We start from the raw sequence: 61,903 nt of genomic DNA on the forward strand, positions 1-61,903 counted from the left end.
ATAACCTTCAAATACATCTAGTCAAACCCGCGCTCGCTCGTCCTCGTATGGACTTAGTGCACATGGCATAATATCTTCTTTTTAACATAATAATAAGGACTTCTCATCTCCCAGTCTGCTGTGATGAAGTGAGCAGTTATCGTCACAGAGCTCTCCGTCCCCCTGGACGTCCACCCGTCTGTCGTGAGCGCAACAGAGGATACTCGGGATAGTTCATCCACAACTTTTTTCTTCTCCTGTTCATAAAGATCTGGCACAATCTTTACACTCTAACCTCTTTCCTTCATCATTATATCTGACAGGGTAGCCAATATGTGCGGGGCGTTCAAGCTACTTCGCTTTAATTCAGGTGAGAAAGCTTTTTTTCCAAGTGGCTTTTGCACATAATAATAATACCGCTGCAGACGCATTTTACAGCATTAAGGTTATTACTTCATCGTTAATTTAAACGACGATCGATCATGGAAATTATCAAATATTGACATCCCTAAATACAAATGAGTTGGATGGAAAACTGGTTATTGTCTGTATCAAACCATGCTTACGAACACATGTGATTCACCGTTCTGGGCAGCTCCAGGACAGCTGTCTCTCCGAGCGCGGTGCTGTCTGTGAGCGGGGCGGAGTAACGGAGCTCTCAATCATGCTGCAGTGTTTGTGAGAGCTGCCAACTTCTCCACCCCATTTACAGAATGAAATTCTCTGACTACCTTTATCTCGCAGGTCTGTTGTTGAATCTTCCAATAACACGGGGCTGCCCGCCGACGTGCCTGACTTTAAATCGGCGCTACTAAACACGGATATCGGCCGATGCCGATATATAAAAAAATGACAAATATCGGCCCGATATATCGGCCGAGCGATATATCGGTCGACCTCTAGTGCTTACACTTTGCGGGTTAACTGCACTCACGGATATAAAATAAAAGTGAATGATCAAAGTTAATCTGATAAGATTGATCGATAATATCAGAAATATGGTGTGAATTAAGTTATATTTTACCACCACCATTTTACCAAAAAAAAAAAACAGAGAGTGATAGTAATTTAAAAGAGAAAAAATAAAGATAGATACACGGAGCTACGATTAGCTACAGAAGGCCAACAGGAAGTAGAGAAAACACTGTCCAACAGCAAAATGAACAACTAGTAACTAGAAAAATCTTTTGTGGGGCCTGACCTATTAAATACCCTCAAGACATCTCTGTCTCATATCTTTTTAAAGCATTTTATACGCATTTGCATAAATTCTTCTTTCAGAATGGCCTGGAATGAAGAAATGTCTTAACACTGATTTTTCCTCTGAAACACAAAAACAAAAATTGTAATAAAGTGTATATTTTTATAGAAAGGCAAACCCCTCTCTTGCATATATATTATTGCTTCTGGTTTGTGCATTGTAAGTACAAATAGTAATTAAAGCTGCAAGCAGCATTTACGGGGTTCAAGCACTTAAGGGATCTTAGGTGGTCAGAGCCAACCTGGACATATATGGATGGCCGTTAAACACATCCAAAATGGAGAATAGGCTAACAGACAGACACACACACTGAAATTAAATGATTAAACTCGTTTTTAAGATTTTAGATGTCATTTTCAGGTTTCACTGTAATTATAATGTGGTAAAATTTTAAAAACTGATATGTCTGAATGAACAAAATGGAAAACTTTAACTCAATGAGATTTGAAATGTTGTAAGAGTGTTTTTTGTATTGTTTAGGCATTACATCCTTTCAACTGTACAGTTTAAGTTAGCTGAATGAGCCCATTAGTGGTTTTCCGCTGCCATCTAGTGGTTATAAATGGCAATTTCTCATACATCAATGTGTTAATCCTTTTAACTCTTAGTGTTTTTTGCCCAATATCTCTTAAATATGGCATGCTCGTTTAGAATGAAATTATGCATTATTTTACATAGTTTTGATAATTTGTGGGCTTTCTGTTTGTATTAATAGGCCTTTGTGTACACTATGCAAATAACATATTATAAAATTACTGGTTTATAGTTGTCCAAATGCAATTGTTCAACATGTTTTTGATAATTATTGACCTTCTGAGTCTAGAGAATTGTACTTCAGTGGTTTTATTGATTTTCAGCTTAAAGCCTTGGAATACTTTGCCAAAGTAACTTTTTCAAATAATCTTGAATATTTAATTAACAGATTTATTGACAAAATTGGTCCCAGAGGCAAAGTTTTTCAGAATGAGGAGATCTATCATATGATATGAAGATTTTGTGTTTTTGAGTGAATATATGTGCATTTTCAAACAGTTTGAGGCCATTTACCATCTAAATCTTGTGTTATGAGACCTTTTCTACTGTTATAGCGCCACCTATGGATCAATCTCCATGAAACTTTGCAGCCTTGTTGAGAGTCACCTGTTACATGATTTCACCTAGTTTCATAAAGTTTTGAGTTTTCGTTTAGGTTTTATAGGCTTTGGGGTATGTTTGGCCACACCCCTTTTTCTAAATTACCCCTTTACAGCTAACCAAAGGACAAAATTCAACATTTTTTTGATAATTATTGATCTAGAGAGTCCACAGAATATTACTGCAGTGGTTTGGTTCTGATCGGGCAAAAAATCTAGGACTAGTTCGCAAAAGTAAGTTTTTAACATATTTGTGAATAACAATTGAACGATTTGATTGACAGCAATGGTTCTTGAGGCAAAGTTGTGCATTATGAGGAGATCTATCAAATGATATGCATATTGTGTTGATATGTGAAACACCACGTGATTACAGAGCCATACAACTCGTTAGCGCCAACTAGTGGCCGATTTCTTTCAAAATTCTTACAGACCTTAAGGTTCATGAGTCGAACGTACCCAGCGAGTTTCGTTCCGATCAACATCCGTTAACCCTTTCAAATAGGTGCTTAAAATTGTTTGGCCAATGGCGGCCATGTTTTTTGAGATATGCAAATGTCCTCATAGGTACTTGTGCCCCTTCAGACCAAGACACTGCATACCAATTTTCAAGTCGATCGAGCCAACGGTTGCCTAGTTATAGCCATTTATGTGTTTTTTCTATCTTATTGCGCCCCCAAGTGGCAGAGATGCGCAATTTTTTTTATTTTACCCAAAATTGAGCTCGTACATATGTGTACCAAGTTTGGTGAAGTTATCTCATTCCGTTCAAGAGTTATAGTTAAAATAGCATTTGGCCAACGTTACTATAGACGCTTTTTGGCATACTGTTTCGCGTAAAAATTGAAATTTCAACTTTTTTTTGATAATTATTGATATTGAGTGTCCAGGGAATATTTCTGAAGTGGTTAGGTTCTGATTGGTTGAAAATCCTAGGACTAGTTCGCAAAAGTAGGTTTCGGATATAGCTCGATTTTGCGAGAAAACGGTGTGTCGTAGACCCCAAAAAGGCGCCGTGCACTTTTGTTCGGGCTAACCCAAGGATTGCTATGATGCCATGTTTTTGAGTTTATGGCTAACGGTATACGATTCACGGCCAAAAACGTCCAAAATTTTTGTTTTTTGCGCTATAGCGCCCCCGTTTGGCCGATTGGGCTGAGACTTTGATAAGTTCTCCCCAAAATGAGCTCTACGATCTGTCCAAATTTCAGCTCTCTAGGCCTTACGGTTTGGGCTGCACGTTCAGTTCTAGGGCGGAAGAATAATAATAATAATAATAATAATAATAATAATAATAAAAATCCTAACAATTACAATAGGGTTTCAGCACTGCGTGCTTGAACCCCTAATAACAAATATAGCTGCAAGCAGCAATTTCACGGCCAAGCACTCCACCGGCAAATTGAGGAGCTACGCATGGCATGGAGCATCATACCAAATGCATTAATAAGCGATAACTGCAATTTTAGGATTATTGTAATTGATCAATCAGCGTCGCACACCTGTAGGTCATAGATAGATGCTTAGACAAAAAGACTGATATAGTCCTCATGAAGATCAAACGATCGAAACGTTGCCATTAAAGTATTTTTTATTGTTTTGCAAGTTGATAGTGTGCGGATTTTCTTGTTTTTCTCAGGATTATTGTAATTGAAATGGCTAAAAAACCATAAATACAATCTCTAAAAGCATGATTACTTGGCTTATCAAGTTTGACCAATAGGTCTCGCTGTTATCAAATCAATTGTGTACTCTGTGTGACTTGTCAATGACACACACAGAGTTTGGTATCAATATGCCAAAGCATTGCAGAGATACAGCCTCAAGTGTCATTTTGGCATAATGCCTCAAATTCGTGGCTGTGGTATGCGAAAAACAGTTTTGTCTATCGCCACAAAATCCATAAATTTTGTCAAAACTGTCTGAAGATCATCTGACTAAACTTTGGTGAAAATCAGACCAACGTTGATGAGGATTTAAAAAAAGTATATTTTCAATATAAATCAAAATGGTGGACAGGAAGATCCAGCTTACTCTGGCATATTTGGTATTTTTGTTGTCGGCATAAGCCAGGGAATATTTTGAGACCAGTTTTATTGCAATAGGATAATGCAACAACTTTTTGCCAGTGGGTTCTGAAGATGATCCGTGTCAAATTTGGTGAAAATCTGACTAACGGTCTAGGAAGAGTTTGAAAAAGTAAGTTTTCGCATAATTTTGGCATAATTTGTATTGATTTTCTCTGTATGGCCCAAAGAATATAGGGAGACCATTTTGATTTCAATAGTCTAATTTATTCAAAGGTTTCAACTTTTTGAGTACCTTCAGGGCATGGAGCCGAACATTTTTGTAATTATTTTCGTAATGAAATGATAATGCGTTCAAAAAATACAGCATTTTAAAACATAATTCAAAATTGCCGACACAGGAAAATTGGATATCATTCGACTCGACATGACTCTTTGAATCTAAAGAGACCAGTTGTGTGATTTATGGCCAAACCATTCAAAAATATGCATTTTTCATATATCCTGACCACTAGGTGGCGCTCCGTCAAAACATTGCATGTAGTCTCAGGTCATGGTTATTAGGACACACACCAAGTTTTGTCTCAATATGCCAAACCATTTCTGAGATAGAGCCTCACGTGCATTTTTGCGTGCTTTTCGTCAAATGTGTTCACGTGTCATTCGAGAACGGTTGGACGAATCAACTTGAATTCCATACATTTTTGCAAGCATTGTCTGAATATGATCTGAGTCAATTTTTGTGAAAATCGTACAAACAGTCTAGGACGAGTTTGAAAAAGTTGATTTTTCATAAAATTTAAAATAGCAAAAAAAAAACTAAGCCCATTCCGAGTTCATTTGACTTGGCATGAGCCAATGAATTTGAAAAATTCATGAGCCAATGACGAGTTTGAAAAAGTTGATTTTTAAAAAAATAGAAAATAGCGAAAAAACTAAACCTTGTGATTTTTGAATTGTGGGGTTGAGCCAAGGATTCAGAGGAAAAAATTAATTTTATTTTCTGGCTTACGGTCCAAAAGTTATTAGCATAGAAACATCGAAACTTTGGACAAGTGGTGGCACTAGAGTTGGAGTTAGAGACTTCAAATTTGTTATGGTTAATGTTGGGACTTCCCTCTATCAGTGTGCCAAATCTCACAACATTCCTGCAATCGGTTCTATGGGATGCCATAGACTTGCGGAGGAAGAAACAGAAGAAGACATTTACATTTATTCATTTAGCTGACGGTTTTATCCAAAGCAACTTACAATTGCAATATATGTGCAATATATTGCAATATTATGTACAATATATATCCCTCTGAGCAGCTAGGGGTTAAGTGTCTCGCTCAGGGACACATTGGTGTGTGGTCAGTGAATGGCTGCTGTTTCCAATGAATATGTGCACAAGGCACCAGCACGATCAAACAGCTGAACTGCTAAATTTTTGGTAAACACAGTAAAGACATAATTAAAGGTCCCATTGTACACGCTTTTTTGAAGCTTTGATTGTGTTTACAGTGTGCAATATAACATGCGTTCATGTTTCACTTGTAAAAAACTGTATTTTTCACACAATTCACCTATCTGTATACCTCTGTTTTCACTGTCATAAAAACGGGCTGATGTCTTCCTTGTTCTATAAAGTCCCTCCTTCAGAAATACGTAACAAGTTCTGATTGGGTCAGCGTTTCCTGTGTTGTGATTCGACACCAGCTGAGCGCAGGCTGACCTCCTGCAAACGCGATTGGACTAGTTTTGGAGTAGTTTTGAGAAGCAAGTGTGCAGGGGATGTATTTATAGTCACAGGAGCGTTTTTACTAACGAGATGCACATGAAAATCGCATTCGTTTTTTTGCACAGCCCTAACATCTAGTTAGAAAAGCTAAACAGCGTTGCCCTTTGTGTAATAAGTTACAGAAACTGTTAAACGCACCAACTTAAATAATAAAATACACTTACCGGTTGTGGTCCATAAACAATGCCTTCTCCAGACAAAGAGGGAACTGCTCCATCTTTCAAGAATAATCTTTGTGTGAATCCGGCATTAAACTGATTGAGATTGAGAAAGTTGTCCTCAGCAAGCTGTCCTCAGAAAAATTTGCTGCACATAGTTTTACATGTGGATTATAATTTTCGGGAAAGGAGTTAAACATAAATTGTAACCATTAATCTCCAAGTACAGCATCCCTGGTAAGCCCAAAGATGATTGGACTCAGAGATGAAAATAACAGCGTTTCAACGACATGGCAAATACAAACAGCAGCTCTTCCTTCTTCTCCGTCGGAGTGCAACAAGGCCACGCCCCCCTTTTTGTGAATTCATGTGGGCGGAGGTTAGTCAAAAAACTGTTATAGTGACGTCATTACTGCAGGAACTTGAGGGCTGTAGTCCAAACGGGTCGTTTTTTGTAGGCGAATTCTGTTAAATCAAATATCTTGCTTGGCATTTAACTTTGAGCTTTAGAATTTTACAGATATTATATATACTCTAACAACAACATTACACACTAACTAAAGTGTTATCAGTTTGAAAAATCAAGATAATAACAGCGTTAATACGAATTATTTCTAAATGCTGGACCGTTCGGATTTCACTCTGCATATGGAACCTGAAGATTTTTTTTTTTTTTTTTAAACCAAGAATGAACCAACATGAAAACATTTAGCTTTTAATCCTTATATATATATATATATATATATATATATACACACACAAACACACACACACACACACTGTAGACTTTAGCCTAAGACTATTCCAGGTCTGGCAGTAGTTTTGCGAATGATGACCCATTTTGGTTGTCTACCTACTGTACATTACATTTTTCTCCATTAAATTTATGAAATACCAGCACACGCTCCTAATAAATGTTTTTTATAAACAGCATCAACATTCACAGAACAGTTATTCTTAACTAAAGCAAGTGGCTGCTGTGTGCATGGTTTATATGGTTTGGTGGAATGCCAGCAGAGCACTGCATTTATAATCTCTAAAATACATCTCAGTTCATCCGAAACTCACAAATCTGTTAACACACAATAAAAATATGCACAATGAACCTACATTTTCCTCTTACTTCAAGCGAATGCTTAGTTTGTGGCTCATTATTAGCCTATTATTATTAATAACGAAACAGGCTAAAACAGTGGGATGACAAATTCTCATATATTACACTCTGAACTTTTATAAAAAAAAATGAATAAGGAGAATATGTTTTATCCGAATTGTAACACAAAATGTTTTTAAAAGACTTTTGATTTCCCCTTTCTTTAAAACTATAGTAGTTTGTGGTTCATTGTTAGCCCATTAATTAAAACACAAGCAATAAAATAGTACAATGGTACAAATTCTCGGTAGCACTTTATTTTACAGTCCTGTTTCTCATGTACATACTATGTACTTATTATAATAATTACAATAACTATGTAATAACTAGGTACTAACCCTGAACCTACCCCTAAACCTAACCCTACCCCATGTAGTTACCTTGTGTTACCAAATTCTCTTTGACATTTAAAGGCTTTTTACTTTTCTTGACCAAAATGAATAAAATTGATATTGTAACCAAAATAAGGTATTTTCCCTCTTTTAAAACAAATGCTTAGTTTGTTGTTCAATGTTTTATATATTTGAAATGAAAACAGCAACCATAATGACAAACTCGCTTTATTAAAGGAATATTAAAGGAAGAAATTTAACTTTTTTTAACAAAAGGTGTCCTTTTGGATCAGTATCTCGCATCAATCCCTGTAATAGCCTAAATAGAAGCTCTGCATACGCTTACACCTGTTTATCATGTATATTTTATATTAGTTCATTTTGCTTTTGAGCAACAAATGAATAACAATGTAATTGTTTTAGAAGTTTTATGTTTAGATATTTCTAATTTGTGGAGTCCCATGAATCATTTTATTTTCCTGTATCCTGCACACACACACACACACACACACACACACACACAGAAGTCTTGTCCAGAGCCGCTCTCTGTTGCATTGGGTATAGTGGGAGCAAGTCTGTAATAACATACATATACATACACACACACACACACACACACACACAAACACACACACACACTGTAGACTGTAGCCTAAGACTATTCCATGTCTGGCAGTAGTTTCGCAAATGACGACCCATTTTGGTTGTCTACCTACTGTACATTACTTTTTTCTCCATTCAATTTATGAAATCCCAGCATACGCTCCTAATAAATATTTGTTATTACAGCATCAACATTCACAGAACAGTTATTCTTAACTAAAGCAAGTGGCTGCTGTGTGCATGGTTTATATGGTTTGGTGGAAGGCCAGCAGAGCACTGCATTTGTAATCTCTAAAATACATCTCAATTCATCTGAATCTCACAAATCTGTTAACACACAATAAAAATATGCATAATGAATCTACATTTTCCTCTTACTTCAAACGAATGCTTAGTTTGTGGCTCATTATTAGCCTATTATTATTAATAACGAAACAGGCTAAAACGTTATTAAAATACTTTTTATTTCCCCTTTTAATTCTTTCTTTAAAACTATAGTAGTTTGTGGTTCATTGTTAGCCCATTAATTAAAACAAGCAATAAAATAGTACAATGGTACAAATTCTCATTGACATTTAAAGCTGCGGTAGTGAACTTTTGACGCTCTAGCGGTTAATAAACAGAACTGCTTGCGTCTTGCGGAAGAACATCGTAGCCGGATCTACTTCTCTCTGTTTATGTCTATAAAGAATCACAAAGGTACTGGGTTACTCCGGCGCGGTATCCCCGAAGCAATCTAAAATAGTCAGAATATAAACACTTGTTATAGGTGCACCCTAGTGATTCAGGACAAGCCAAAAACACGATTTGGAAAATGGATTCATGGTGTTCTCGCTTATTATATAAATTTTTCTACATTTTGAACACAAACAAAGTTACGGACCGCAGCTCTGATTGGTTATTTTTTTCCGGGAGCGATGGAGTTTCTGCAAATGGCAATAGGAGCACTGGGAGGAGCCAGAGGAGTTTGATTTTTTTCACAGATTATCTGTCTCATATTCTACTGTCAGGATATAATGACAGGTTTAATAAATGTTAAAAAAATTTTTTTTTACAAAAGTTCCCTACAGCACCTTTAAAGGCTTTTTACTTTTCTTGACCAAAGTTAATAAAATTGATATTGTAACCAAAATAAATAAGATATTTTCCCTCTTTTAACCCCTTAACTGTCACTCAAATTTTTAAACATTGACTTAGTGCACGATCCAAACTTAAATTTTTATACTTCATGAATGAAAATATTTTGTAACATGATATTGATGTACCATTTACTTGGTAATGCAATGTCTGATTTTAAAATGGGTTTTAAAGGATGAATTTTGCATTTTTAAGTTTTCAGTCGATATATAATTTCTGATTATTTAAATGTGATAGAGAAAAAGGCAACAAAGAAGTTTTTTTTTTTTAAACAAAGGTCAAAACTCCAGTTATATTTTAGATTTTTGAGGTTGCACTCTTGTCATAATTTAACCGATTACTTTTCCTACATAATTTTTAACAGAAAACATTGGAAAAATATATATTTGGGAGTCTTAGACCTTTCCAACAATATATAGTTTGTCAAGATTAGATTAGATTAGATTTAATTGTAATATAGTGAAGTAAATGTAGGCATCCCACAGAGTGGACGGGTGACACTTAACAGGTTAAAACAAATGCTTAGTTTGTGGTTCAATGTTTTATTTATTTGAAATGAAAACAGCAACAATAACGACAAACTTGCTTTATTCAAAGGAATATTAAAAGGAAGAAATTTAACCTTTTTTAACAAATTTTATGTTTAGATATTTCTAATTTGTGGAGTCCCATGAATCATTTTATTTTCCTGTATCCTGCACACACACACACACACACACACACAGAAGTCTTGTCCAGCGCCGCTCTCTGTTGCATCGGGTCTAGTGGGAGCAAGTCTGTAATCCACAATCACATGGCAGTTGCTTCAATGCATTTAAGGGTGTGGTCCTGGTCAAGAATCTCCTGAACTCCAAACTGAATGTCAGAATGGGAAAGAAGGATGATTTAAGCAATTTTGAATGTGGCATGGTTGTTGGTGCCAGACGGAGCGGTCTGAGTATTTCACAATCTGCTCAGTTGCTGGGATTTTAACGCACAACCATTTCTAGGGTTTACAAAGAATGGTGTGAAAAGGGAAAAACATCCAGTATGCCCAGTCCTGTGGGAGAAAATGCCTTGTTGATGCTAGAGGTCAGAGGAGAATGGTCTGACTGATTCAAGCTGATAGAAGAGCAACTTTGACTGAAATAACCACTCGTTACAAACAAGGTATGCAGCAAAACATTTGTGAAGCCACAACACGCACAACCTTGAGGCGGATGGGCTACAACAGCAGAAGACCCCACCGGGTACCACTCATCTCCACTACAAATAGGAAAAAGAGGCTACAATTTGCACAAGCTCACCAAAATTGGACAGTTGAAGACTGGAAAAATGTTGCCTGGTCTGATGAGTGTCGATTTCTGTTGAGACATTCAGATAGTAGAGTCAGAATTTGGCGTAAACAGAATGAGAACATGGATCCACCATGCCTTGTTTCCACTGTGCAGGCTGCTGGTGGTGGTGTAATGGTGTGGGGGATATTTTCTACTTCCAGCAGGATAATGCACCATGTCACAAAGTTCAAATCATTTCAAATTGGTTTCTTAAACATGACAATGAGTTCGCTGTACTAAAATGGCCCCCACAGTCACCAGATCTCAACCCAACAGAGCATCTTTGGGATGTGGTGGAACGGGAGCTGCGTGCCCTGGATGTGCATCCCACAAATCTCCATCAACTATCCCATCAATATGGGCCAACATTTCTAAAGAATGCTTTCAGCACCTTGTTGAATCAGTGCCATGTAGAATTAAGGCAGTTCTGAAGGCGAAAGGGGGTCAAACACTGTATTACTATGGTGTTCCTAATAATCAGAAAAATCATCGCTATGTGAGTTGTTTTCCAATATCGTGCTGCTCTACTAGTAAGTTTAATCAAGCTTACAGGCTCAGTAGCTTCTGCAGCATGAGCACAAACATGTAGTCCTCCATTGTTGTTGGTGTTAAATGACGTAGCGGTGTCTGAATATGGTCAAGACGTGGGGTGATGACATCATTGTTTTACAAAACATATGGATTGGCAGTACACAAAAACCCAAAGGTGTCATTTTCAGATTTATCCACTCTGGGACCTGGTTTAAAAAAAAGAAAAAAATAGGGTTTTCACTGCCCCGAATGCCGGATCCGTCTGGACGAAACGCATATACCATACAAAATATTTACATATACATCTAAATGCGTCTCTGCGTGTACGGGGCCTTACTGTGGTTGGTTTTTGTGTATAACAGATGACTCAATGGAACACTTCCCACGTACAATGCGGTGATGTGCTTTCTCTCCAGTGTGAATCCTCTCATGTTTTTTCAGACTCGATGAATCACTGAATTTCCTGTCACAGTGTGAACACTTGTAAGGTTTCTCTCCAGTGTGAATCCTCTCATGAGTTTTCAGACTTGATGACACACCGAATCTCTTGTCACAGTGTGAACACTTGTAAGGTTTCTCTCCAGTGTGGATCCTCTCATGTTTTTTCAGACTTGATAAATGATTGAATCTCTTGTCACAGTGTGAACACTTGTAAGGTTTCTCTCCAGTGTGGATCCTCTCATGTGTTTTCAGATGTGTCGAATCACTGAATCCTTTGTCACAGTGTGAACACTTGTAAGGTTTCTCTCCAGTGTGGATCCTCTCATGTTTTTTCAGACCTGCTGACCGACTGAATCTCTGGTCACAGTGTGAACACATGTAAGGTTTCTCTCCAGTGTGGATCCTCTCATGTTTTTTCAGATTTGATGACACACTGAATCTCTTGTCACAGTGTGAACACTTGTAAGGTTTCTCTCCACTGTGAATCATCTCATGTGTTTTCAGCTCTGTTGACACTGCGAATCCCTTGTCACAGTGTGAACACTTGTAAGGTTTCTCTCCTGTGTGAGTGCTCTCATGTGTTTTCAGATTTCCTGACTGAATGAATCTCTTGTCACAGTGTGAACACTTGTAAGGTTTCTCTCCAGTGTGGATCCTCTCATGTTTTTTCAGACTTGATAAATGACTGAATCTCTTGTCACAGTGTGAACACTTGTAAGGTTTCTCTCCAGTGTGGATCCTCTCATGTGTTTTCAGATTGACTGTATGACTGAATCTCTTGTCACAGTGTGAACACTTGAAAGGTTTCTCTCCAGTGTGGATGTTCATGTGATCCTTAAGGTTTGATGATTGTGTGAAAATCTTCCCGCACTGATTGCAAGTGAATGGTTTCTCTCCAGTATGAACTTTCATGTGATGCTTAAGATTTGATTTACATGTGAAACTCTTTCCACACTGAGTGCAGGTGAAAGATACCTTAACTCTTTTTTTCTTTAAATCTTTCTGTTTGGTTTGAGAGCAACTCAAAGTTTTCCCACCAGTTTTGACATTATTTTTCTCCTCAACTTCACTGTATTCTTCATTGTCCTCTTTTTCTTCAATGAACTCTAAAATAAAAAATTGGTATATTGTTAAAAGCTGAACAGTCTTGTCTAGGGCTGTGATGGTGATAAAGTGGTAAAAATCTGCCACCATCACAGCCCAAGTAAAATTTATTTAGTTATTGTTTTATACAGCTTAAAGACCCTGGGGTCAAACTGACCGACTGTATGTGTATATACAGTATTGTTCAAAATAATAGCAGTACAATGTGACTAACCAGAATAATCAAGGTTTTTCGTATATTTTTTTATTGCTACGTGGCAAACAAGTTACCAGTAGGTTCAGTAGATTCTCAGAAAACAAATGAGACCCAGCATTCATGATATGCACGCTCTTAAGGCTGTGCAATTGGGCAATTAGTTGAATTAGTTGAAAGGGGTGTGTTCAAAAAAATAGCAGTGTGGCATTCAATCACTGAGGTCATCAATTTTGTGAAGAAACAGGTGTGAATCAGGTGGCCCCTATTTAAGGAAGAAGCCAAAACTTGTTGAACATGCATTTGAAAGCTGAGGAAAATGGGTCGTTCAAGACATTGTTCAGAAGAACAGCGTACTTTGATTAAAAAGTTGATTAGAGAGGGGAAAACCTATAAAGAGGTGCAAAAAATGATAGGCTGTTCAGCTAAAATGATCTCCAATGCCTTAAAATGGAGAGCAAAACCAGAGAGACGTGGAAGAAAACGGAAGACAACCATCAAAATGGATAGAAGAATAACCAGAATGGCAAAGGCTCAGCCAATGATCACCAATGGTCAATCTTTTGTTCATTATCTGGCTCGGCTCGATAAAAATAATGGAAATAATGTTATTGTTCAAATGTAAAAATTATAATAAAATAACTTATATAATAATAAAAGACATTAAAATAATTTCCTATATAATTAAATAAGAAAAAATAAATATTAAACCGTAACTATGCTTCCACTATTCGAGCTCGCTGATTGGTTTAAGAATAAACAGCCAATTTATCTTAGATATTTTTGCTGCATATGCTCCAGAACAACAGCAGCTGTGCCAAGCAGTGCCAGCCAGGGTTATTTTCTGTTCATTGAGAATTAATTTAATAAAGACAGTTAACAATCTAGCTTCTGAGTAGATGAAGTTATTAACCCAACAATAGCGGGGTCTTAATATAAATTCCAACAATTCCAACATTTTCCCCATTGTATTGTCACAGGTAGGAAATTTTTATTTTTTATTTAACCTTTATTTAACTAGGAAAGTCACATTGAGGTTAAAACCTCTTTTACAAGTGAGACCTAGCCAAGACAGGGTCAGATAGCAGGATTAAACAGATAACAACCCACAGACAAAACCAACATCATCAATAGATACAACAAAGAATACAGCAGCATAAACAATTAGGTATTACCTAATACCCTATATAATACTGTTCAAAGAAACAACATTAATAAAATCATATTAATAATACTTTTAAGTGGAAGTGGAATTGTCAAAACATCTGCACTTAGCAATGACCAATTCTTTTATTCTATGTTTAAAATCACCTAAAGAGATGAGGGATTGTAGTTTAAGTTTAGTCTGCACTTCACTCCAGGACCAGGGGCCATAATAGAACAGGCTTAGCTTTCCAACCTCTGTTCTAATAGCCGGCACTTTAAACTGTAACCATTTATATGACCTGAGATTGTAGGAGCTTTGAAATGATACAATTTTCCTATATAAATATTTTGGAAGTTTTCCTAAAATAACTTTGTAAATTAAAATATACCAATGTTCAAGCCTGCGCAAATGCAGAGATGACCATCCAACCAAACTGTAAAGTAAACAATGATGTGTCTTAAAACTAGAATTTGTGATGAATCTGAGAGCAGAGTGATAAAGGGGGTCAGGTTTGGACAAGGTGGACAGAGAGGCAAATCTGTAAATAGTATCCCCATAATCAATCTGTGACAGAAAAAGGCTAACAAATAAACGTTTTCTTGAAGCCAAGGAAAAACAGTAGGCTAGTGACAAATGGTCAAAAAGTGCTTTAGTTTTCGAGATACCCCTACCGGAGGTAGAACTAAACCCAACAATGTTTTTCTTCATCTCTAAGGTCTCCCATATATGAAATGGATTCTTGGCTAAAAATATTTTACTGCTAAGATTGTTAATTTAACAGATATTGTTATACACCACAAAACCAATAAAGGACTAAAATATAGCCTGTCCGTATGGGAGTTAAGGCATATAAACTAATGCAGATCAATCACACAAGCTCTGATAGCTTTGAAACTTGACATGTTTGTAGTCAGGAAGTTGATTTAACTACTAGAAAAGACTGGATGTGAATATCTTGATGTATGGAATAAATAGACACATGTTAACATATATCTAAAATAAGCGGACATGCACAAATTTAATATCTATGCAGAATGTTTTCATTTACTTTGTGCTTGCTTTGCCTGGCATTATCATAGAAACACATATGATGGCTTGTTGGAAAGGTGGGGTTGTATGTACCAAATATGCAATACCAAATATGTAAATATATAATAAAAGAGAAGTGTTCTGTCACTCAATGTATGAGGTGTCCAAAATGAAAGAACGCTGGACAAAATAGCCTCAAGTCCAAATCACATTATCAGTGGTGTGAAGAATGTTGACAAATTCATGGTTACTGCAAAGTAACTTACATTAGGTAAGTGCTGATCTATATTTATGATACATTTAATAATGATACATTTCATAAGGCACAGTATACTATACAATTCATATGAACCACAGATCCAATTGAATCAGGTTAACATTGGAATGGAACACCTTTATTAAAATATCGTCACTGACGGGCAGAATCCTCGCATGTCCAAATTTTGTCTATTTTATATTTTTTCACAATTCAATGCTATTGGTCAAACCCCACGTGGTAAACAATCTAAAGTGTTGAAAATAGATTGAGAGCAAATCTCTTAACTCCATTGGACACTTCAACTGTCTGAGAATCCTCGTAACGCAATCTCTTCTTCACTCCGCGGCAGGAACTTCCACGGCATTTTGTGTCCTCTGGATTTAAAGTCGCAACGATTGAGAAATCCTCGTCGAGCAACACATAAAGCAAGCCTTAACTCTGATTTTATCTATTTTAAACTATGATATCAGTTATTGATGTATTTTAAATGTCTACTTATTACTAGGCAAGGCAAGGCAAGTTTATTTATATAGCACATTTCATACACAATGGTAATTCAAAGTGCTTTACATAAAATAAAGTAAAATAATCATGAATAAAAATAATAAAAATAAATACAAGCAATTTTAAAACGTTTAAAATTATGAAAAAAAAACAACTTAACTAAAATGAATTTAAAAACAGTTAGAAAATGATTTTACATAAAAAACAGTGAAAATATAGTGCAATCAGTTCGGACATTGCACAATGCTCATTCAATAAATGCACAGCTAAACAGATGGGTTTTGAGTCTAGATTTAAATGTGACTATTGTTTTAGCACATCTGATCTCTTCTGGAAGCTGATTCCAACTGCAGGCGGCATAGTAACTAAAGGAGGACTCCCCTTGTTTTGTGTGAACCCTTGGTATTTCTAACTGACTTGATCCTAATGATCTGAGTTCTCTGTTAGGTTTATATTCAGTGAACATATCTGCAATATATTTCGGTCCTAGGTCATTTAGTGACTTATATACGAGTAAAAGTACTTTAAAATCAATCCTAAATGTAACTGGAAGCCAGTGTAAGGACCTGAGGACTGGTGTGATATGCTCAGATTTTCTGGTTCTAGTCAGAATCCTGGCAGCAGCGTTCTGGATGAGCTGCAGCTGTCTAATGGTCTTTTTGGGAAGGCCAGTGAGGAGCCCATTACAATAGTCCATCCTGCTGGTGATAAAGGCATGTACTAGTTTCTCCATGTCTTGGCTGGAAACAAAACATCTAATTCTTGCAATGTTTTTGAGATGATAGTATGCTGATTTAGCTACTGCTTTGACATGACTACTGAAACTCAGACCGGTCTCCAGAATCACACCAAGATTCCTGACATGATTTTTAGTTGTTTGACCCCTAGAGTCAAGGTATGCTTTCACCTTGAACACTTCATGTTTGTTTCCAAATGCAATGACTTCAGTTTTTTCCTTGTTTAGCTGAAGAAAGCTCTGGCACATCCAACTATTAATTTTATCAATGCATTGGCAGAGGGAGTCAATAGGCGGATCTTTTGTGACGTCATTGTTTATGTTTGTCGCGTTGCATCATGGGAATCGTGTGGCAGGAAACACCGCTAGATACCTGTAATTTGATTGTTTTGCACGTTTGGAGGAGGATTTAGAGAAGAGGATGGTTCACTCTTGCTGTGTGGTCGATTGTACGGTTAGTTGGGGGCCTGATAAAAAGTTTTTTCGAATTCCCTCCGAAAAGGATAGCGAAAAATGAAAGAAATGGTTGCTTGCAATTAGGCGATTGAACCTGGACGTTCCGAAGAAAGCCTGCAGCTTCTGATCGAGTTTGTGAGGCACATTTTGTTCATGGTAAGTCTTAGTGATGTATTTATAGAAGATTGAATAAAAATAAATAAAACTGAGTCAAATCAACCGAGTCATATGTTTACTTTTCGCGTTATGATTCAGTTGTCCCAAACCGCGATCCACAGCACCCAGACTATGTTCCTCACATCATTCTGTAGCTGTGCTTTGCTGCAAGCCTCACTAGTACATGCAGCATTTGTAAGTCCTATCCTGACAGCTGCTTCTACTTTAAACATTAAAGCTGCTACACGACTGCATGTTTCTCCAAGACTGGATTTGAAAGAAGGAGAAATGTGTAAGCTGTGATATACAATTTTTCACCATTAGTACAGACGCCATTGAAAGTCTCACACTGAAAACAATTGAATTGGTACAACAGTCACTACATTTTCAGTAAATAAATAAGTAAATAAGAACACTGATCAATGCAGACTTAACCGGCTTTGCAGTCGCAGTGAGCAGTGATTATTTCGCCGTTCTCTTTGGCGATCACCCACGGGAGATGCGAATCATGCTGTGACTCTGCTTGGCCAAGTCTAACCTCTGCTTTTAGCATGATCACTGCTTTCTGTTTGGCAGAAAAGATTGGCCCAACTTTTCGAGAAACAAAATAATCATAGGCCTTCAGACTTTTGAAAGCATTTAATTTTTCATGAGTGAAGGGTCCAGGGGTTTCTATTAAATAAGAATAAATGTCTCCCCAGCAGATTGGTGGCCAAGACACGGGCGAGTCGGACCAACGTTTTTTGTCATCCCAGATCTCATATGGGCTTTGAATAACTTCGATTTTGTCACTAATACAAATTTTGAGCTTCTCTCCAAACCTCCTCCGGTCTTCAGATGTTAAAGTGCTTATATATTGAGGATTTTGCCCGCTAAAGGCCCGTTCACACCAAGCACGATAACTATAAAGATAACGATAAAGATATAGTTCTAAAAATCGTTCTCAATATTAAAGAATAGCCATAACTATAACGATAAAGGCACAGAGAAACGATATCGTTGGAATCACTTTCAGAAAGATTTTTCCCCCCTGATTAACGATAAAACATTGCCAACCAATCAGAATCAATCCTTCTGTAATGAGCTCGAGAATTTAAAGCAGCAGACGTGCGGCGTCCGCTTAAAATACACAGACAATATCGTTCGCTGGTGTGGACGCTAATATCGTTATCTTTATAGTTATCTTTATAGTTATCGTGCTTGGTGTGAACGGGCCTTAACTCACTTGAAAGTGCTCGTTGCGTCTTTACAGCCCGCCATACTGTTTGTTTTGTTGCCACACAACCACTCGCGTATGCGTACAAAGATGTCATCAAAGATCCTCCTATTGGGCTGTAGTAATTTGGAGATAAGGCTAGGTAAATCTGGGTATCATCAGCATAGCTGTGATAGGCAATTTGGTTCTTTCTGATTATTTGACTTAGTGGAAGCATATACAGGCTAAACAAGAGCGGTGCAAGGATTGACCCTTGTGGCACTCCACATGTCATGGACGTCCACTTAGACTTATGCTCTCCTAGACTCACATAATAGCCTCTCCCTTCTAAGTATGTCCTGAACCATTTGAGTACCATCCCAGAAAGCCCGACCCAGTTTTCCAGTCTCTGTAGAAGTATGTTATGATCGATAGTACTAGGGTTATTATTACTAGGCTTATTATACATGTGCATTGAAGTTTTAAAATGTATCTAATTTCTAATTCTACTTGTATTGAATTAAATGTTTTGGATACCAGCATTAAATTATTGTTTTTATTATTATTTTACTGACTCAAAGTTGGCACTGTGCATGTAAAATGCCCCAAGTAGGCTAACAGGTTTTATTTATGGGAGAAAAAAGTCTGTCTACTGGCGCCAAGTAAGCCTATCTTTGCATAACTCTGTTTTTTTTTTTTTTTCATTTCTTACAATAACGAATGAAAATCGTTAGGTAAGATACATTTGAGTAGGCTTGTTTTGTTAAAAATCCATAGCTGTAATGCTTCGGTAATGCTCCACAAATGCTCAATGATTCAGCCTTTCAAACATACAATGACCTGGGTGACTGTGTCTGGAAAAAGATCGCAACTTTAATGGGAAAGGAAGGTAACAGCTGTGTCGTTATAGTTTTTGATAGATATGACCACCAACACTCAATCAAAGATCTTGAAAGACAAAGAAGAGGCACCAAGATGGGCATCCTAGCACCAACCTGGATGAGCTGAGGTGTCAGCAGCAAATCTACCCCCAACAGAAGATGGCTTCCAGCAACATGTGCTGAGAGCCGTGTACCAAACAGCAGTGTGGCATCACAGCCACCTGGCCAAAACTCTTCTCTGGAACCCAGTTGGTAGAGGATGGAGGCTCAGAGAAGGTGGCTGCATTCAATCTGTGATGTTCCAGAAGGCACCAGCACCTAAAGGAGTTAGAGACCTCACCCACCTCTACTGTAAAGATGGAAACTGTGCCGATGCCACCAAATGCCAGTGTCTTTCTGTGGGCTTGACCTGCACCAGGTTTTGCTCTTGCCCTGACTGTCCAAATATGACCCACTTTGTCACTGATGACAATGTGGATGAGTGGTGTGTTGCAGTTGTAACATCATGGGGGGTTGACCCCAAAATGTTTCAAGAGGGTCTGGCTGCAGGCTTGTACTTGCACTCTCAGACTTGCACACTCAGACATTTGCACTTCCGCTAGTGACATCACTTGCAGTCTTTATTTTTTATTTTGTTTATTTTTTTTATTACTTTTCGTTTGAATTTCCCAACATTTTATAAAGCCAGGTGGTGAAGACAAGAAAAAAGAAACTAAATTACAATGTCACTTGCAATTGCTACTTGAACTCTCCGCTACCTGTGACTTCACTTGCAATCAACACAAATCGTGCATGTTGCCACTGGAGACAAGACGCTGTGGTGGTGATTAAATTATTAAAACTAATTTAGTACTATAACGTACAGGGTCCTGCAAGAAAAAGACAAGATCAGCAAATCCATGGCCAGAACACCAGAATATGAACATTTGCACAAAGTCTCTAGCTAAGCGTAGAAAAAAAACACTTAACATGGCTTAATATATTAAGATGCTATTAAAATATCAAATTAAATGTACAGTTTATTAATATAAGGAATATGTATATAGTATTTTCCTCACATACCGCAAAATGTGGCATAATGAACATAGATCATAGATGAGAAAGGCCAAACTCATGCTTCTCTACTTTATTAAAATACATAACTAATATGTACAGGCAAGCAGGTGAGCCCAGAATAAACGCAACACGCAAAGTTTCACATTAAGCATTTTTCCGTATAGAATAAACTGTCTACAACTTTTTTAAATCACTGTCTTTGTCCATTAACCTACATTATGTGTTTTATTTATAATGATTTTCTATAGGAGGAAAACGTTTAATGTACAATTTAACGCACTGCGCTCTGTACTCGTCTGCTTGCCTGTACGGAGTTGATCCTTTTAAAATCACATGCATAATGCCCGTTCATATTTGCTGGTCTGTATATACTTAGAGTCAACAACAAGACATATAGGCTAGCCTAGGCCTACTAATTTTTCTTTATCATCTTAGTCTGTTATTAGGCCACATTAAGCGTTATGTTGTATGGGAGGACAAAGTTTGCACATTGTGTTCATAGCCATCTGCGTGCCTTGTAGTACATTGAATAATAACTATATATCGAATTTGGTCTTTTAATTGAACTTAATGTGTCTGAATACATTATGCCATATTAAGTGTTAGGTTTTTTCTACAGGAGGAAAACGCTTAACGAAAGACTTTGTGCATTGCGTTCATATTCTGCTGTTCTGTGGCCAAGGTCTGTGCTTGTCTTTTTCTTGCAGGACCCTGTACGTTATAGTACTAAATTAGTTTTAATCGTTTAATCACAACCACAGCGTCTTGTCTCCACTGGCAACATGCAAGATTTGTGTTGATTGCAAGTGAAGTCACAGGTAGCGGAGAGTGCAAGTAGCGATTGCAATTGATATTGTAATTTAGTTTATTTTTTCTAGTCTTCGCCACATGGAAACTGTTATAAAATGTTGGGAAATTCAAACAAAAAGTTATCAATAAATAGAACAAAATAAAAGAAAAAGACTGCAAGTGACGTCGCTAGCAGAAGCAGTGTCTGAGAGTGCAAGAGCAAGTCTGCAGCCAACCCTTCTCCAATGGTTACCAAAAGCAGTTGATGTTCCAAATGGTTGCTGCTAGAAAATAAACTAAACAGCCTGAGAAGACAGGGCTCATTTCCCCAAAGAGTTTGTTTCTTTAGTTAGATTGCCATTTGTTTTATTTAAGACAGTAATTTAAGTTTTATTGTGTGAAGTTAAGTTATAGTTTTATTAAAAAGTTAATTAAGTTAAAACTCCTGGTCTCCTGTTTGTGCTATGGTAAGGTGTTATCTTTCGATTTCAATCTTTGTTTCCATATAGTACAAGGTGCCATATTAAATATTTTTTGATGTCTCTTATATTTGAATTTCTCAACATTCTTCTCACCACTGATAATGAATGGGTTTGGACTCAATTATGTCAGTGTTCCATTTTCATTCATTTTGGACACCTCATACATTGAGTGACAGAACACTTCTCTTTTATTATATATTTACATATTTGGTATTGCTGGATTCAGCACAACCCCACCTTTCCAACAAGCCATCACATGTGTTTCTATGATAATGCCAGGCAAAGCAAGCACAAAGTAAATTAAAACATTCTGCATAGATATTAAATTTGTGTATGTCCGCTTATTTTAGATATGTGTTTACATGTGTCTATTTATTCCATACATCAAGATATTCACATCCAGTCTTTTCTAGTAGTTAAATCAACTTCCTGTGGGGGCACAGGAATACAGAATTGTATCATCTGCATAAAGGTGATATTTACAAAAATTAAGATTATCACAAACATTATTAATATAAACTAGGAAAAGCAAGGGACCCAAAACAGAACCCTGTGGAACACCCTTAGTTACAAGGACTGGGTTTGACAAATCGTTGCCATATTTGACCATTTGTGAACGATTGGTCAAATAACTATGGAACCATTTGACTGCATTACATCCAATGCCAGCTCTCAGCAGGGTATTAACCAGTAATGGATGGTCCACAGTATCAAACGCCCTTGTGAGGTCTATGAACAGAGAAACACAGCTAAGTTTACTGTCCATGGCCTCTTTGATGTCATCCATTACTTTTAAAGTGGCGGATATTGTACTGTGCCCCGACAGGAACCCGGATTGCATTTCATTTAAAATATTATGTGAGTGCAAATGTGATTCAAGTTGGGTAGCAACTAAAGATTCCAATATTTTAGAAAGAACAGGAAGATTAGAGATGGGTCTAAAATTATTCATGTCAAATCGATCACCAGACTTGAATAGGGGAGTAATGTAAGCTTGCTTCCAGATTGCTGGGATCTGATTAGAACTTAATGACATATTAAAAATATGAGTAATAGGCTCAGCTATAACCGGTGCATCCACCTTTAACAAAAAGGGATCTGGACCATCAGGTCCAGGTGCCTTTTTTGTGTCTATAGAATTTAATAATTTCATAACATCTTGAACTTGTAGGGCTTCAAAATCAAATGACAAATCAGAGATAGAAAATTTATTAGGTGCCAAAAAATGTGTTGAATCATCCCTTGAAATTGATGGAAACTGCTGATCAAATAGATGACCTGCCTTCTCAAAGTGTGCATTAAAGGCATTTAAAATGTCACTTTTATCTGTGATGGTTACATTTCCAATGATCAATTTCTGGGGAAAGTCTGAAACTTTTTTGTTCTGCAATAATTTAATTGTTTTCCAGAATTTAGAAGAATTGTTAAAGTTATCAGTAGTTGCATTAAGATAATAATTTGATTTAGAGGCCCGAATAGCTGAGGTACATTTATTTCTCAAAGTTCTAAAACGTTGCCAATCTACATTACTGCTGGACCTCCTTGCAAGGGACCACTTTTTATTTCTTAAATGAATTAACTGGGCTAGTTCTTGAGAAAACCAAGGATTGTCCCTATTCTTTATTCTATGCTTTTTAAAAGGATTGTGTTTATTGGCAATCAATAGAAACTGTTGCTGAAAAAAATCAACAGCTTCATCAAGAGTAGGAATCAATGCAACATGATCCCAATTCAGTCTTGCCAAGTCAGATAAAAATGCCTGCTCTGAAAAATGTTTAAAATAGTGTCTAGAAACAGCGAGACCCTTAAGTTTAGGTAATTTGGTGTTTCTAACACATCCTATTGCACAATGATCGCTTTGATCATTTACAAACACACCTATTGCTATATACTTATGAGCCCTGTTAGTGAGAATGACATCTAACAGAGTGTCACTATTAGGCTTAGATGGATTAAATCTGGTGGGGCTATCAATGAGTTGTACTAAATTTAGAGAATTACAAGCCGACTTAAAATTATCTGATTTGTCGCTGAGCCAATCCCAATTTAAATCACCAAATAAGATTATTTCGGAATTATTTAACTTAGACAACACTTCAATTAAAGTCGATAGGGTCTCATTAACAGCAGAGGGGGGCCTAATAAAAGCAATAAAATCAATGTTCGTGAAAGAGGCTTTTTAACATTGAAAGATCTTCAGCGTCCAGAAATACCGTCAGCAGAAAGGGAGAAGGAGGCGAAACAGTCACCTGAGATTTATATCTGAAGATAGGAATCCACCACCTCACACCCGGCGTAAAAATTGTTTAGGGCACACAGCAACCTCGGATCAGAAGGCGAAGTCGCTCTGGCGGATCCTCTGAAGCCTGAGATCGAAGTCCAACGATGGACCAGCTCGAATGCAAGGTCGAGCAGGTCAAGCAGGTCAAGCAGTCGGATGAAGGAAACCACCAACCTTTTGCTGATCGCATTCACACCACCGGAGACGAGCCTCTGCGGCCACTGACAAAGAACCAGCATCAAAGCCGTTATACACGCAATTGTGCAGCCGGCTGACCCAGTCACTGCACGTTGTCGCCCTGACCGATCCTTCAACTGGTGAAATTACTCCATAAAGCTGCCCGACTGCTAGACGTCAATAAAAACTACAATTCGCCATCCCTGTATAAAACCCACAGAACTTAGGAACATTTAAAAGCTGCTTAGCACTTGAGATAAGACCCAAGACAGGACTCCAAAAAAAACAGAGACACGCATGAAACTGCTATCGTGCCGCCATCTTGGCATCGAGCAGCTGTTCCTACAAGGAGCCATTGTTAACCGAGAAGATGCGCAAATCCACTTCATTTTCAGCGTTTATTTGCGGATCTTCTCAGTTAACAAACGGCTCTGTGTAGTAACAGCTGCTCTATGTGAAATCACGCACCTGAGGGAATATACCGCTGATTAGAAAACCGGCTTTACTGACGAGATGCGAATTAACGATCGGCCGATCGTGATCGGAGCAGCCCTACTTTTGATTAAATAAAAGCAAAATTTTGTTGTCTGGTGTTTGTACTTATTGCTTTCCTTAAGTAGGGGGGAAAATCAGAAAAAAATCGGAAATCGAATTTAAAAAATTTAAATCAGAGATTTTATTTTAAGGCCATATCACCCAGCCCTACATTGAACATATTTAGAAGTAAACTGCAACATACACAGTAGTGCAGAAGTAATATTAATGTAAAACCATCCTGACAAATTATTTTTCAGAATAAGACTGTACATACCTTTACTTTTACTCTCAATACCTTATGTATATTGGAGTATGCAAGATAATACTTTTACTTAAAGGATAGATCAGCCAAAAATGACAATTCTGTGATCCTTTGCTCCCCCTTAAGTTGTTCCAGGTTTGTTATTTTCATTTTTGGGGTTTTAAACATATGGTATTTGTAGTTACTAAAAGTGGTTTACTTAAGTATCTCAATATTTCTTCTAATTACGTTTTCATAGCGCTAAACAATTCCTCTTTTCCTTCTTTCTCTAAATCAGACTGGACCCCTGTATTGCAGGGGTCTCTGAGGAGGTGCTGGCCATTCACCAAGAGACTCACCTCCTGAAGACCCCAGAACACATGGAGGCAGCGCTGGAATCAAACTGATGTTGTTTTCCTGATGTTTATCCTAAACTATGCTGTAAATGATTGTAAAAAGTACTTTCAATTACAGAGCAATTTGTTTTAATGGGTAAAAAATATATTTAACGGATGAGAAAAAAGTTTTGTGAAAAAATTTACAAGCTGAATTAAACTTATTAACAACTAGTGTTGTCATGGTACCAAAATTTCAGTATTCTGTACCGATACCAGTGAAAATCCACGGTTCTCGGTACCAAAACAAATTATTAAAATTAAAACTTTTTATCACTAACAATAAAGCCAATGCCATTCTTTATACTTATTTACAATTGTGTTTAAAGTTTTTCTACAAATTATATAATTATGAAAACCAGTAAACAAGTTTCACCCAAATTTAATTTGTCTTTTAATGTGTGAAATTTAAACATTTTATTTTTGGTAAATAAAGGGGATTTACTATTAAAATTAAAACATGGAAGAAATATTTTGTGATTTATTTCTTTAAAAAAAATAAAGTTATGAATTTTTTCAACAGTAGTAGCAGTATCATATACATTTGACTAAATAATAGTTATATTTAGCAGCACAATGCCTTTATGTAAAAATGAACTTTTAATGAATGCATATTTGTCATTTTAACTGAACTTAAGACTGGTGGTGATGCTTAAGATATTTTTGGTCATTGAGGGTTTCTGTAAAAACAAAAAAAAAGTAATAGATCATATTAATTATTATTAGTGAAGTGACATTCAGCCAAGTATGGTGACCCATACTCAGAATTTGTGCTCTGCATTTAACCCATCCGAAATGCACACACACAGAGCAGTGAACACACACACACACACTGTGAGCACACACCCGGAGCAGTGGGCAGCCATTTATGCTGCGGCGCCCGGGGAGCAGTTGGGGGTTCGATGCCTTGCTCAAGGGCACCTAAGTCGTGGTATTGAAGGTGGAGAGAGAACTGTACATGTACTCCCCCCACCCACAATTCCGTCCAGCCCGAGACTAGAACTCACAACCCTTCGATTGGGAGTCCAACCCTCTAACCATTAGGCCACGACTTCCCAGATAATAAAAAAAGATAAAAAAGATTAAAAGATAATACTGCTAATAATTCTACCACCATACTAACAATATACAATGCACTATTAATTGATGAGCTGCTGGGTTCATGAATATTAATCACGTTGTATGCGTTTGGTCAAACTGATTTGCTGAAATCAAAACAGGGACCGTAATAGATAAATGCCAGCCAATGAAATTGCCATTTGCGCATTAGCTCCGCCCACTACTGGAAAAATATCTTCTTTTTGTTCGAAAAATATAAATAATTCTAAATGAGCTCCATTATTTTGATGAGAAGACAACAAAGAATATAGTTTACATGTAGCGTGTTGATTCAGCGTGGTAAGACTCTCGCTCTCTCTCTCTTTGCATGTGTGAGAAAGCGACGGTGAGTCGTGCGCCTTCACAGAGTTTTTACAGAGTGTCAAATACAGGTGCGCTGTGCGTACATTGACATGAATCGAAAAGTTCAGATCGCTTGATAGAGAGAGAACTCTGAAGCTCAGATGCTGAAATTAATGCAAGCGTCACGCACTTCAATCTATGTAGTAAAAAAACCCGCACGTCTCTACCATTCGATCATTCAAAGACGCACAGAACATGCAGGATTCATATTTCTTTTTTATTCATAACTTTTGCGGCTTAAAGGGTTAGTTGACCCAGATACCAAAATTATGTAATTAATAACTTACCCTCATGTTGTTTCAAACCCGTAAGACCTCTGTTTATCTCTGGAACACAGTTTAAGATATTTTAGATTTAGTCCAAGAGCTCTCAGTCCCTCCATTGAAGCTGTTTGTACGGTATACTGTCCATGTCCAGAAAGGTAAGAAAAACATTAATCAAAGCAGTCCATGTGACATCAGAGGGTCGGTTAGAATTTTTTGAAGCATCGAAAATCAATTTTGGTCCAAATATAGCAAAAACGATGACGTTATTCAGCATTGTCTTCTCTTCCGTGTCTGTTGTGAGAGATAGTTCAAAACAAAGCAGTCTGGATATCCGGTTCGCAAACTAATCATTCAGTTCACCAAATCGAACTGAATCCTTTCAAACGGTTCACATCTCGAATACGCATTAATCCACAGATGACTTAAGCCGTTTACTTTTTTAATGTGGCTGACACTCCATCTGAGTTAAAACAAACCAATATCCCGGAGTAATGCATGCACTCAAACAGAAAACTGACTGAACTGCTGTGAAGAGAGAACTGAAGATGAACACCGAGCCGAGCCAGATAAGAAGAATCGAGGAGCTGCTGATACTGCGCATGTGTGATTCAGCGTGAAGCAGACCGACACACAGAGCATCTAAACTGAACTGATTCTTTTGGTGATTGTTTCTGAACTGATTCTGTGCTAGTGTTATGAGCGCGGGTAAACCGAAGGCTTGAATCAAGGGCAATCATCGCAAATGACGCCATGACGTCGAGCGCAAAAGAACCAGTGAACCGTTTTCTTCAACCGGGTTATTGAATCGAACTGTCCGAAAGAACTACTGGTGATCCGAAAACCGATGCAACCGGTTCTTAACTCGTGAACGAGTCTTTTGTTCGTTATCTGGCTCGGCTCGGTGTTCATCTTCAGTTTTCTCCAGAACTTTGAAAAAGTTCTACCTCGCCAGCAGCGACTTTCTGAGGGGCAATTTTTTTTTACCAGAACTTTATTTAGTTCCTGGTTCCTGCAGTGGAAACACACCGAGTACAAGTATAGCCCAAAGTCTCTAGTTCCTGGGTAAAGTTCCTGTGGTGGAAACGTGGCTCTACTGTCATATGTGCAAGCCGTTCTGGAGGCTGACGTAAGACGTAGGCATCGAGCACATGCCTCTGAGATATGAGAGTCTCACAAATATTGTTTACAAGAACAAAGTTTCCTTACTTTAGCAAAGGAAAACCAGTCTCTACTTGGCTTACATTGAAATCCTCCTAATTAGGCTAATGCTTCTAGTTAGTGACCAGCGATTTGTTTTGGTGTCTCTCATCCACGCTTCCATGTTCATCACTAATCACAAGTGCATGTGTGTCCTACGTCATCTGCCCAGAACGGCTTGAATATATGACAGTCAGGAGAAGTGAGGAAAAAGTGTTTATACCATTTAAAATATGGATGCTTTTCTTACAAAATCACAGATTCCCTACAGGAAGCCTTTATTCATCTATTTTTATTACAGATGCGCATGCTTTATTTGACTACTTTTGGACTATTGAACAAAAACACCCTCTTACTCCAATTCTAACGCTTGGAAGAGCCAGGATAATTATTTATATAAGTCAGATTGGATTAATCTGAAATAAATCAGTCATATACACCTAAAGAGTTCTTGAGGGTGAGTAAAACATGGCTTAATTTTCATTTTTGGGTGAACTAACCCTTTAATATCTTTCTTGTGGTGAACACAAAAGAAAAAAGATATTTTGATGAATGTGGGTAACCAAACAGTAGCTGGTGCACATTTGATAGTAGAAAAAAATACTGTTCAACTGTCTGGTAATACACATTATTTAAAATAACATTTATCATGAGATCGGAATATTATTATGTTTTGTGAACAAATGTTCTGTACGTGTATCATGGCCTTATATCAGTGACTTAAAATACATTTTTCACTAACCACAAATAAACTTTGTTTTTTCAAAAACACAAACATGTATTCTACATCCATGCTGCACAGCATATTATTGTTGCACAGATTGTGCCGATTACAGTGTTATCACACTTAAGTTATTAATATGCTTAATAACTAAAAAAAAAAAAAAAAAAATACACACACACACATATGTCTACAAAAAAATTCTCCAGGGCTCAAAAATACCCAGAAAAAAGCTTTGTAAGCCTAATGTACCACAAACATTCATTAAAAATTAATGAAGAATAAACACCAACCTCCTTGTTCCTCCTGTTTTATTTCTGTTTCCTTGTGTTTTATTCTCCAGGTTTCTGGTTCCTCATGTTTTATTTCTGTTTCCTCGTGTTTTGTTCTCCAGGTTTCTGTTTCCTCGTGTTTTATTCTCCAGGTTTCTGGTTCCTCATGTTTTATTTCTGGTTCCTCGTGTTTTATTGTCCAGGTTTCTGGTTCCTCATGTTTTATTTCTGTTTCCTCGTGTTTTATTCTGCATGTTTCTGGTTCCTCATGTTTTATTGCCCAGGTTTCTGGTTCCTCGTTTTTTATTTCTGTTCCCTCCTGTTTTATTCTGCTGGTTTCTGGTTCACTCGTGTTCTCTTCTCTCTCCTCTTTCACAAACTCCATCTTCACAGCAGCAGATCTCAGTTCAGATGATAAACTCCTCTAGATATTCCTGCTCGCTTCAAAACTCAGTCACGACTGTGAGGACGAGGATATTACAGGTATTTACCGAACTGATGCAAAATCTGTATTTTTTTTTCTCTTAGAAACTTGTCTAACCGTTTGTATTAAGGCAGCACACCGACATAACAACAACAGAGACGCCATGACGTCGGTGAAACTGAACTTCTTCCTCTGAGGTTTACTGGTGTTTGTCAAACAAACGTGTGTGTTTAGCGCCTCCCACTGGACTGGAGCGAAGCGACGAAAGGAAGAAAGACCTGCACTACGTCCGAAATCGTATACTGCGTACTGGGTATTTGAATTTGAATTGTTCTACTCGACCGTTAGAACAGAATGTTCTATATAGTATGAATGTGGGTAGTATGAATGGAACTCGGGCATATAACATCCTCCATGTTGGTGTCGTCACGTGACGTGCGTCTTCACAACAGCGCGAAAATGTAAAGAGCCCACTCGACTGCGCGAACATCAGCAATTGTTTAATTAATTAATATTAATTATTGTAGTTGTTACCGCTTTCATCTGCGTTTTAACGTTGATAGGATCAACAGCTCAGAGGAGGAATAGGTCAGCTGCTCGTAGATCACGCCTTCGTCGACAGCTTATACAATGTTTATAAAATAACTTAAGTATAATCACCTATAGCTTAAAATTTTTACCTCAGAATAAGAAGAGATGTCTATAAACACCGTGACAGAGGTTGATTTAGATCAACGAAATTAAGTAGTTTATTGTTATGAATAATTAAAAATACACAGGACAAACAAGAAACACGAAAAAAAAAGAATAAACTTGAATTAATGCATACATATATATATATATAGAGAGAGAGAGAGAGAGAGAAAGAGAATGAATACAATATATACTTACGTTAAATAAATATTACAAATAGATACAATATATACAATATAAATAATATATACATAATATAAAAAAAAAGTAAATACACATTTACAGACTGTGAGCCCTACAACCTACTGCCACCTGAATGCTGCTGTGCCAATGCTTCGACTATACTTCGAAGATGGATCTGACCATCGCCTCAGCCTCCGGCTTTCACGACAGTCCATCATGTCCATCATCGTTGAAGTCAGACTCTGACCATGGCTGGGAAAAGGATATTGAGGTGCTGGTGTTCCTGTACTGGCTGGCTCATGCAGCATCATATCGGGTTGTATCTCTGGCCTTCGACATCCCAAAGGCCACAGTGCATGACATTGTGCACAGAATCAGCAGGGAAGTGGTCAGTATTTTGTATTCCCGACCCTGGACGACCTGGAGGAAGTGGGGGCAGGTTTTTGCTCAGCTTTTTGCATGGTGGCTGGTGCAATAGACGGATGCCACATCCGGATCAAGCCACAGCAAGTGAAGCCCCATGCTACTTCAACAGAAACCTGTTCCACTCAGTCCAGCTGCAGGCCATCACTGACCACAAGGGGAAGTTCATCGACATCTTTGTCAGGTATCCTGGGTGTGTGCACGATGCCAGGGTGCTGAAGAACAGCCCCATTTACACTGGCCGCCTTTATTCACTTGCAGAAAAATGCATCCTTGGATGAATAAAGACTATTTAAAGACCCCTTCCAGTGCACAGCGTCTCCATCACTAAGACTCCTGTCGGCCCTCCTCGCGGCTGCACATGGTAACTGGGGATATCACAGCCCCAGGCTAATCGACAGGGAATCTCGGAGTTGCAGTGGTCCCCAGAGGTGCCACCCACCAACCACTGTCACAATGCCTAAGGCAGTAGCCGCATTTCCACTGTCGGGCCGGTGCGAGCCAGGTTTTAAAGCCGGACGGGGCTCATAGCCTCGGGCCAGTAGCACCGAGGCCAGAATAGCGCTGGTTTTCCACAGTCAGGGCCAGAAGCTCTGCTCCGCGTCACTAAAACACGCACTTTACGTTCTAATGAACAACGTCATGCAACCTCATCATTTCACCAACAAAGAGAAGTTATCAGAAAACTAATAAGAAATAAATCACTGGAACATGCGCGATCACACACGCACATGATAAAAGCGGCTGTTTGTTTGCATGCTTTGTTAAATATTCAAACTCAAAAGCATCGATGTTTTAACTATAGAATAAGTGATACATTGATCATAATGATTCAATTTATCAGGACTCAAAATTAATCACACAGAAATACACTTATTTCTATTTTATTTATTTTTAACCCCAGATAGCTGAAGAGCGCATCATCTGATAAACATCGGATTCCTTTTTTATAGTCGTATTGATCGTCTGTAGATCGTCTGTTTGAGCTGTTAAATGAAACGTCTTCCCTACCTCTAAATGACATCTATACGACGTATCTTTATCACCCGAAATATGCCGGCATGTCCGTCGAGAACGGGAAGCTGCTACTTGATTAATTTAAAGGGAAATACTTGAGGAAATAACGATCATTTAAAATCCATATTCTGTGATTTGCTCTTAGTACAAGAACGTATATAGCATGTTTAAAAGCAAACATCACATTATTTTGTAGACATACATTTATTTATTAAATGTATTATATTCCATTGATGTTTTCAAGGAGACACAAACACTTTTTCTTTACTTATGTGCACAGAATTACACTGTGCGCTTTACGTTAACGTTAATATTGCTCTAAATGAACAGACAAAAGGTGACATACTTTACTGGAAACAAACGAGAACAAAAGCACAAAAAAGGGTTTTAACCACGTAATCCATCATGCACTTTTAAATCGGTTTGTCCAACTATCCCTGTTAATGGAGATAAACGCGTGTAAGATAATTGACTACTTGTAGGTTTTAAGTGTTCAACATTACAAGATAAGTGATTGTACTTAACGATTAAATGTAAACATATATATATATATATATATATGATGAGCAAGTTACTCCAAATAAAGTAACTACAGTATGATTATTTTGTACAGTACTTCAAATGTAATAACATTACTGTACTATTTACACTCTTGTAAATGTTAAACTTGAGATGTTTGTTAAATTCACTATTGTTTTAGACAAATGTTCAATAGTCTATACAGTATTTAATGCAATTACTGTACATCCTGCCTATAAGTTAACTACAGCATAATTATGAGCAACAGACAACTCAATAATTAGTCACACCAACACTTACCTGTCTACATAACTATATAACTTCCTGGAAAGTTCAGCTTCAAGCCTTCTCAAACACCGCTGAACCTGCTATTTTACTACAGACAGGGCTGTTGGATCAGTGTTGAATTTGACCTAATTGATCACCCCGTTTTTTATAACTAAGGGCTGATTCATGGCTTCAGTTCATGTAGTTCTTTACCTTCACAGCATATATTAAAAATGTAAAATGTAAACCTAGCCATGGCTTACCTCACATATTACATTTAATATTTTATTTAAAAGCACCATTAAAATGGTTTCAGTATCTATTGAGAATGGTTACAAAGACACTCATTTTTAGATATTTAACTCTACAAGGTAGAAACCTCAGGAGGAAACAGACTACACAAATGTTCATCTGAACAGATGTTATGCAGCTTCACAACATTAATGACCCTTAATTTCTTCTTTCCCAGTTTTAAACCTGAATCCAGGTCAATATAGCATTTCAATAATGTAAGGTGATGACACTAAACACCTGCTCATCATATTACTGCACAAGACCCAGAACTGACCGTGAGAGTTTACACTTCAGATATGTTCAACTTCAATTGGTCTGCGCAGCACCGCTTAAACTATGACAAAGTATCGTGAGAGCGATTCAAAAGTATATGAAGCTGGTACTGTGATGTCATATTCCGATCGGTCTGCACAGCACTGCTTCAAGTCAAACACACCTATTATCTCTTCCAGGGAAAGATTAAGAATTAAATCTGTTTAAACCTCCATTACAGAAGATTGTCAATCTCTGATTTAAATCAGATATACTATATTGTACTGTAAACTATTTATATAACCACCCACAAAATGCATCAGTTCAATTGAAAATTTAGATATGTAATTGTTTATTTTTTATGTAGTTATTTTAAATTTTTGCATTTAACTATTTCCTTTGTTTAATTTGACTACAGAAAGTTATCCATTACCATCCGTCAACCAACTAAAGGTATGTACATTATGTTCATGCATATGACTTGGTAGGCCAGTAAACAAAAAACAAAAAATAGGGTTGTTTGTATTAAGGTCTTAATACTATGGCTTCAAATGAACCATCCTATTGGACACTGAGACGGAAAGCAAAGGACAAGGTGGATCAGCAACTGCAGACAATACAGGCAACAACTTGGGGGAAAGAATTGGGTTGGATGCACAGTAAAACCATTCAAGGTCAAAATGATGATGAAGATACATTCATGGACTGTCTCTCTCATGTTGATGAGACTGAAGATGTGTTCCTGATGACAGTGAATCAGACACAGAATCAGAATCAGATCCAAATTCATTAGATGATGATTTGGCATCCTGGGCTACTGAACACAAAATTACACATGTGGCATTGAATTCATTGCTCAACATTTGTTGACATTCTGCGCAACATTCACACGTTTTGAGCTTCAGGTCAGCATTGATGGTTTGCCACTCTATAAGAGCTCAGCAACACAGTTCTGGCCCATCCTAGAGACACTGCAAAACATCAAACAAGAGCAACCAGTGACAATAGGTTTATTTTGTGGCACAAGTAAACCTACATCCCTAGCTGAGTACCTTCAAGAATTCATCTCTGAAGTAAATGAATTAGCTAAAGGATTTGAATTCGATGGAGTGATGTTCAATTTCTCTTCGATGGTCTGTGATGCACCTGCCCATGCATTCCTGAAAAATGTTAAAGGTCACACAGGCTATCACGGATGTGAAAAATGCACACAGGATGGTTTGTACCTAGAAAACAGAATGACATTTCCAAGAACTGACATGCCTTTAAGAACTAATGAGAGCTTCAGAAATAAGACAGATGCTGATCATCATCACGGTCCATCACCTCTTGAAGAAACATCCCTAAACATGGTCTCTGGTTTCCCCCTCGACTACATGCACCATCATGAGACAGCTTCTTCTCTTGTGGCTGAAGATGGGTCCTCTGACTTGTAGGCTGTCAGGATTTCAAATAAACACATTGTCAGAAAGACTGTTAAATGCTCGGAGAAGTGTGCCCATGGAGTTTGCAATGAAACCAAGGGCACTGAGAGAAATTGATAGGTGGAAGGCAACAGAGTTTAGGCAGTTTTTACTGTATACCGGACCTGTCATGATGAAAGATCTCCTTAACACACAGGTGTACAAAAATTTCTTGCTACTTTTTGTGGGAATCTTCATCCCGTGCAACAACAGTTTGATTGAAGACTACTGTGATTATGCCAATAACTTACTGGTGCTCGTTGTCTCTCACTTTGGTCAACTGTATGGTCCACAATTCTTGTCCTACAATGCACTCTGCCTTGTACATCTTGCAGATGATGCGAAAAAGCATGGTGTCCTTGACAACTGCTTTCAAGTATGAGAATCACCTAAACAAACTCAAAAGACTTCTGAGGAAACCAACATGCCCACTCAGTCAAATAATAAAAAGACTCTCAGAAATGCAAAACCAGGCCACATCTGCTCAAAAAACCACATGCGACTGGTCCTCTTCCTGCATCCTGCATCCTTCCATGATGCACAATATAAAGAGTTGAGAACAAGCCAACACACTCTGAAATTGGATAAGGCAAACAGTCACGTTTGCATTGGCGGCAAAGTTGCTAAGCTGCAAAACATAATTTCATTAAGGGATGAAATTTATGTTGCTTACAATACCTTCAACCACCAGGAATCCTTTTTTGACTATCCACTGCCATCCTCTACACTTGGCATTCATTTAGTGGATGACCTCTCAACAACAGTTGATTTCTGAAAAAAGGTTGATTACTAGAAAAGGTGGTATCCTCACAATTATATTCCTTCTTAGAGAAAAATGGTATATGTGAGGATTTCCAGTCAGGATTTAGACCGTATCATAGTACTGAAACTGCTCTCCTTAGAGTTACAAATGATCTGCTCTTATCATCTGATCGTGGGTGTATCTCTCTATTAGTTTTATTGGATCTTAGTGCTGCGTTTGACACAATTGACCACAACATTCTTTTGCATAGACTTGAACACTTTGTTGGCATCAGTGGAAGTGCATTAGCATGGTTTAAATCGTACTTATATGACCGCCATCAGTTCGTAGCAGTGAATGAAGATGTATCATATCGATCACAAGTGCAGTATGGAGTACCTCAAGGCTCAGTACTAGGGCCGCTACTCTTCACGCTTTATATGTTACCCTTGGGAGATATCATCAGGAAACATGGTGTTAGCTTTCACTGTTATGCTGATGATACTCAGCTCTATATTTCCTCGCAGCCCGGTGAAACACACCAATTTGAAAAACTAATGGAATGCATAGTCGATATAAAAAATTGGATGACGATTAATTTCTTACTGCTAAATTCAGAAAAAACAGAGGTGTTAATTATAGGGCCTAAAAACTCTGCTTGTAATAACCTAGAACACTGTCTAAGACTTGATGGTTGCTCTGTCAATTCTTCGTCATCAGTTAGGAACCTAGGTGTGCTATTTGATCGCAATCTTTCCTTAGAAAGCCACGTTTCTAGCATTTGTAAAATTGCATTTTTCCATCTCAAAAATATATCTAAGTTACGGCCTTTGCTCTCAATGTCAAATGCAGAAATGTTAATCCATGCATTTATGACTTCAAGATTAGATTATTGTAATGCTTTATTGGGTGGTTGTTCTGCACGCTTGGTAAACAAACTACAGCTAGTCCAAAATGCAGCAGCAAGAGTTCTTACTAGAACCAGGAAGTATGACCATATTAGGCCGGTCCTGTCCACACTGCACTGGCTCCCTATCAAACATCGTATAGATTTTAAGAGTTAATAAAAAATACGAGTTTCAGGCTTGCAAAAAAAAAAAAAATGTACCTAATCGTGGAGTTTGAGGGAGAAGGGACGACTGGACCAGCTGCCAAGTCCTGGTGGCCACCATATAAAGATCTTGACAGGTTGCTGAAGAGTGTTAGGACAATGGAGGCACCACAGCCAGAAAAAGGGTGGACCAGACATAGAGCAAGAATCCTGCATGAGTCTGGTAAGAGTAAATGATGCTGTTAATTAAACAATGATTTTCCCCAGATTACCTGTAGTGATCGACCGATATATCACCAAGGCCAATTTTTCAAATATCGGCATCAGCTGATAAGTTATTCTGCTTGGCTGATGTGTTAGAGGCGGGAGTTTTATTTTGATGGCACTGAGAATGAGAGCACCAGAGCACAATTCAATTCAAGTTTATTTGTACAACGCTTTTTACGATTCAAATCATTGCAAAGCAACTTTACAGAAAATTAAGTTTCTAAAATATTTAGTAGTAGCTTTTCAGTGATGACTGTCAGTTTATGTGCATACGGTAGAAAAATCGGAAAAATCAATAGAAGACATAAACAAACAGCAATTATGCAATCAAACTTATACCAAAATGTGGAAGTTCTGTATGTTGTCTCTGGGTTAGCATCATCTGCAGTCCTCTGAGGGTCAGCATCATCTCTTCTCAGGTGTTCTGGATCCAGACTGGAGCTTGTGTAAATCCTAGTTACCACGGGATGAAGATCCCAGCAGAAACAGAGACATCATTAGCATAGCTGCTGTTCCAGCCAAGTAAAATTAATTAGTTTATCCCAAGCTAAAAAATAATAATACGCATTTGCTCCGATATAAATGCAGTCCAAAATTATAAGATGCATTATTTGAATGCTTGGCCAAAGAGGTGCGTTTTTAATCTAGATTTAAACAGAGACAGTGTGTCTGAAACCCGGACATTATCAGGATCTTGTGTTCTGCAGTGAGGACCATCTCCATAAACTTTCCAGATTACCAATGTTTACTTTCTTTGTTTCTATATTTTTAATAATTTCTTTATTTGAGAAAAATACTGAAATAGAATTACAGAATCAGGAAGTTATCATCTAAAGTATATTTATTTTACACTTTTATTTTGAATACAATTCATTTTCAAATCATTTCAAGTTTCTCAAACATTAAAAAAAAAATATATATATATATATACACACTTTATATCGGCCATCCTGATATCTTGAGATATCGGCAGTCAAAAAAATATCGGTCGACCACTAATTACCTGTTTTTCATTTTTCAGAATCTTTGCACATAATTTATATACACTGTAAAACATGATCTCATATAGCTTTAATAAACAAAAATGAAGCCGTACCTGCATTTCTTGTTTTCAGCATCATTTCAGAATGTAGCCAACAATTGGAAGAAGGCCAGCTATACTTCTGACATAAACTCAGAACCTGAAATTGCTGGAAAAAGGATTCCCAAGTAGGTCCTCGCAAAAAGACAAAAGAAATGATTTAACAAATGAAAATGGCATCATTTGCCTTCATGTGTCATCTGTTTAATACTACGAGGCCGTTGAATGCTTGAATCTGATTAGCTGATTGGTTTTTGTTAGTCCTGTAATTTGTTACAGGAGAGAGCTGCCTGGAACTACGTTCGCCGTGCGTTTCACAGACAATAATTACACACCTCACAATGTTCGTCAGCCAATCAGATTCAAGCATTCAACACCCCAGTAGTATAAACTGTTTTAAGGGAGGCCTTAAAGGGAGCGTTCACCCAAAAATGTCTCACCCTCATGTCATTCCAAAACATCAAGACCTCCGTTCATCTTTGGAACACAAATTAAGATATTATTGATAAAATACCCCATAGACATCAATGCCACTACCATCTCAGGAAGGTATTAAAGTCATTGTTAAAACAGTGCTTTTTTTTTTTGTCAAAATGCTGGCTCCTGCATCAGCACCTCTCATGAATGCATGTCAGAGACTGACACAGAAAAAAAAATTACTGCTGAAAAAGTATTATCCTCACTTCATAATTAAGGTTGAAGCACTATAGTCCTTATTTTTTTCTGGGCCTTGAGGTAGTAGTTGCAAAGCTGTCTATGCAGGATCAGACTGCTCTCGGATTTCATCAAAAATATCTTAACTTGTGTTCTGAAGATGAACAAAGGTCTTACAGGTTTGGAACAACATGAGGGTGAGTAATTAAAGACATAATTACATTTTTTTGGGTGAACTAACCCTTTAAGGAGAAATACAGCAGAAAAGTTATTGAGCACATTTCTATGAGTATTTGCTACATCACACAAAGAGGCAATGAATGTGTGCAGTTGTTCTTTTTATCTTTGTTTTCCTAGAAAGAAAACAAGTACAGATCATATCTATGACAAGGTAGCAGAACAACCACCCATTAAAAAAAGAAAAGCTGCAAACAAAGCAAGTGTTCCACCTGCACCAAAACCTCCAGCCATTCCAAAACTTAACAAAAAAGGTAAATGGAAAATAATAATGATGATAATAATAAAAAAACAATAGTAATAAAAAAAATGAATGCCATAAATAAAAGAGAGTGGGGGGGGGGGTCAACATGAAGATTTAACAACCAAATAACAATGGAATTAGAAAGATGGCAGCATTGTTATTTTATTTTTTACATAAAGATTGGTAGCTATATTAGTAAAGTCTGTTGACTTCAACAATCTTGTGACATTCAATATTTTGGTTTAAGAAAAAAAAAAAATTTAAAATATCAAATTTGATTCAGGAAAGTTTCTGAATTGTGGATGATCTGACACAAAATGACCCAGTATGAAGTAAGATTAAAGGTGAATGACATATGGAATGCCACTAATGATCCCCCAACTGTCAACAGCATGTGTCAATCAGGAACAAAGGGACACGGAAGACCAACAACAGACCTGGTGTGAGAGTCTCCCCAGCTTCCAAGGTAAATAATTAGTTGTATTTGGCTAGCTGGAAAGATAAATGTAGATCAACATTTGATGCAATTAACTGGAAATTTAAATCATAGATCATGTCATTCTAAACCCGAAAACTTTTTAAAATATTCAATGAACTCAGGGATTTCTGTTCCTACATTTTCATAGTCCATACAGAGATTGTAGAAGTAACGGATACAATATGAGTGGCTAAATTCCACTCTTCTGAAGATTCATAATCGCTTTATACAATTAACAATTTTTTTTTTATATATGTATGCAACTGTCCCTTTAAGATTATGAACCGTCATTACTCCACTTAAAGGGGGGGTGAAATGCTCGTTTTCTCTCAATATCCTGTTAATCTTGAGTACCTATAGAGTAGTACTGCATCCTTCATAACTCCCAAAAGTCTTTAGTTTTATTATATTCATAAGAGAAAGATAGTCTGTACCGATTTTTCCCAGAAAAACACGACCGACTGGAGGCGTGACGTGTGGGCGGAGCTAAAGAATCACGAGCGCCAGTAGGCTTTTGCGTTGAGAGCGTTTGGAAGCTGTGACATTACCTTGAGGAAAAAAACATCATCCAAAACAAACCATGGCTTACAGTCAGATTCAGCCATTTATTTATGATCCAGAATCCGATCCCGAGGCTGAAACTGAACGAGAGCAGCAGCAGCAACGACTCGCTCCGAGCGGGGCTCGAACCCGGGTCTCCGGCATGGGAGGCGGACGCACTAACAAGGAGGCAGAGATATTTGAAGCAGTTTTACTCACCGCCTGCGGTTCCAACACACGATCGTGACCCTTTTTCGTTGGGATTGCATCATCCTTAAGAAATAAATGATACGCAAATCCGTCGTCAAACTGGGCCTTGTTTGTAAAACGAAATCTTCGAAATGCAGGGAACAAACACTTGCACAACTCCGTTGATGCTCTGTGAAAATAAACTCCATCCACTGGTCCCTTAATGCTGTTTCTCTTTTGGTAATCTGTGCAGGGTTGTCTTGCCCTGGCAACCAAAAATACACTCCTTTTGTGACATTTCGCGACGCTCTCGCTCTGATCACTGAAGTCTGTTGTGCTCTCAGTGCTCTGCTATATGGGAGCGCGCGCTCTTCCGGCAGACGTGCCCTTAGGACCCATATGAGGAAATTCCGCTCCATCTAACGTCACACAGAACCATACTCGAAAAAAACTTTCCGAAACTTGTGACAAACCGGAAGGAGTATTTTTGGAACAGAAATACTCCTTCAAACGTACAACTTAATTTTTTAAACTTTGTCCATGTTTAGCATGGGAATCCAACTCTTTAACAGTGTAAAAAAACTCAGTATGCATGAAATAGCTTACCTACTCCACTTTTCTCAGCTCCACTGCGTATGTCTCAGCCAGACCATGACGGCGACAGCTGGTGTGTTGCTCACCCTAACACACAAGGTAAAAGCATAATCAGGGATAAAGGAAATCTGAAACATTTCACAACATTTAAATACATCTAAAAAATGTAACAACATTGTGTTCAATCCATAAAGCACACGTTTGCTGTCCTGAGACCCTCAGGGAACCACCAAGGAAGAGGCCAGAGTAAGTTCATTACAAAAATCCACTCAAGTAATTTTTTTAATTTGACACCCTTCACAGATCCTTCTATTATTTAATAGAAAAGGAGTCGCTCATTATTATTATTATTTTTTTTACCATTTTGGGCACTCTATATACATACTGCAGACACCAAAGTTTCCCAAAAAAGTAAATGTAAATGTGAATTTTGTGGCATTAACATGGCATGACAGATCACAGTTCAAACTGCAATTGCAATGTATCAATGTACATTCAAATAACTGCAAAGTAGATACATACATGGATAGAAACATAGATCAAGTATCTAAACAATGCCGCGAGTGGGGCTTGAGGAAGTGACGTCAATTGCGTCTGCACAGTGAGACATACGAAACAGAAATACTGTTGATCGTCAGCCTCCACCGAAGACCGTTTTTGACCCAGGAAAAACCCTGGACTTCAAACATCATGACCACCAACCCCATGCCCCTCAAAATGTTTTTATACTGATCTGCATGATTTCACATGGCTCATGATTTTTTAACCAAAAAAAATAAAACGTGATTCTGGCTACTGAGTGTGTTGCAGGCCTTAGTTTGTTAATTTGCTTAATGTAACAAGCAAATCTCACCCACTCCATCTTTCTCAGCTCCAGTGGGCATCTCTCAGGCGGACCATCATAGCGACAGCTGGAGTGCTCATCCACCTGACACACAAGGTAAAAGAACATTAAATAGAATAAAGATTAATATTCTTTCCATTGACTTCCATTAATATGGATGCGAATGCATCAAACCGGAAGCGCAAGTTGTGTGAAAAGTTCCGCATTTCGCTGCATTCCAAAGTTCCAATCTTGGTGACTCTTGACCTGGGAATTCACATCACGTGAAACTGTATGTTTGATACATCACAGCAAAAAATGTAAAACTGCAGCGCTGAGAGAAAGTGGAGATGATTGTGTGTTTTTACCTTAAATGGATTATTATGCGTTGTGTGTTGAATTTAAATGTTTTTTTTAACAACACTGCGTCCAAGGAAACTTTGCAAGCTCAAAGTCTAGTGTGACCGCAGCATTCACAACCCTTCACACAATCTAAAACAGAATAATATTTTGTGTTTAATTTAACACCTTTACTGTCTTGATACCCTCAGGTGACTACCAAGGAAGAACACAGAGTAAGTTACATTTGATCGCTAAAACGGTGTTGTAATCTGAAATGACACAAATGGACAATGATAAAATGATAAAATGGTTATCTACTATGAATAGCTGGGTAAGAAGGGTTCAGGACAGCTGCAGCAGAGTTCAGCTCCAACCCTAATTAAAACTAACCTGATTTCTAGTAACCCTTCAGACCTTGAATAGCTTGTTCAGGTGTGCAGGGATGCGGCTCTTCAGGACCGACGTTTTGTCCCCCCCCCCCCGGTTTAGGAGCTATGAAAAGTCAGCTTTTTAATAACCTAGTAGGGCTGGGCAATATGACCTATAAAAAAAAGAAATCCCAGATTTTTTTTTCAATAAAAGATCTAAATCCCCCCCCCTCCCAACTTAAATATCTATATTCATTCTATATATCTATATAAAAATCTATATTCAGATGACAAATAAATTGTTCAAAACAAGTTTTAACTTCATTTTGTTTTAATTTTACTTTCTGGGATTTGATCTGGATTTCCCCCTGGAGGTGTGCAATCAGAAACAACAAGCCAAAAAATACAAGTGATACATTGTAAACAGTGATAATGTTACATAACATAAAGTTTAACATTATATTCTACTACATAACACATTTTTGTAAGACTGTCAGAGGTCTTCACTATTTTTTTTTCATGGGAGCCGTGCATCATTCTTTATCATTTAGCAGTCAAATCTGTACACTCAAAAAATTGGATTTGTGGCATTGTTCGTTTTACACAGATGTTTTGTTAAAACAACACAAATATATTTAGTTTTCCGCCAAAACACAATTGTATTGTACTTAATCAACTTAAATGGTTTAATTTTCAATTTTACTTAATTAGCAATCATTAAACTAACGTAAATTGTTTAATTTCGTAATAAAAAAAAACCCCGGAAGTGACGATTTCCAATGCATTTGATGACAGCGCGAAGGAGAGCAAGAGGTACCAGTCAGGTAAGAAAATCTAAAGTTTTTCTTGTGTTAAGTCAAAGTCTTTAATTGCTCTTAGAGTTTCTGTTTTGGGGTGCTTTTGTTTTGCAGTCTAGTATTGTGTAATCTGTTCACTGCACCGTTAATAGATGATTTTGAGCGGTTGGGAGATGAAAGCGCACGACTCTCTGTAACGTATTGACTTGAGTATATATATATATATATAACGTTACACTAGGGCTGAAACAATTAGTCGACATTATCGACAACGTCAACAAGAAAAAAAAAATTGTCGGCAAATGTTTTTGAGTAATGTTAGTGGTTTGATCTCGTATCTGCCTAATGTGAAAGCCTCCAATAATGCAGTTTGACCAGTGTGGCGCTGTAGCGCAAGATTGTAATACACTTATGAAATACCTGATTCAATTCAAAAGAAGATAGCACTTCAGTTTGAGCAAACCGAGCCGATCCGAACCTTGGATGAATATGTACGCCTTCCTCTCAATAACTGCATAAACTCAACAAAAACTGACCGCGATGTAAAAGCAGCTCTTAAGAACACATTTGATTACAGCGATGTGGATGTTTGCACGAACTCTGAGGTTCTCCAGGTACTCCAGTTAAGAAAAGTCCAGTCACCTTTATTTATATAACAGTCCTTATGCAATAGATAGCTTTTCAATATTAAGCATGAAAATACAGAGTCAGTGTCGCTAGAATTATAACTTGATTTCCTGTTATAAAGCAGCTCTCCAGTGTGGATCTAGATAATGATAAATGTATTTTATAATTGGGGGAAATATTTCATTAAAGTTTTAGTTCTGCGCTAGATCAAACCAAACTGTTTTAAATATCATAACCCAATAAGGTATTTTAAGAGAGATTGTATTTATTAGTAAAATGTTTATCCAAAAATAAAACGTCCTATCACTTACCTTTACTTTTATTATACATATGGCTTACAATAAGAGATGTTAAGAAGCAGAATGATTTGTCATTCAGCTACTTCCTCCTATAGCTAATCATATGGAGAATAGGAGTTTCTCTCTTATATCATTTTGTGTGCAAAATATATTTATTTGCATAAATTGTATACTAGTAATACATAATGACTTTCAAAAGCGGAAGTAATTACCTTTGTTTGTTAGAATATGGATATCTTAACTAATTGCAAAAGCTAAATAATCAATAAATGTCTAACCATGAAATGTGACCGAGTTTGGAGAGCCCTGGCTCAGCACAGTGAAAATATTTGAAGCTTTGTTTATGAACATGGCGGTGTGGTCATACAATGACTTTAAACCGGACACTACTCTGAGCTGTTCACATTATACAAATGCTCCAGACGTGTAATCAGCTTCACCCTTTTGGAATGGTAAACATGACCCTATTCATCACTGACACAGACAAATCACTTAATATTTTGATAATTGAATTGGCTTTTGCTGTTAAACCTTTTTTTTTTTTTACACATTGCACTGAAAAGTAACAGGCCCGGTCCATAATTTGCCTAAGGAAAGAAGGTGGAATAATATCCTGTGGACAGATAGTGGGTTTTAAGTGACCAACAATTTCATTACATGTGTCCAGGTCAATCGGCAGCCATATCACCCTGGAGCCCAAGACCGGTTGCCCACTGAAGCTAAGCAGGGCTGAGCCTGGTCAGTACCTGGATGGTAGACCTCCTGAGAAAACTAGGTTGCTGCTGGAAGAGGTGCTAGTGAGGCCAGCAGGGGATACTCACCCTGTGGTCTGTGTGGGTCCTAGCGCCCCAGTGTAGTGATGGGGACACTACACTGTCAACAAGCACCGTACTTCGGATGAGACGTTAAACCGAGGTCCTGACTCTCTGTGGTCATTAAAAAAAAAAAAAAATCCCAGGATGTCTTTCGAAAAGAGTAGAGGTGTGACCTCGGCATCCTGGCTAAATTCGCCCATTGGCCTCTGACCATCATGGCCTCCTAACAATCCCCATATCCGCTGATTGGCTTCATCACTCTGTCTCCTCTCCATCAGTAAGCTGGTGTGTGGTGGGCGTTCTGGCGCAATATGGCTGCCGTCGCATCATCCAGGTGGATGCTGCACACTGGTGGTGGATGAGGAGATACCCCCTGACTATGTTAAGCGCTTTGAGTGCCTAGAAAAGCGCTATATAAATGTAAGGAATTATTATTAATTATTATTAATCGACTCAAACTCAGACCAGATGGAAGAACATAATGCAACATCATGTGTATACACTGAGTTAGACAATTGAGATCTTAAAATTGTGATCTTATCAACAAATAACTTTGCAAAATTGTCACAGAGAGCAGTAGAGGGCTCTAAGATGGGATGCACAGAGGGATTTAAAACAGAGTTAATAGTAGCAAAGAGAACTTGAGGTTTATGGCAATTATTAGAAATAAGTTCAGAAAAGCTTTCTGAAACACCTTATAGGCATTTTTCAAGATTTCATACGAAACCTAATTATCCCATCGGAGACCTGGGTTCGAGCCCCGCTCAGAGCAAGTCGTTGCTGCTGCTGCTCTCGTTCAGTTTCAGCCTCGGGATCTGATTCTGGATCATAAATAAACGGCTGAATCTGACTGTTACCCATGGTTTGTTTTGGATGATGGTTTTTTTCATCAAGGTAATGTCACAGCTTTCAAACGCTCTCAACACAAAAGCCTACTGGCGCTCGTGATTCTTTAGCTCCGCCCACACGTCACGCCTCCAGTCGGTCGTGTTTTTCCGGGAAAAATCGGTACAGACTATCTTTCTCTTATGAATATAATAAAACTAAAGACTTTTTGGAGTTATGAAGGATGCAGTACTACTCTAAAGGAACTAAAGATTAACAGGATATTGAGTGAAAACGAGCATTTCACCCCCCCTTTAATGACAAGCTAACGAGTGCTAACACTTTGCGGGTTAACTGCACCCACGGATATAAAATAAAAGTGAACGATCAAAGTTAATCTGATAAGATTGATCGATAATATCAGAAATATGGTGTGAATTAAGTTTTATTTTACCACTTAAAAAAAAAAAAAAAAAAAAAATAGTAATCTAAAAGATTACAGAGAAAAAATAAAGACAGCTACACGGAGCTACGATTAGCTACAGAAGGCCAACAGGAAGTAGAGAAAACACTGTCCAACAGCAAAATGAACAACTAGTAACTTGAAAAATCTTTTGTGGGGCCTGACCTATTAAATACCCTCAAGACATCTCGGTTCAATTTTTGAAAGCATTTTACACGCATTTGCATAAATTCTTCTTTCAGAATGGTCTGGAACGAAGAAATGTCTTTTCTTAAACGAAAATTTAAATAAAATGTATATTTTTATAGAAAGGCCAACCCCTCTCTTGCATATATATTATTGCTTCTGGTTTGTGCATTGTAAGTACAAATAGTAATAACAAATATAGCTGCAAGCAGCAATTTCACAGCCAAGCACTCCACCGGCAAATTGAGGAGCTACGCATGGCATGGAGCATCATACCAAATGCATTAATAAGCGATAACTGCAATTTTAGGATTATTGTAATTGATCAATCAGCATCACACACCTGTAGGTCATAGATAGATGCTTAAACAAAAAGACTGATATAGTCCTGATGAAGATCAAACGATCGAAACGTTGCCATTAAAGTATTTTTCATTGTTTTGCAAGTTGATAGTGTGCGGGATTTTCTTGTTTTTCTCAGGATTATTGTAATTGAAATGGCTAAAAAACCATAAATACAATCTCTAAAAGCATGATTACTTGGCTTATCAAGTTTGACCAATAGGTGTCGCTGTTATCAAATTTTGTGTACTCTGTGTGACTTGTCAATGACACACACAGAGTTTGGTATCAATATGCCAAAGCATTGCAGAGATACAGCCTCAAGTGTCATTTTGGCACAATGCCTCAAATTCGTGGCTGTGGTATGCGAAAAACAGTTTTGTCTATCGACACAAAATCTATAAATTTTGTCAAAACTGTCTGAAGATCATCTGACTAAACTTTGGTGAAAATCAGACCAACTGTTGATGAGGAGTTAAAAAAAAAAGTCTATTTTCCATATAAATCAAAATAGCGGACAGGAAGTTCCAGCTTACTCTGGCATATTTGGTATTCTTGTTGTCGGCATAAGCCAGGGAATATTTTGAGACCAGTTTTATTGCAATAGGATAATGCAATAAAAGGTTATTAGCATTTTTATAAGTGTAAAAATTATTAGTTAATGATTGGTTTATTACTCTTGACCAATAGGTGGCGCTGTTACAAAACTGATGTGGCATGGTCTGTGTGAGGTGACAATGACAGATACAAAGTTTGGTGCAAATATGTCAAAGCTTTGCTGAGAAAGAGCCTCAAATGCATTTTGGTATCCTTCCAGCAAATTCGATGATGCGCTAAATGAGAACCGTGCCGTGTATCGACAAAAAATCCATAACTTTTTGCTAGTGGGGTCTGAAGATGATCCATGTCAAATTTGGTGAAAATCTGACTAACGGTCTAGGAGGAGTTTGAAAAAGTAAGTTTTCAACAAATCAAAATGGCGGACAGGAAGTATGGCCAATTTTGGCATAATTGGCATTGATGTTCTCTGTATGGCCCAAAGAATATAGGCAGACCATTTTGATTTCAATGGTCTAATTTATTCAAAGGTTTCAACTTTTTGAGTACCTTCAGGGCATAGAGCCGAAGATTTTTGTAATTATTTTCGTAATGAAACGATAATGCGTTCAAAGAATACAGCATTTTAAAACATAATTCAAAATTGCCGACACAGGAAAATTGGATATCATTCGACTCGACATGACTCTTTGAATCTAAAGAGACCAGATGTGTGATTTATGGCCAAACCATTCAAAAATATGCATTTTTCATATCTCCTGACCACTAAGTGGCGCTCCGTCAAAACATTGCAGGTAGTCTCAGGTCATGGTTATTAGGACACACACCAAGTTTTGTCTCAATACGCCAAACCGTTGCCGAGATATAGACTCACGTGCATTTTTGCGTGCTTTTCGTCAAATGTGTTCACGTGTCATTCGAGAACGGTTGGACGAATCAACTTGAATTCCACAAATTTTTGCTAGCATTGTCTGAAAATGATCTGAGCCAATTTATGTGAAATTCGGACAAACCGTCTAGGACAAGGGTGCCCAACACGGACTGCTCTCCAGTCGATCGCGCGAGAGTAAATTCTACTCTGGTTTACCCTTTTTCTGTCTTCACCGCTCCAGCGTCTCAGACATCAAAAATATAAAATGTTAACCTTTATAGACATAGTATTTCTTGAGTAAAGAAAAGGCTGTACTTATATAAAAAAAAAAAAACAGTTCTTTATTTAATCTTACATGATCACTGATTACGTTCAGCTGGCCGGAGGAGTAGGGGCGGAGCTACGAGGAGCTTTGAGCTGTGAGGTTAAGTCAAGATTTAACACAAGCTGTTTTAAGCTTTGCTTTTCATTGGTTGTTAAATATTTGTAAAATTCACTGACATACATAAAGTTTGACCATTTATGAAAATAATAACAGCGAAGAAATTATGGGCTGAATTCGATATTGCATACTAACTTACTCATACTATTTCAAATACATATATATCAGAAATAGCAAGAGTAGTGTATTAGCACGCTAATCTGAATTCAGCCAGGATTTTATCTAGGCATGTTACATTATAAATAGGGACTCGCTTGCATTCCGGCTTGTTGGCTCACTGAAAAGAGCCAGCTCTTTTGGGTCTCAAACTGCTCTTTTAAAAAATAAATGTTTTAAATATGACTTTGACTATAGGTGTGAAAAAATTCTAATTAAATTATTTAACAAAATTATACTCACAATGTCTAACATGAAAAATGGCTTGATTTGTTATTAAGAAAATAACCTTTCCATTCAAATTAAGTATGGGCGTTTTTTTCCGCAAATATCACATTCGAATATCTGAGCTCACAAAAAAACGAATATTCGTTTATTTAAATTAAGTTTAATGAGACAGACGTTATTTTTCAGCAACATTTATTGTTTCCGTCATTTTTGAACAAGCTTACACACAATAAGCTTGAACATTACACATCGTGTCTTGTAGCTGAAAACCTTTAACAATGCGTGCAAACAAACAAAAGTACAGATTAAAAGCAAAGAAAAAAAAAGTGAAAAAAAAAAAAAACGTAAACCAGCCTGCAGCAAGGCTACAGAATGCTTACACTTAACTTTGAAACTGTCTGCAAATCTTTTTTTCTTCTTTTTTTTCTATTGTTTTACATTATGTTCTTGTTAAGAAATACGGGCATGTAAACATGATCGGGGGAAAGTCGGCTCCTTAGTCTGTTAACAATAAGGCCTCAGAGAAAACGCGCTCTGACGGCACAGACGTTGTCGGGACTCACAAATAACTGTGTGCTATGTGAATAAGTTTTGTGAAGCGCTTCGTGTTTTCGTTTCACCACTGAATGGGATCCTCATCTGGTGGAATAAATGGCTCCTGCAAGAACTGTTCCCACTTGTCTCAGCTGGACTCTCTGTAATCATCGCTGAAGAACTGTCTCAGCCTTTTCCGACGATTGGGCATTGCATCCTCTTCATCGTTTGTGGCGGCGACTGCATCCGCTCCACTCGCATCAAGGAAAATAATGTTTGATGTTCAACAAAAAATTGTTTTCCTCTCTCATGTTTTCATCGAGAAACCTGATATGTTTGTGCTAGGGCAGACACGAGAAGAGGAGTTTTCACTGCATTCTCCAAGTTAGCGGTGTTTATTCGTTGCTTGAGAGATGCCACAACAATGTTCTTCAATTCTGTCACTTTCTGTGATTCTACACAAAATATCTGAAGTACTGTAGAAATTTTTTGCTTGCATACATCTTCACATATGCCGTGGAAAATCACAGAAAGTGACCGAATTAGGTTTTATTGTGGACTTTTTATTTTATTTTTTTATGGCAAGCAAAAATATAGCGAAATTCGAATATCATTTTTATTTATCGAATAATTTGAGCAGAATGAATGTTCGAATGTTGGACTATCCATGCACTACGTTAATTTAAATTACTTATTTTTAATGTATAGAATCAACATTCAAAACAATAATATAATAGAACCCATATTAAAGAAAAAAATAATAAATATTCAGAAAAATAAATAAATGAAAGGATTAAACTGGTCCCTCTTTTTATCTCTTCTTTATTGTCATGTTATAACCAGCACTCTAGCATTATAACTTTCATGAACACACACTATTATTTTAAATAAAATTATTAAAAATGTCATTATTACATAATTATTAAATTTCTATAGGCTATCAATTTTTTTAAAGTAGAGTCGGGTGTTTAGATATGTGAGCTCCCGACGTTCACCTCGCGCCACTACTCACTGTTACTATGGAGACGTTGAGAGAGCTGCGAGTCGCGACGTCAGCAAAATAAAACACAACTATGGCAGAAGCCAAAAAAAAGAAAACATATCATTTTCATTCTGACTGGGAAGAGAATTACTTTTTTGTTTATTCAAATTTGAAGTCCATCTGTCTTATTTGCAATTCAAGCGTGGCCTTACCGAAGAAGGGCAATTTGGAGCGGCATTTCAAGACCGTGCACAAAAGCTATGACGCAGATTTTCCGGCTAAATCAGCTCTACGCACCCGAAAAGTCCGGGAATTGAAGGGGCAGTTAACAGCACAGCAGTCCATTTTTACCAGGCCAAACACCAAGGGTAAGGCTGCAACTATAGCCTCTTATCGTGTCAGTCATGTTCTTGCAAAACACAAGAAGTCTTTCAAGGACGGCGAAGTTGTGAAAGAAGCATTTGTCGAGGCTGCAGACGCACTTTTTGGTGACTATAAGAATAAAAGTGACATCATAGCTGCCATTAAGGACGTGCAATTATCCCGTGGCACTGTTACACGGCGATGTGAGGGAATGGCAGAGGATGTCGAGGAGCAATTAAGGAAGGATGTTGAACAGTGCGAATGTTTTTCTCTCCAATTCGACGAGTCAACTAATGTTGTTGATGTGGCACAACTATGTGTTTTCATTAGAATGGTTTTTGGAGACATGGGTGCAAAAGAAGAGCTGCTCACCATTTTACCATTGAAAGGACACACAAGAGGCGAAGATATTTTCCAAGCTTTCATGGAATTTGTCAACAAGACCCAGTTGCCCCTCTTCAAACTCATCTCTATCTCAACGGACGGTGCTCCAGCAATGGTGGGGCGTACCAGCAGATTCATTGCATTGTGCAAACAGAGGGAATATTTCCCGGACTTCCACTGTATAATCCACCAGCAGGCATTATGTGGTAAGATTTTAAACATGAAAGAAGTGATGGATGTTGCAATGAAGATTATGTGCTCCGTTCGCGCCAGGAGTCTAGAGAGAAGGTTATTCCGTGCTCATTTGGAGGATACCGGTGCAGAGCACACAGACCTGTTGCTGCACACAGATGTTAGATGGCTGAGTAGACGTACATTTTTTCTCAGAGCTGTTGCCAGAAATCAAAGATTTTCTGAAGCTATCGAAACATGCAGAATATGCCCAGCTAGAGGACTACCAGTGGCTATTGGATTTAGCGTTCATGACAGATCTCACTGACCTGCTGAATGATTTTAATTTAGAGCTGCAGGGTAAAGACAAACATGTAATCAACATGATCAGTGCAGTAAACACATTTAAAAGCAAGCTACAACTGCTTTCAAATAGGCTGCAATGTTAAGACCTACGGAACTTTCCTCACATGCAGGCAGAACTTCAGCGTCAGGGCAAAGACTTTGTGCAGCTTGAAAGTGCACGTTTTGAAGAGCAAGTTCAGAGCATCTTGTTAGAATTTGAGAGGCGCTTTACAGATTTTGGATCCATTGAGCCTGTTGCCAGCTATCTGTGTTTTCCATTTGGTCCAAGTATTGATGTGGATTGTATTGCCTCCAAAATTGTATCACTGTTTCACTTAGATAACACTGCTGTTGAGAATGAGATTCTCACACTGCAAAATGACATTGAGATCAAATCCAGGGCAACATCTGACATGAATGGAGAGTTCTGGAACTTACTGACTGAACAAAAGTATCACAACCTCAGAAAATGTGCTTTCAACTTGACAGCACTTTTCGGGTCAACCTACTTGTGTGAGTGCGCTTTCTCTCACATGAAAATCATCAAGTCAAAGTACAGATCTACAATGACTGATGACCACCTTCTGGCCTGCTTAAGGCTTGCAACCAGCTCTTACTGCCCTGACTACGAGAAACTAGCTGCCTCCTCCCAGTGCCAGAGGTCCCTCTAAGGTAGAGAAATAACTTTATTATATGTTTTTGTTTTTATGCATGTCTGAACGTTTCTGGTTATCGTTGCCTGCCCGTGTCTCTGACCATTGCTATCTCTAACTTTCACTGTCTGCAGACTACCAATTTACCCTAGCCTGTTTCTGGATTCTGATTGTTCTGCTGCCTGCTTACTGACCCAAGCCTGGTTCTCGACTCGCCTCTGTTTGATCCCTGAAACTGTCTATCTATGCAGATATTTACCTTTGCCTAGAGTTTCTGTTTAATACATTGTTGCAAATGGATCTGTCTCTGCCTTCTGATTCACAACAGATTTATTATATATGGATTAGAGATACTTTTCTGTTTGTTTTGAGTATATTAAAATCTGCAGATGCACTGTGAGTAGCGACTGGCTTTCTGTTTGGAGTGGTAGATCTCGGCACACTGATAAATCTAAAAGTAGATCTTTGTTCAAAAAAGGTTGGGCTCCCCTGGTCTAGGAAAAGTTTGAAAAAGTCAATTTTTCATAAAATTGAAAATAGCAAAAAAAAAAACCTAAGCCCATTCCGAGTTCATTCGACTTGGCATGAGCCAATGAATTTTTTTAAAAAAATTGAAAATAGCGAAAAAACTAAACCTTGTGATTTTTGAATTGTGGGGTTGAGCCAAGGATTCAGAGGAAAAAATTAATTTTATTTTCTGGCTTACGGTTCAAAAGTTATTAGCATAGAAACATTGAAAATTTGGACAAGTGGTGGCACTAGAGTTGGAGTTAGAGACTTCAAATTTGTTATGGTTAATGTTGGGACTTCCCTCTATCAGTGTGCCAAATCTCACAACATTCCTGCAATCGGTTCTATGGGATGCCATAGACTTGCGGAGGAAGAAACGGAAAAAGACATTTAAATTTATTCATTTAGCTGATGGTTTTATCCAAAGCGACTTACAATTGCAATATACAGTATTGTTCAAAATAATAGCAGTACAATGTGACTAACCAGAATAATCAAGGTTTTTCGTATATTTTTTTATTGCTACGTGGCAAACAAGTTACCAGTAGGTTCAGTAGATTCTCAGAAAACAAATGAGACCCAGCATTCATGATATGCACGCTCTTAAGGCTGTGCAATTGGGCAATTAGTTGAATTAGTTGAAAGGGGTGTGTTCAAAAAAATAGCAGTGTGGCATTCAATCACTGAGGTCATCAATTTTGTGAAGAAACAGGTGTGAATCAGGTAGCCCCTATTTAAGGATGAAGCCAACACTTGTTGAACATGCATTTGAAAGCTGAGGAAAATGGGTCGTTCAAGACATTGTTCAGAAGAACAGCGTACTTTGATTAAAAAGTTGATTAGAGAGGGGAAAACCTATAAAGAGGTGAAAAAAATGATAGGCTGTTCAGCTAAAATGATCTCCAATGCCTTAAAATGGAGAGCAAAACCAGAGAGACGTGGAAGAAAACGGAAGACAACCATCAAAATGGATAGAAAAATAACCAGAATGGCAAAGGCTCAGCCAATGATCACCTCCAGGATGATCAAAGACAGTCTGGAGTTACCTGTAAGTACTGTGACAGTTAGAAGACGTCTGTGTGAAGCTAATCTATTTTCAAGAATCCCCCGCAAAGTCCCTCTGTTAAAAAAAAGGCATGTGCAGAAGAGGTTACAATTTGCCAAAGAACACATCAACTGGCCTAAAGAGAAATGGAGGAACATTTTGTGGACTGATGAGAGTAAAATTGTTCTTTTTGGGTCCAAGGGCCACAGGCAGTTTGTGAGACGACCCCCAAACTCTGAATTCAAGCCACAGTACACAGTGAAGACAGTGAAGCATGGAGGTGCAAGCATCATGATATGGGCATGTTTCTCCTACTATGGTGTTGGGCCTATTTATCGCATACCAGGGATCATGGATCAGTTTGCATATGTTAAAATACTTGAAGAGGTCATGTTGCCCTATGCTGAAGAGGACATGCCCTTGAAATGGTTGTTTCAACAAGACAATGACCCAAAACACACTAGTAAACGGGCAAAGTCTTGGTTCCAAACCAACAAAATTAATGTTATGGAGTGGCCAGCCCAATCTCCAGACCTTAATCCAATTGAGAACTTGTGGGGTGATATCAAAAATGCTGTTTCTGAAGCAAAACCAAGAAATGTGAATGAATTGTGGAATGTTGTTAAAGAATCATGGAGTGGAATAACAGCTGAGAGGTGCCACAAGTTGGTTGACTCCATGCCACACAGATGTCAAGCAGTTTTAAAAAACTGTGGTCATACAACTAAATATTAGTTTAGTGATTCACGGGATTGCTAAATCCCAGAAAAAAAAAATGTTTGTACAAAATAGTTTTGAGTTTGTACAGTCAAAGGTAGACACTGCTATTTTTTTGAACACACCCCTTTCAACTAATTGCCCAATTGCACAGCCTTAAGAGCGTGCATATCATGAATGCTGGGTCTTGTTTGTTTTCTGACAATCTACTGAACCTACTGGTAACTTGTTTGCCACGTAGCAATAAAAAATATACTAAAAAACCTTGATTATTCTGGTTAGTCACATTGTACTGCTATTATTTTGAACAATACTGTATGTCAGAGGTCGCACCCCTCTGAGTAGCTAGGGGTTAAGTGTCTCGCTCAGGGACACATTGGTGTGTGGTCAGTGAATGGCTGCTGTTTCCAATGAATATGTGCACGAGGCACCAGCACGATCAAAAAGCTGAACTGCTAAATTTTTGGTCACACAGTAAAGACATAATTAAAGGTCCCATTGTACGTGCTTTTTTTAAGCTTTGATTGTGTTTACAGTGTGCAATATAACATGCGTTTATGTTTCACGTGTAAAAAACTGTATTTTTCACACAATTCACCTATCTGTATACCTCTGTTTTCACTGTCATAAAAACGGGCTGATGTCTTCCTTGTTCTATAAAGTCCCTCCTTCAGAAATACGTAACGAGTTCTGATTGGGCCAGCGTTTCCTGTGTTGTGATTCGACACCAGCTGAGCGCAGGCTGACCTCCTGCAAACGCTATTGGACTAGTTTTGGAGTAGTTATGTATTTATAGTCACAGGAGCGTTTTTACTAACGAGATGCACATGAAAATCACATTCGTTTTTTTGCACAGCCCTAACGTCTAGTTAACAAAGCTAAACAGCGTTGCCCTTTGTGTAATAAGTTACAGAAACTGTTAAACGCACCAACTTGAATAATAAAATACACTTACCGGTTGTGGTCCATAAACAACACCTTCTCCAGACAAAGAGGGAACTGCTCCATCTTTCAAGAATAATCTTTGTGTGAATCCGGCATTAAACTGATTGAGATTGAGAAAGTTGTCCTCAGCAAGCTGTCCTCAGCTAAATTTGCTGCACATAGTTTTACATGTGGATTATAATTTTCGGGAACCGAGTCAAACATAAATTGTAACCATTAATCTCCAATTACAGCATCCCTGGTAAGCCCAAACAAAGATGATTGGACTCAGGGCCGGCCCGCGGCCACGCCTCTTCCAATGTAGACAGCACTGCTTTTGTTAACACACAGCTCGTAGAAACGGGCCTGGCAGCTCGCGCCAGTTCTACACAGGGTGAAAGTTTCCTGATTGTGACGGAAGGCCGAATTTACATGACACATTATAAATGAGCATAGTCTGCGATAGATACAGTGCCAAAAAGAAGAGAAGAGGATAAAGACAGAGGTAAAGAACAATTTATTGCATAGGAGTAAGATACTATAATTTCATGGCAGTTATTTTTACCTTAAACTTATTGTTAGCAGTTGTTGAGTTCTGAGTCCCCAGACTGTGATTTTGTACAATCATGTCAGTTTTAAGACGCATTTTTTATTATCACTTTTTTATTAATGTTTTACTCTACAGTTGTGCAGTTTTGGGGGGATACAGTACAGGCCAAAAGTTTGGAAACATTACTATTTTTAATGTTTTTGAAAGAAGTTTCTTCTGCTCATCAAGCCTGCATTTATTTGATCAAAAATACAGAAAAAATGTAATATTGTGATATTATTACAATTTAAAATAATTTGTTTTCAATTTATTATACTTTAAATTATCATTTATTTCTGTGATGCAAAGCTGAATTTTCAGCATCATTACTCCATTCTTCAGTGTCATATGTGACATCCAGTCTATCACATGATCCTCTAGAAATCATTCTAATATGATGATTTATTATGAGTGTTGGAAACAGTTCTGCTGTAATGTGTGTGTGTGTGTGTATTTATATATATATATATATATATATATATATTATATATATATATATATATATGCTAAATCATGAACACAATGACAGGGTGAAATGGGCTTTGATGCATGGGGCTAACTAAAGTTTAAAACATGGGATCACGAAGAAGGGGACCTTTAAAAAATGCAAAGTGTTATCAGTTTGAAAAATCAAGATTATAACAGCGTTAATACGAATTATTTCTAAATGCTGGACCATTCTGATTTCGCTCTGCATATGGAACCTGAAGATTTTTTTATTTATTTTTTTAAACCAAGAATGAACCAACATGAAAACATTTAGCTTTTAATCCTTATATACACACACACACACACACTGTAGACTGTAGCCTAAGACTATTCCATGTCTGGCAGTAGTTTCGCGAATGATGACCCATTTTGGTTGTCTACCTACTGTACATTACTTTTTTCTCCATTAAAATTATGAAATCCCAGCACACGCTCCTAATAAATATTTGTTATTACAGCATCAACATTCACAGAACAGTTATTCTTAACTAAAGCAAGTGGCTGCTGTGTGCATGGTTTATATGGTTTGGTGGAATGCCAGCAGAGCACTGCATTTATAATCTCTAAAATACATCTCAATTCATCCGAATCTCACAAATCTGTTAACACACAATAAAAATATGCATAATGAACCTACATTTTCCTCTTACTTCAAGCGAATGCTTAGTTTGTGGCTCATTATTAGCCTATTATTATTAATAACGAAACAGGCTAAAACAGTGGGATGACAAATTCTCTTATATTACACTCTGAACTTTTAACAAAATTAATAAGGAGAATATGTTTTATCCGCATTGTAACATAAAAATGTTTTTAAACGACTTTTAATTTCCCCTTTCTTTAAAACTATAGTAGTTTGTGGTTCATTGTTAGCCCATTAATTAAAACAAGCAATAAAATAGTACAATGGTACAAATTCTCATGGACATTTAAAGGCTTTTTACTTTTCTTGACCAAAGTTAATAAAATTGATATTGTAACCAAAATAAATAAGATATTTTCCCTCTTTTAAAACAAATGCTTAGTTTGTGGTTCAATGTTTTATTTATTTGAATTGAAAACAGCAACAATAATGACAAACTTGCTTTTTTAAAGGAATATTAAAATGAAGAAATGTAACCTTTTTTAACAAATTTTATGTTTAGATATTTCTAATTTGTGGAGTCCCATGAATCATTTTATTTTCCTGTATCCTGCACACACACACACACACACACACACACACACAGAAGTCTTGTCCAGCGCCGCTCTCTGTTGCATCGGGTCTAGTGGGAGCAAGTCTGTAATCCACAATCACATGGCAGTTGCTTCAATGCATTTAAGGGTGTGGTCCTAGTCAAGAGAATCTCCTGAACTCCAAACTGAATGTCAGAATGGGAAAGAAGGATGATTTAAGCAATTTTGAGCGTGGCATGGTTGTTGGTGCCAGACGGGCCGGTCTGAGTATTTCACAATCTGCTCAGTTACTGAGATTTTAACGCACAACCATTTCTAGGGTTTACAAAGAATGGTGTGAAAAGGGAAAAACATCCAGTATGCGCAGTCCTGTGGGCGAAAATGCCTGGTTGATGCTAGAGGTCAGAGGAGAATGGGCCGACTGATTCAAGCTGATAGAAGAGCAACTTTGACCTAAATAACCACTCGTTACAAACAAGGTATGCAGCAAAACATTTGTGCAGCCACAACACGCAGAATCTTGAGGCGGATGAGCTACAACAGCAGAAGACCCCTCCGGGTACCACTCATCTCCACTACAAATGGGAAAAAGAGGCTACAATTTGCACAAGCTCACCAAAATTGGACAGTTGAAGACTGGAAAAATGTTGCCTGGTCTGATGAGTGTCGATTTCTGTTGAGACATTATGATGGTAGAGTCAGAATTTGGCGTAAACAGAATGAGAACATGGATCCATCATGCCCTGTTTCCACTGTGCAGGCTGGTGGGGGTGGTGGTGTAATGGTGTGGGGGATGTTTTCTACTTCCAGCAGGATAATGCACCATGTCACAAAGTTCGAATCATTTCAAATTGGTTTCTTAAACATGACAATGAGTTCGCTGTACTAAAATGGCCCCCACAGTCACCAGATCTCAACCCAACAGAGCATCTTTGGGATGTGGTGGAACGGGAGCTGCGTGCCCTGGATGTGCATCGCACAAATCTCCATCAACTATCCCATCAATATGGGCCAGCATTTCTAAAGAATGCTTTCAGCACCTTGTTGAATCAATGCCATGTAGAATTAAGGCAGTTCTGAAGGTGAAAGGGGGTCAAACACTGTATTACTATGGTGTTCCTAATAATCAGAAAAATCATTGCGATGTGAATTGTTTTCCAATATCGTGCTGCTCTACTAGTAAGTTAAGTCAAGCTTACAGGCTCAGTAGCTTCTGCAGCATGAGCACAAATATGTAGTCCTCCATTGTTGTTGGTGTTAAATGACGTAGCGGTGTATGAATATGGTCAAGACGTGGGGTGATGACATCATTGTTTTACAAAACATATGGATTGGCAGTACAAAAAAACCCAAAGGTGTCATTTTCAGTTTTATCCACTCTGGGAACGTGTTTTTTTGAATTTTTTTTTATAGGGTTTTCATTCCCCCGAATGCTGGATCAGTCTGGACGAAACGCATATACCATACAAAATATTTACATATACAGCTAAATGCGTCCCCACGTGTACAGGGCCTTACTGTGGTTGGTTTTTGTATGACTGTGTATAACAGATGACTTAATGGAACGCTTCCCACGTACATTGCGGTGATGTGCTTTCTCTCCAGTGTGAATCCTCTCATGTGTTTTCAGACTCGATGAATCACTGAATTTCCTGTCACAGATTAAACACTTGTAAGGTTTCTTTCCTGTGTGAATCCTCTCATGTCTTTTCAGACTTGATGAATCACCGAATCTCTGGTCACAGTGTGAACACTTGTAAGGTTTCTCTCCAGTGTGGATCCTCTCATGTTTTTTCAGACTTGATGAATCACCGAATCTCTGGTCACAGTGTGAACACTTGTAAGGTTTCTCTCCAGTGTGGATCCTCTCATGTTTTTTCAGACTTGATGAATCACTGAATCTCTTGTCACAGTGTGAACACTTGTAAGGTTTCTCTCCAGTGTGGATCCTCTCATGTTTTTTCAGATTTGATGACACACTGAATCTCTTGTCACAGTGTGAACACTTATAAGGTTTCTCTCCTGTGTGAGTGCTCTCATGTTTTTTCAGACTTGATGACACACCGAATCTCTTGTCACAGTGTGAACACTTGTAAGGTTTCTCTCCATTGTGAATCCTCTCATGTGTTTTCAGATTTGATGATTGATTGAATCTCTTGTCACAGTGTGAACACTTGTAAGGTTTCTCTCCAGTGTGGATCCTCTCATGTTTTTTCAGACTTGATGATTGGCTGAATCTCTTGTCACAGTGTGAACACTTGTAAGGTTTCTCTCCAGTGTGAATCCTCTCATGTGTTTTCAGCTCTGTTGACACACAGAATCTCTTTTCACAGTGTGAACACTTATAAGGTTTCTCTCCAGTGTGGATCCTCTCATGTTTTTTCAGACTTGATGATTGGCTGAATCTCTTGTCACAGTGTGAACACTTATAAGGTTTCTCTCCAGTGTGAAATCTCTCATGTGTTTTCAGAGATGATAAATCACTGAATCTCTTGTCACAGTTTGAACACTTGTAAGGTTTCTCTCCAGTGTGGATGTTCATGTGATCCTTAAGGTTTGATGATTGTGTGAAAATCTTTCCCGCACTGATTGCAAGTGAATGCGTTTCTCTCCAGTATGAACTCTCATGTGATGCTTAAGATTTCATTTACATGCGAAACTCTTTCCACACTGAGTGCAGGTGAAAGATACCTTAACTCTTTTTTTCTTTAAATCTTTCTGTTTGGTTTGAGAGCAAGTCAAAGTTTTCCCACCAGTTTTGACATTATTTTTCTCCTTAACTTCACTCGATTCTTCATTTTCCTCTTTTTCTTCAATGAACTCTAAAATAAAAAAGTAAAAATTATATATTTTTGGTATATTATTAAAAGCTGAACAGTCTTGTCTAGGGCTGTGATGATGGTAAAGTGGTAAAAAATCTGCCACCATCACAGCCCTAGTAAAATTTATTTATTTCCTGTTTTATTACAGACCGAAAAGAACAATGATGCTTTAAAATGTTTTACCCGGGTTCTATATATATATATATATATTTAGTGGTGGGCCGTTATCGCCGTTAACGTGCTGCGTTAACGCAAGACTTTCTTATCGGGCGCAATAAAAAAATATCGCCGTTAATCTATTCTTGGGAGCTGGGTCTATACGAAGCTATGATGACATTCACCTTGATATTTTATATAACTTACTCGCTGAGGACAGCCTAAAAAGATGCTCAGGACAGTTGACGGGCCACTGCTGCACATCGCCACGAAAGCTCATCTTTCTCACGTGTTGTTAAGCCATTCCGCTTGTCGATTTAAACATTAAAGCATCCAAACACAAGACATGGAAAAGCTGAACAGAGTAGCGCGTGCCGTTAGGTGCGCACGAGAGAGAGAGAAGAGAGAGAGAGAGAGAGAGAGAGAGAGAGAGAGAGAGAGAGAGAGACGCGTATCACGGACAGCGACACTGACCGAGCTCTCTTCTGCGAAGTTCACCTCGAAGTTCCCTCCTGCACCTGAACGAACAAATGCAAATCGCAGTTTGAACAAAAAAAAAAAGATGTTAAAGAGCCCAATTCAGCACCGCGGTGTTCTGGTGTTCAGGGCTCACGCAGAGAAAGGCGTCTAAAAACACTTGAACATCGAATTAGCTTCGTTTTTGCTCTTGTGCCGACAAATACATACAAAATATGTCAAAATATCCACCTTTGAAATTATGCTAGAAAAAACTGTCAGTTATTTATTAAGTGGAAGTAAAAAGTTGAGGAAAAAATGTGATGTGTATTATATTGGATGCGTTCATCGTCTCTTAAGTGCGCCTAATTTAGCTGCTGGCTGCTGTAATGTTAATCCAAGAAAATTAAAATGTAAATCACTCACTGCTCTTCACTGAATTACTAT

At 37.8% G+C, this 61,903-nt stretch overlaps 1 protein-coding gene and 3 long non-coding RNA genes across 5 annotated transcripts; 1 reads left to right on the forward strand and 3 right to left on the reverse strand.

The window, feature by feature from the left end:
• Nucleotides 1-11,636: 11,636 nt before the first annotated feature.
• Nucleotides 11,637-60,540, reverse strand: LOC113074875 (zinc finger protein 845-like; the record flags this gene model as incomplete). Its single annotated transcript, XM_026247599.1, has 2 exons — nt 11,637-12,826; nt 59,602-60,540. Coding segments are annotated over 2 exons (2,022 nt in total), but the record flags the coding sequence as incomplete, so codon positions are not given.
• LOC113074885 (uncharacterized) lies at nt 33,794-36,931 on the reverse strand. The gene is made up of 5 exons (XR_003280841.1): nt 36,772-36,931; nt 35,600-35,692; nt 35,173-35,495; nt 34,785-34,895; nt 33,794-34,429 (listed from the first exon to the last, which is right to left on the reverse strand). It is a non-coding gene; the product is annotated as an uncharacterized LOC113074885 (long non-coding RNA).
• LOC113074887 (uncharacterized) lies at nt 39,259-42,367 on the reverse strand. Of its 2 annotated transcripts, XR_003280846.1 has the most exons (4): nt 42,350-42,367; nt 41,852-41,926; nt 41,011-41,085; nt 39,259-39,689 (listed from the first exon to the last, which is right to left on the reverse strand). It is a non-coding gene; the product is annotated as an uncharacterized LOC113074887 (long non-coding RNA). The 2 variants fall into 2 exon arrangements; XR_003280845.1 differs by lacking the exon at nt 42,350-42,367 and having other exon boundaries at nt 39,586-39,689; nt 41,852-41,942.
• On the forward strand, nt 41,039-41,949 carry LOC113074890 (uncharacterized). The gene is made up of 3 exons (XR_003280849.1): nt 41,039-41,097; nt 41,193-41,244; nt 41,870-41,949. It is a non-coding gene; the product is annotated as an uncharacterized LOC113074890 (long non-coding RNA).
• Nucleotides 60,541-61,903: the final 1,363 nt, after the last annotated feature.

This window comes from Carassius auratus, unplaced genomic scaffold (genome assembly GCF_003368295.1).
Source record: "Carassius auratus strain Wakin unplaced genomic scaffold, ASM336829v1 scaf_tig00015585, whole genome shotgun sequence".
NCBI classification, from domain to species: Eukaryota; Metazoa; Chordata; class Actinopteri; order Cypriniformes; family Cyprinidae; genus Carassius; species Carassius auratus.